A 72,089-nucleotide genomic window follows, 5' to 3' on the forward strand; every position below is an offset into this window, starting at 1 on the left:
GAGTCTAGAGAAGCTCGGGAGGAGATCCGACAAGCTGGGGAGGTTGCGGCTGGTAAGCCCTTTTTATTACAAACTAAGTTTGGTGATCCGAAGTATGTGCCGCTTAATCAACTATGGAGTTCTCTAGACGCCTTTATGGACCTGCCGAAGAGTGCTGCTGATGCGACTCAGTTTTTCCACACGCAAGAAGGACATGCGACGGAAAAGCTATTTTGGTCGCAGTTTGACACGCCGAAGCGTCCACTGTTGAACGAACAGATGGCCTAGTGGGCCGAGCTCCACAAGATGTCCGGCACTGCCATGAAGGATGTCATAGCCTGGGTGTGGCCAACTAAACCCATTTCGAATAGTTATTTCGGTTTGGTGCGGCAGCTTGTTAATGCAGTGCCGCGTATCAACGCTGTGAAGCAGTCAACGTGCATAGAAGGTGCACGGATGGCCCTTGCCCGTGTCAAGATGTACTGGGCGAAGATGAAGGCCACCGATATTGTAGCGCAGAGTCCACCCGAAGGCAAGGACCTTAACATGCCAGAACATTACTTTGAAGATGTCCTAGAGGGTTCTGGCTTGATAGAGGGTCAGTGCTCGAAAAATATTATGTTCGAGTAAAGTGTATCAAAATTGTAATAACAATATTATAATATATTTAAGGCTATGTTTTTATACTTTTTACCCGAAAAGTTTTGGTGCCTCCTGTGCAGCTGTCTTTTTTATATATACAATCTGAAAGTTTGCAGTCGTCGGCTTCAGCCCCCTCGCGTATAACACGGGGGTGTTCGGAAAAGCACTTGATCACACTTGATCCAATGTCTTGGTCCGTTAAGGAGGTGTTAGTGCGGCGAACTAGGCAATTGGACTATAGAGCTTTAACACTTTCACTTAGCCAGAGGAGTTTGACGGTGGGGCTACTATATAGCCCCTGGTATGTCCGCGGATATCCGAATACGGTGCGTTTACATACATGACCAAAGAACAGTCCTTCGTTTAACATGGGGGGAATCACTAAGATTCCGATGAGTCTTCGAGTGGTTGACCAGCTCTCGCCACATCATGACAGTCAGTTTTTGGCTTTCTCTTCGAGTGGTACTGAGGCACAATCGCAGTAGTTCTCCCTTTACTACCCTAGCCGATATAGCGGAACGTAAGGTAGTAAGCACAGGAGCCGGGCAACCCAACTATTGACCAAAGACATGATTCAGAGCTGATGCATATAAGGCCAAACTCGCGACGCCGAACTCTCCCTACAGGTGTCCGGACTTTTCAATATACACCGGGCTGCATACAGCCCCTGGTGCTAGACCCTGGTATCAAGGCACGTATGGCAATCCGTCACGGGGAAAGAGCGCAGGTGGTGAGGGCATAAATCTCAAAACACAATACGAATCAAACACGTTTAGCTGTGCCCGCGTTGTTAAAGACCGAGGAGCGGCTCGGCTTGAATAGGTCGTTTCGTGCTTCGACTGCTAGAGTCGCCGTGTATTCTTCTGTACAAAGAGAGCACTCCATATTTCCACTGACCGTGATGACGCCACGTGGTCCAGGCATTTTGAGTTTTAAATAAGCATAATGCGGGACTACATTAAAACAGGCAAAGGCCATTCTTCCGAGTAGTGCATGATAGCCACTTCGGAACGGAGCAATGTCGAAGATTAGTTCTTCGCTTCTAAAGTTGTCGAGGGGGCCGAATACAACGTCCAATGTTAGAGAGCCCGTGCAACGGGCTTCCGCGCCCGGTATAACTCCTTTAAAGGTAGTGCTACTTGGCTTGATTATTGATGGGTCTACCCCCATCTTGCGGACAGTGTCCTGATATATCAGATTGAGACTGCTGCCGCCATCCATGAGGACTCGAGTGAGGTGGTATCCGTCGATTATTGGGTCGAGCACTAGGGCAGCCAAACCCCCATGACGGATACTAGTCGGATGATCTCTATGATCAAAGGTGATTGAACAGGCCAACCATGGGTTGAACTTGGGGGCGACGGGCTCGATAGTGTAGACGTCTCGGAGTGCGCATTTGCGCTCCCTCTTTGGGATATGGGTGACATAGATCATCTTCACTGGTTTGATCTCTGGTGGAAATTTCTTCTGCCCCACCGTGTTCGGTTGGCGAGGTTCGTCCTCGTCTTCACTCTGAGGTCCCTTCCCTTTATGTTCGGCGTTGAGTTTGCCGGCCTGCTTGCAGACCCAACATTCTATGTTGGTGTGATTGGCTGGTTTGTCGGGAGTGTCGTGGATCTGGCAGGGCCTGTCTAGGATTTTATCCAGTTTGGATGGACTGTCTTTGTTGCCTTTAAATGGCTTCTTCCATTGGTCGGGTCTGGAGCCCCTGAATCTGGCGTTTACCGCTGTATTGTCTGGGCTTTCTTCATTGTTCTGATGTTTTTTTTGTTGCGTCGTGGTTTTCCCTTGCCATCCCTGACTTCGGATGTGCCGGGGTCGCTGGTGCTGCTACGGGCTAACCAGCTGTCCTCGCCCGCGCAAAAGAGGGTCATTAGTGTAGTTAAGGCTGCCATTGTCCTTGGCTTTTCCTGGCCAAGGTGCCTGGCTAGCCATTCGTCCCGGACACTGTGTTTGAAGGCTGCTAAGGCTTCGGCGTCCGGACAGTCGACGATTTGGTTCTTCTTAGTGAGAAACCGGTTCCAAAGCTTTCGGATTGGTTCTTCGGGTTGTTGGATTATGTGAATTAGATCGTCTGCATCCGGGGGACGGACATAGGTCCCTTGTAAATTGGCCCGAAAGGCGTCCTCAAGTTCTTCCCAGCTTCCGATGGAATTTTCAGGGAGGCTTTTCAGCCAGTGCCGAGCTGTGCTTGAGGGGTAAATATTTGATGGCATGGAGATCATCTCCGCGAGCCATGTGGGTGTGAAGAACAAAGTCTTCTATCCAAACTGCAGGGTCCATAGTTCCATCACATGCCTAGATGTTTACTGGTTTGAACCCTTCTGGAAAATCGTGTTCCAGCACCTCATCGGTGAAGCACAGGGGGTGCGCGGCACCCCTATATCTGGTTGTGTAATGGGTTGGGTCCGACGGTTGTAAATGGTCGGCATATTTCATTTGATAATCATGATCCCGTGTAGGAGCACATTCTCTAGATCCATAGATGAACCTGGTTTTGCCAGCTTTTTTGTCCAGGTCCTCACGTAGATCGTGTTTCTGGTCCTGGGCCGCAACCTTCCTTCCTTTACAGGGAGGGGGTGCGGGCTTGTGTACGGCATTGCTAGCCGCTCTGTCTCGACCGCGAGGTGGTCGGTCCAGCCTGTCGGCCGTATTGTTTTTCGGTGGGATAGGCACAATAGCGCCATCGTTGAATTCGGGCAGTAGCTTACGTTTAGGATAGCTCTTTGTTTGTCGATTACCGCCGTATTTTTCCTCAGCGTCTAGCACTTCATTCCATCTGTCATTGAGCGTATCTTGTGTGGCTTTAAGCCGCTGCTTCTGCTTCTTCAGGCTCCTTGCAGTGGCGATAAGCCTTTGATGGAGGCGTTCTTGTTCTAATGGTTCTTCTGGGATGACGAATTCATCATCGCCCAGGCTGATCTCTTCTTCAGAGACAGGTTGATAATTGCTATCGTCGGCATCGCTGTGGTCATACAACATTTCCGGACTGTGTTCGACGTCCTCTCGCACGCCCTGCTCCAACGCTGGGTCTGCGGGGTCCTCGGCTTAGTTCAGATTATCATCGTTGTCCGTGACAATGTTGCTATTTTTTCTTTTGCCGGATCGAGGTCGGCGCTTCTGACACCGACGCTTGGGAGGTTCATCGACAGGCATGCTGTTATCGCCGTCAGCCTCCTTCTCCTTAGATGTGTCCACCATGTATATATTGTATGAGGATGTAGCCGTCCACTGCCCTAAGGGTGGTGGTTTTTGTGCCTACTCCTCTCTGACATCGTATTCCATACCGCGATGTCCTCGGAGCCGTAATCGAGCGTGTCAGTTAAGTCCTCGACAGTGGCAATGAAGTGGGTGGTGGGTGGGAAATGAAGTTCTTCGTCATCCGCTTCCCATTTGAGCCGGACATAGTTCGGCCGAGAGTCCCCTGACAAGGAGAGGGAATTCAATGAGTTTAACACGTCGCCAAGAGGCGAGTGCTGGAAGATGTCCGCGGAGCTGAACTCCAAGACCGGCGCCCAATCAGGTTCGATGGACGCGGACGCACGCGGTCCGAAACCCATGGCCGGAGACGAGTCCGAGGTTCCGGTGGCACAAGCCTAGCTCGATGTTAGGTTTATGTGCAGCCCGAGTGCCGCTGAGACTGCGGCCTCTGTGGCGGGGCTAAGCTTCTCGTCTTCGAACGATGCAGTCCGCTCCGGCTCTAGGGCCAGGGCAGTCATAGGCGCTATCTCATGCGCACGGCCAGATGACAGATCTAGGTCATGTTCATCGTGGTGGCTGGGTACAGCCATCATGGACTCGAACCCATCGAAGATCAAGTCTCCACGAATATCGTCCACAAAATACAGGCTTCCAAATCTGACCTGATGGCCAGGGGCGTAGCTATCGATCTGCTCTAGATGGCCAAGCGAGTTGGCCCGCAAAGCGAAGCCGCCGAATACGAAGATCTATCCGGGGAGGAAGATCCCCCCTGGACTGTGTTGTTGTAGATGATTGATGGAGCCATCAAGCCTTCTGATGATGACGCAGTGTAACTCTCAATGAAAGCACCAATGTCGGTGTCAAAACCGGAGGATCTTAGGTAGGGGGTCCCGAACTGTGCGTCTAAGGCTAATGGTAACAAGAGGCGGGGGACACAATGTTTACCCAGGTTCGGGCCCTCTCTATGGAGGTAATACCCTACTTCCTACTTGATTGATCTTGATGAATATGAGTATTACAAGAGTTGATCTACCACGAGATCGTAGTGGCTAAACCCTAGAAGTCTAGCCTATGAGGTTATGATTGTTGTGGCTAAACCCTCCGGTTTATATAGACACCGTGGGGACTAGGGTTGTACAAAGTCGGTTACAGAGAAAGTAATCTACATATCCGAATCGCCAAGCTTGCCTCCCATGCAAAGGAGAGTCCCATCCGGACACGGACGGAGTCTTCTATCTTGTATCTTCATAGTCCAACAGTCCGGACCAAGTATATAGTCCGGCTGTCCGAGGACCCCTTAATCCTGGACTCCCTCAGTGCCCACACCTTCCAAACCACCTCCTGGATCGGTGAGACTGTGTATGTGGAGACCGGCTTTTTCGTGATCCCGTGCATGGCATCACCATTAAATCCACTATGATAGCTAGCACAACTACTCCACCCTATCCCCTACGTAGATTCTCCCTCTCTCTCCTTAATTTTCCCATGCATTTTAAGTTCAACCTCAAATAATTGTCTTTAAAGAAAATTTTGATTTGTGACTTATATATTTGCGTTGCTGACGAGGAGATCTTTTCAACAAGACTAACCATGAATATATTTTCATCATTTTCAAAATAAATTTGAAAACTTGATGAAAAAATAAAAACTATGATTGTTAGACTTGTTTTAGGCCAATTTGCATAAGTTATTTTCCATCGTTATTAAACTTATTAATGTGTCCAAGAAAACAACGTAGTTATATATCCATGCGAAAACCATCATGTAATAATGCATTTCACACATGTTTCACTGTATTTAGAAAAATCAAAACTATCAAAACATATTACCTCCACTCAAAAATATCTGACTTGTCTTAGTTAAAACCACGCCAGTTATTTTCGAATGGAGGGAGTATTAAATAGTGAACTTGTTTTGAAGATGTCATTGAAAGTAAGACACACGTTCATATGGATTATTTATCATATTTTTATTTTAAAATATATGGTTTTTTGAAGTTTAAGATTTAAAATAAAGTCCATATACTTAGTATGTGGGAGTGGGAAGTAGGTGGGAGAGAGGAACAGACTGCATCCACACGACATAGTACTCTCGTTGCAACCTTGCTCCATAAAGTTATCAGATGGCTCTAGATATAAGATTTTTTGCTTAGAGGCTGAGGATGCAATGTATAGAGGAAAACTTTACAGACTTGGAGGCAATCTTAGAGGCAGCAAATACTCACACTATGGATGCCCTGAGAACCACCACAAACCAAATGCATGGAGGCACTTTGCCATTTATATCTTCCTGATAGGGACATAAATTCCATTGAGAGCCACTAGCCTATTAGTGCAGCTTAATGGCTATCCAATTATCATTGTAATAGTTCAGAAGGAACAAAGTGTAGCACAAATAATATATTCATTTTTCGTGTCCAGTGGCAATTTACCAGGTGCCATTTGACCACATATAGACTATGAAGTTAGTTTCATATCACATAAATTGACCACAAACGGGAGCATATGTTCATGGCTTATGATGAATCCAAAATGTATGATAATTTTGATAGTTATTTTGTGCCTACACAGTAGGCTTTGTGGAATTTTATTATGTTCGCGATTTGCTTTTTGTTGGTTTTCCTAGGAAACGGCTTTTGGAACAAATAAAGCTCTTTGGAAGGAGTCCCGGGAATTTATGGTGGAATCACATTATCCAATGAGATAATTAACTACCATAAAAAGAATGAAGCAATGGGAGAAACAAGGAGGCCCTGCAGCTAGTCCCACAAGTCGTCCTAGCATGCGAGCGCACACGCTCGTATGCACGGTCGTATGACACGCCACCGCCGCCTCCTCATCCACTACTTCCACCTCCTAAAGTTGGATCGGGGATCAGACAAAGAGAGTCACCTGAAACACATCCAGAAGGTGGAACCCTAGCCTCCGGAGGGCATCCAGAGGAGGAATTGATCCAAGGACTTCGTCGTTGCAACGCTGCATCAAGAGGGCTCCATCATCATCATCATCATCATCATCACCATCATCATCATCTCAACCCTATCCATTTGTAATATAATAGTTGGAGTGGATTTAATCTTGTGTTAACTTATGTGAGATCACCATGTTCATCATATTTTATCTCATCTCGTTTGTGCCCATGATGTGCGAGTAATCTATAATACCTAAATAGTTCATCCCCATTACCTGATTTCTCTACCCTCTCGTGCATTTTTGTCATCTTAATATTTTCGTTCGTTTGATTGACCCCATATGGCGAAGAGTTGGACCCCGTGTTCACTCCACCTTCCTCGACCCGTAGAAGTAGAAGCAAAACTTTTCTCCAACCGAAACATCAGTGGGAGAACCCCTCATCACAATCTGGTCGCCCCACCCTCACCCCCATCTCTCTCTCCTCAAACGACACAAACCACACATGGTGATGGACGTGACTAAGCCCAGGTTCCTCTAGGGTTTGCGCACGCCATCAGTATGAGAACCAATGGCTATGACGATGGTGGCGGCTTGTGGGGCAAAGGCAAGATTGAAAGACCATCGATCTAGAGGATGGGTGGGACTTTATGCAAAGGAGAGTTGTTGATAACCCTCAAGTATATGGGGTCACAACCGTTTTCGAGGGTAGAGTATTCAACCCAAATTTATAGATTCGACACAAGGGGAGCCAAAGAATATTTGCAAGTATTAGCAATTGAGTTGTCAATTCAACCACACCTGGAGATTAAATATCTGCAGCACAATGATCAGTAGCACATAAATATGATGGTTTTGATAATAGTGGTAACAGTAGCAATGGTAACAGTAACAGAAGTAACAATTTTGTAGTAGTTGTAATAGTAGCAATGGCAGTAGTAACTTAGCAAGAACATTATGTGGGAAATTCGTAGGCATTGGATAGGTAGATTTGTTGGATGATATTCATCATATAACAGTCATAACCTAGGGCGATACGAAACTAGCTCCAGTTCATAAATATAATGTAGGCATGTATTCCGTAAATAGTCATACATGCTTATCAAAATAACTTGTATGACATCATTTGTCCTACCCTCCCGTGGCAGCGGGGTCCATAAGGAAACTAAGGGATATTAAGGCCTCCTTTTAATAGAGAACCGGAACAAAGCATTAACACCTGGTGAATACATGAACTCCTCAAACTATGGTCATCACCAGAAAGTATCCCAATTACTGTCACCCTAAGGTTTATGGATCATAACACATAATAGGTGCATGCAAAAATCCAGAGTGATGGTAGCAAACTGTGGATAGACCCAAAACCAATGATAGCAGGCAGATAATAGCTTTAGTTAAAATATACAGATAATGGCTCCTTTAATGTTTGTTTACACCCAACATGAAACTCATAGTAGACACCCGAGATTAACCAGATAGTAGACAGATAGTACTGATTGCTGCCCCAATATGTACCCCAAAACCATTTAAAAACTCATGTTGCAGCATTAGTTTGGACCTGACTCGGAGTCTAATAGGTGAACACGACGATAAAGTAGCATGTCATCATATTAAGTGATGCATAACGTAAGTAGACACGGAAGAGTGCGGCCTCTCTTGCGGACCCGTGTAGTCCTCAAGGTCATCTGCTCAGTTGATGATGGTAATGCAGTTGTCGTGGCTGCAGGCGGCGGGGAAGAAGATCTGAGGCGGCAAAAGACAGTCTAGAGAGCGGATCCCTATTGTGGTGAACCCTTCCGTCATTGGAGCAGCTGAGCTGGGGTGGAACACAGCGCAGCAGGAGCAGGACAAACCACACAAGGTTTTCTTTGACACATATCTGTAATAGAAGTAATTGTCTAAGGGCTTGTTTGAATTTGAGGATTCTAACAATGCAGGGATAGGAAATAGACAAAAATAGGATAGGAATGCACATGCAAAACAGAGAATTTAAAAACACAGGATTTCTGCCAATCTGGGTGTTTGATTCACAAGAATTGGAAGATCACAGGATGCAAAGAAGCATGGTGAGATTAAGTCAAACCACAAGAAAATGTACGGTTATAATGCTATTATGCTACTATCTCTTTTTCTTGTGCTTCATGAATAGGAATTTGAAAAGGAGGACAAGTGGAAATTAAAATTCCTATGGTTTTTCTTTCAAGGAGACACTAAAGGAACAAATCCTACAATTTTCCTTTGCTCCATTCCTTTGAAACAAATTCATGAATAGTAGTACCATTGGAAACTTTCCAATTCATATGTTTTTCCTTCACTTTTCCTTTCAAGCACTGGCGATTATAGTAGGAAGGCTTGAGCAAGGAAAAGCCTACACTAAAAAATGTTTTTGTGCTACATCTATTACTTTGGACCCAGGCCACTGCCCTGCTAGCTCAACTCCCAGGCCCATCGACAAATGCATAGCTCAAAAGCGCAGAGATAAATAATGATGGTGTTCAAGAGAGTCCATCACAGATAGCTAAGTTGCCTAGTACCTCGCTACTTGTCATATAGTAGGATAAAATAATCGTATTTCACATTACTACGTGTGCTCAGTGGACAATATATATAACATGTAGAGTAAAAAAGAGATGCAACAAGTGTACAACCTCTTTGGCGAAGCCATGTCGATCTCAGCATGATTGGGTTGGTCGGTGAGGATGCTCCGGCTGACTTGGCTATCGGAGGAGGGTAAGAAGATCTTAGGCGTCTAGAGATGGAGCCCGGGGTACTGCTCCGCTGTGATGGAGGGTTCGGTCGTTGGAGCAGCTCCGGTGAGCTGTACAATGCCGAGGCTGAAGCAGGACAAGAGAGACAACGTTAACCTGAGTGGAATTCTAATAGCATCTCCAATAGATGACGTAAAATACATAACCACAAAGTGCTAGATGTAAAATACATCAGCCGCTCATCTCTGAACTTAACTGTCGAAACTGAATTTAACCGTCGAAACTGAACTTAACTGTCGAAATTGAATTTTGCTGTCGAAACTGAAATGTACTATTGAAACTGTACGCACTAGTAGCAGAAAAGCAGTAGCAGTAGCAGCAGTGCGTGCGATAGCCGGGGCAGCTGGTCCTGTAGCAGCATCAGGTGAGGCTACACTTCAGTCGACTGACTTTTTCATCTCTAGTCAATCGATTTTCTAGCCGTTGGATACGGAATCAAGGGCCTACAGCTCATCTTCAACCTCCACCCCCCTGAGACGCCAGCCACCACCGGCCAAACTGTCGCCCCCCCGCCGCCCGCCCCGAAACCACTACCCATAACCGGTCTGCCGCTGCCCCGACCATCCCTCTAGCCCCCTCCCCCCCCGTGCCGAGCTTTTTCTCCGGTGATCCCCACACCACCGCCGTGACCATCGCCCCCACTCTAAACCCTAAGATAGATAGTGGGGTACCTCTCCGGCGATCCCCCCTCCCTACTGCGGCTAGTTTTTCCTTAACTCCGGCGAGCCCCCTACCCCTGAAAATCGACCGACCCAAAAGTCGATTCAGTCGACTGAAGTGTAGCTAAATCGGAGCAATATCGCAAGCAAGAGCAAGAGCAAGAGTAGCAGCGCAAGCAAGAGCAAGAGCAATAGTAAGAGCAGACCAGGCAGGGGACCAAGAGCAAGAGCAGAGCAGCACCGCAAGCGAGACCTAAAGCAGCAGCAGCTCCTACTGATGTGGACGTCGCCGCCGAGGGAGTGATGCCATGGATGAAGTGGTTGGCGACGCCGCCGTGGATGGAGCCGCGCCATGTCGGCTCGGGACCGAGCACTGGGAGCACCGTGATATCGAATCAAGAAGAAAATGCGGCGATTAGTGTACAACCTCTTTGGTGGCGCCGATTAGGCCGCAGCTTCATCCGAGGAAACGGTGATGATGCTACTCTTCCGGTGGTGCAGGTGAAGACGTCGGTGTGGGAATGGAGGTGGCACGAAAGACAAGGGGAACGTCGGGGCAGCTCCTTGGAGGTGGAGGACGGGGTGGCTGAACCGGCGGGACGACGGGATCAACGACGGATCCTCATCCGGTATGGCGGATGAGGGACGTTGAGGTGTTGCTGTGGATGATGTCGTTGGGGAAGAGGCTCCGGCTGGGTGGCGGACGGAGGAGGGTGTGGGGCTTCATGGGTTTTCACGGCCTCGGTGTACGAATGGGTGGGCGGATGGGATGGGAGTGGGGAACCATGGCTTAGGGATGCATTTGTCCGAAAGGTGGAGTAAGTTACGAAATTACCCCCACTAATTTGAGCTAGGAGGTTCTTCCGGTTGAGGGGTATCATGGGCATTTCGCGTGTCGGGATTTCACAGGAGGTGGGAGTTTTTGCGCGCATTGTAATTTTGGAATAGCAAGGCGCGGGTTGAGATGGAGGGAGTTGTCGGAGCACAACGAGACAAAGATATATCTTAAATATTTCAGGGTAACAAGGCGCGGGTTGAAGAGGCGGGAGTTTCGCAGGACGATAGACAGAGACGCAAGCTTCAAATTTCGGCATAACAAGGCGTGACTTGAAATTTCCGGAGAACAAACTTAACGTGTACCAAAAAAGGCAATTCGCACCTCATCACTAGAGAGAGCCATGTCCCATTTTACTATATTACTAGAAATGCATTCAAATACAACAAAAAAACAAAAAAAATCGGGACAACAAACATAACGTGTACAGTACCAAAACAATTTGCACTTTCCTCAACAATAAAAAAACAATGTGTGTTGTCCAGGATATGGACTAAATTTGAGTACATTTTCCCTGTTTGAATGGAATTGTACTCGGGTTAGTTATACAACCATCTAAATATTATCTTCACAACACATGACATGAATATAGGAGAAGTAAATTCCTATATAAATACAAACTACATGTACATACAATCTCAAATTCAAATATATGTATCCATTTTATGTTGAATTCAAATCATAGTACATGTATGCTCTAGCTAGATGTTCGGAATCTAAACCATGTATGATATACTACGTACAATGTGTTTAACACGCACAACACCCACACAAACACCATTTAGACCAGTAGGGTACACGTACATTGCACGCATGAGATTTGGCAACCAAATTATGAATAAATACCACATTATAGCATGTAAGCTTTGAGTCATACATGCATGATGTAGATGTTTGTTTAATTCTTATAGTTCATTTCATTCAAAATCATCTAGTTTTTATAAGAAAGCTAATCTATTTTAAGATTAATGGAATTCTGCGTTGTAAGGCATAAAGTAAAAAACAAATAATGGCATATCATGTAGAAAAACATTTGGGCAATTCTGATACGGAAAATTATAGAACAGAGAAAAAGTGCTTGTGTTTTGAGGTTTGTGCATTATGCTTAAATTCAACCATGGAGTCTTCTAGATTGTACATGTGGCAAAATCTGGTGGAATCTAGATGATATCCAATGGCTAGTAGTGCTCAAATTTGCCATCTCCGCACCATCAGATTGGCATCATCCAACGACCATCTTTCAAAGTTAAAGTTATCCGCACACTATATAAAAAATATATAATATAATATATATAGGGGTATAGATATAGATATGTGATGTGAAAGCCACCCATCATCTCCAATTAGAATAGTGTGTCCATGCACGGATGCAATGTGGCCAAACGATGTCTGCCATCGGTATCTCAAATTCAAATCAGTCTGACCTTGTTCAATATGTGTACAGTACAACATGCTCATTTCCAAACCACACCGCGCATATCTTAGTTATATTCATGCATGCATAGGTTTCAAACATCATGATCTCTTATTCAAATATTTGAATTCAACTTTGCATTGATTATGACCTCACCTAGTCTTTTACACCCACACAGTGGTCTTCTCTTTATAGTTGTAACACTAAGTTTCTCTCGTGCATGCATGCACACACACTACCAGTCGGCATTATCCCGCACACATGCATGCTTTTTCTTCAGGTCGGTCTCCCATGCAGGCACACACACACCTCCCCTCTCCATCATATTGGCATTCTTTATCTGTCATGTGCATGTGCAACGATCGATGTTCCTCTATGTGTGTGTGTATATTGCTAGGTCTTTCACAGTTTTCCACACAAACAGATCAATCTATATATCTAGTGAGGTCTCACCCTCTTTCCCACGTCCACATCGATCAATCTATACCTCTCTATATACAATTACATAGCTAATACACCCACATTAATTATATATCCAACGTCCCCCTCTCATCATCCATGCCTTGCGCTTCATCTCTCAGACACGCGCACAGTGGGGAAGAAAGGGGGGCAGCAAGGGCCCTGCCCCCCCCCCAACATCACTATATATTGAGGCTAATATGAATGTGATCATTAGACAATTAATGGTAAAATGGTTTAAGTTGATGGATTGGCCCTCCTTGTAAAGGATTAGCAATGCTTGCCCCCCTAGCTCATTTATTTTTCAAGGCTCCGTCACTGCGCGCAATAGTGCATGTTCTCGCCCCCTCTCTTTAAATATCAATCTCTCACTTGTGCACTCCTTCATAGTACCCCTCCACTTGGCCCCTCGCACCATCTTCTAGCCCCCACCGGATTTTTCCACATGCATAATCTAGCGAACTCCATGGTTGAACTTAAGCATAATGCACAAACCTCAAAACACAAGTGCTTCTCCTTTGTTCTAGAATCTTCTGTATCATAACTGCCCAAACTTTTGTTCTAGCTGAATTGCCATTATTTGATTTTACTTTATGCTTTACAACGCACAACTCCATGAATAATAAAATAGATTAAGGGCTTCTTTGATTCAAAGGATTCTCAAAGGAATTTTGGAGGATTCTAATCCTTAGGAATTTTTCCTATCTTGGTTGTTTGATTCGTAGGGTTGTAAACCATAGGAATTTTTCCATAGGATTCATTTGCACTAGATTTCATAGGAAACATCCCATCCACTCAAACCTCTTTGAAAGAATCCTGCATTTTTTCTATGCACAATCAAACACTCGTACAATCCTGTAGGATTCAAGACGACATTCCACTCTAATCCCATGTTTTTCCTATTCCCGCGTGTTGGAAATCCTACGAATCAAAGAGGCCCTAGCTTTTTTATAAAAACTAATTGATTTTGAATGAGATGAACTATAAGAATTAAAAGAAGGTCTACATCAGGCATATATGACTCAGAGCTTACATGCTATAGTGTGGTATTTATTCATAATTTGGTTGCCAAATCTGATGCGTGCAATGCACGCATGCCTTACTAGTACTTCGAGTATGTGAAAAACACATAAATTAGAATTCCAATGGCATGCTACACAGTGTCTCTCTTACAGTTCATGAAGCCATGTGGCACATGTGGAGGCATTGCCGCGACCTCATTGTGTGGATTGATCACAATGACGTGCTGCTGGTTCCAGAAGAATGTACTCGTCCTCTCTGAGCCAAACTGGCGATACATGCACGAAGCATAGATGTGCATGCATGCCACGCTCGCACTCATTCCCTCACACACACACGCGGGTACACAGGCGGATGCATTTGTGTACGAAGATCCACCCCATGTGATAATTTGACGTGTGTAAAGTCCTTCACTTCATTGATGGTCAATTAATACAGCGCGTGCAAATTGAATGGACGTGAGGGCGGAAGAAAGACATTACTACTTCACTGCGCGCATGCAAGTAGTTAAATCATGGGTTGCTAGTATTTCCATTGGTCTCCTTCGTATTTTGTGCCAATTTTTGACCATATTTGTAAGTAACGTAATATTTATGCATGTCATAAAAAGTGGCACAAAAAAAGGGGCCAATAAACCAGGACGTAGGAACATGATCATTTTTTGCCAGTGGTACTGTTCGTGTCCTTTGTATTTAAATATGGACAGAGTGGAGTAGTACTATCTTTATCTTAGCCTCGTAGGCCTCTCCCAGCGCCTAGGCTCGCCTCCCCGCCTCGCCGACCAGATCCCGCCATGGATAATCCCTTAGATCCTAGGATCCCGTGGGCTGCTCTCTCGCCGCGGCCCGCAGCATTGCCTCCTTTGAGCGAAACCCACATGTATTTTAGAGGGGATCCATTGCTCTAGAATCACATAACGGGTGCGCTGGAGGACATGCAAGATTGGAGAGAAGTTCCAAGGGTAAATCGGATCAAGGAAGCGCCGCATCGATTGGAGAGAAGTTCCAAGGAGCTGCGCCTGGCGCAGCACAAGGCAGAGGCGCAAGTCGATCTCAGGGGAGAGATGCTAAGGGATGTCAGCATCTGGCAACATCACGTTGATTTCAAGCTAGGGCTAATGGCAGAGATCATATTCATCGAGTCGAATGCGGAGGAAAGAACATGCATGCCTGCGCAATGGCATGAGCAGTCTGTGCAACTATTCAAATGGGCGGTAGGAGAAGTCAAATCTCGAGACCAGTTGCGGCGGCGCCGCTGGGCATGCATCATAGGCGAGGTGAGCTGCCCTCCTTCCTCGCCCACGATGATGTGAACTTGCAACGCCATGTCGGTTTGCAACATTGACAATCACTCCATCTATATGTATTGTATTCCTGTGAAAATACTTGGTCGTTTGGAAAAAGATGGTAATTGATTTATCACTAGTTTTAGAATGCTTGGTCATGACAATCAACCGAAGCCACAACCAGAAGTCTCCATCGCGTAATACTTTACGGTCGGTCACACCAACAGACGGTCGGTCAGACCCCCGTCTCACCAAAGGGACACACATCGGCTTGGTCTGACATGTACGACCAGTTACATCACTGACTTGTGCGACCGCATTTGAGCAGTGTAGTTTACAAGTCTTGCACATGTACCTAAGTCGTTAATTTGACCAACTTAATACGAGGCATAGATTACGAAAAATATATCATTACAAACTTCGAATATTCTATTTTTTAATGATATATTTTTTATGTTAAACAATTTATTTTACATAAGTTACATTTACGACCTAGATACACGTGCAAGCCTTGTAAACTGATATGGAGGGAGTACTTGAAATTTATGTTCCACTAAACTCATCGGGAGCCGTTTCGGGCCTCAAAACAAAAACCATCAATTAATCTTTACCTTGTTCCCATCACATTCAAAAGTACTAGTGCTACAATTAAGGGCAAGCTTGCTCACACCTACTAGTACGTACCAAACTTGAACGTGTTCCCACTATTCAGGTTTTAGCACTAGTGCTAGTACTTAGGTTATAAAAAGGGGAACTACCTAACCGAAAATTACTCTACCTTCCTCCTCATAAGTCCTTCTTCTTCGTCCGTCCTTGCCATGGCCAGTGTGCAGAGCTCTAGGTCGAGAACTACTCATAACAAGGGAGCGGCAACCAAGGTTGCAGAAAAAAATAAGAGGGCTCGCCGCCACACAGAGACCTTGGAAGATCTCTCACAGGCAGGCGATGGCTCCCAGGAGCGCCCTAGCCATGGAGGCGAACATGCCGAGCCGGTGGCGCTGGAGTCGTTGCCTCTCGACGGCATGCCCGATCAGCTCAATAAGCACCTCAATAAGCAGAAGGAGTTCATCCACAACTTGGTGGAGCTGCTGAAGGAGAGCCTCGACGACATGCCCACTGAGCTCAATGAGTAGGGGGGTTGACTGCCGGCTTGGTGATGCTGCTGAAGAAGAGAATTGCCTCGGAGAAGAAGGCGACTGGCGAAATCGTGCAACTTTAGGAGGACAAGGCGAAGCTCCGCCACGAGCTCGACCTGCTGAAGGAGGAGAATGCCGGCTCGAAGAATCTGCATGAGAATAGTAGTTCCTCGATGAAGATGGTGCAGGTCCTCGTCATGGAACAGAAGGAGGAGTTGGCGAAGCTCCGCGTCGAGCACCCGGCTGCTGTCAAGGTACGTAATGCGGCCGTGGAATAGATGATGAAGGCTCACGTCGAGAAATCCCGCATCATGGACATAATGAAGAAGATGGCAGAGGAGACACGCAAGGAGATGGAGGTCGTGGAGGCGATGAAGAAGCAGTTACGACTCCGCGGCCAGCAACCCTTCATGTAGTGGGAGCAGCGCCCCAAACTTGTGTGTGCGTCTTCCTTCTTTTTTGGGGGTGATAATCTTCCTTCTTCTTTTGCTCCTTTGTTTCTTCTTTTGCTTCGGGTGTTTCGCTGCACGTGTCACGTTCTTTGTGAGGCATGAATAGAACAATGCTAACAATGAGATGACTAGTAAATTAGATCAATTTTTATCGCCATATGGCACTGGGCTATCGTGTTTTGTTCTCCTCCGTCATAGTACTACTCCAGTGGAAAACTTAAGTATACCGCATGGTTCTTTGATCCTCCTTAGGTCGTCGGCACATTTATACGAGCAGTCAAATCACAAGGCCCCGCCTTCCAGCAGTAATGAGCCATCAAATCACAAAGGCCCTCACCTCTCATGAAACCGACCAAGCTAGACCGCCCCGCCCTCTAGCCTTTTAAAAAATGTATACTTTTGTATAGTAGCAGTATCGATGGATTGCGCCATGGAGCAAAACTAACAAGATGAAATTAAAGAAAAAAGGTGGTACATATAGAGAGCGCTCGTCGCCAAATTATGCATATAGTACTATTAAAAAATCTAGTACGTGCTTAAATGGGTTACTAAATTCTATTAAAGAAATTAGCATACCTATTAAATTCTTGGGTTCTTATTATTTATGCCACTAGTTGTGTATCACTACTTAGTTTTGCCATTAGAAGTTACAACTACTCAAAAATGCCATCGACCCGTGAGATGCCTGCTCAAAAATGCAATTAGATATCTCAAAAATGCCATCATTAAGTTAGATGTTTGCTCAAAAATGCCATTAGACATTGTTATTTTCATGTCAAAGCCGTTGACCATGTTACATGACAAAAATAAGCTGATTCTCACAATGATAAGTGTGGCCCCGCTTGTCAGGAGTAACCAAGCGAATAATTTTACAGGAAAATAAGAACGCTATTGGGATCAAGTAGGCCCCACACTTTATTTTACTGTAGTGAGATAGAGGGAAAGTTGGCATGTTGGTCCATCGGTATTTATGTCCTTATAACATGGCAAAAGAGATTTGAGTCACAATAATGGTGTCCAGCACAACACACCCCTCAAATAAAACTAAGCACCCTGAAATTCTTTAACAAAACTAAGCACCCTGAAATTCTTTGACAACTAAACGGTTGGCTATATGATGTTGGCCATATATATTGTACGTATATAATGTGAAGAAATGAGTGGTAGTACTATACCAACTAAAATATGAACTGTAAGAAATACTAGTATGTACGTACTTAAGAGTTAAAGTAACGAGAAGAAACATAACATAGTTCTGCTGGGGGCTCAGCATAACACACACCTCAAATAAAACTAAGCACACTTGAACTTAAACTAAGCAACTAATCTAGTAGACACTGCATTAGAACCATCGTGAGCAACGACACTGCCACCTTACTCGGAGTCCTCGTCCACGTCCTCGACTTCGTCCTTGTCCCTCTTCCTCTTGGCCGATACTTCTTTTCTTGAATTGCACACTTGGCTCTTGCTCTTCATCCAACCCTTGTAGATATTGAAACAAAGGTAGCCATCCATTGTAGCATAGTGGATGTGGTCTATATCTAGTACATTCCACTACCATGCATGATGAAACATGTGCGGAGGTTTCCTCAGTTTACCATACGAAGGATGAACCATGGCTCCTGCCAGGGTCAGCATTGAAGGCTGATCACGCGAGGGCACCAGCCCATTCTTCTGGAGCTCGAAGGGCTTGCCTACAACGAGGCCTATCCGATCTAGGACTGTTCAATCATTCATAAAGTCTACAGGAATGAATTTGACTAGGCCGCCCTTGAGGAAGATCTTAAATTCCTCGCACTCAACGTGGGTATGGCATATGTGGTAGACCAAGCATAAGTCATGCACGCAAACCTGGATCACGGCGGGCTTCATCTTCTCTTCCTCCTTTAGATTCTTCTCTTTGTTCAGGGTTGTGGTGTACTCAACATCTAGCCCAGCAACCCACTCACCATTTGAGTTTTCGAACATGCGTCGGAAGCGAGCAAGGCATCCTTTCACCATCACGGAAGAACGGGTGTAGATGACATCGAACTCATCGCCGGTGATGGTTCTAACCTTGTACTCACCGCTGATCATGGAGATTTGGGACGCCATGGATTTTGGAGGAGGGTTAGGATTAGTGGAACTGCCGTAATGTGAAAGGACAGGACGACTAGGAGCGAACTGCCGTAATGTTAAAGGACGTCTGGGGACGAGTAGGAGCGAACTGCCAGCGGTTTTTTGATTGTAAAAATGCTGAGTGGGGCGTGCTAACAGTAGAGTAGTGGCTTGCCAGGTGGATAAATGGATTCATTCATAGTACTATGGGGGCCCAATTAGATGTCATGTCTACTTGGTGCCCAATTAACTGGCTTTCAATGTCATGTCAAGCGTCGGGAAAATTACAGGTGATAAGAAGCTTTCCATTCTCCCATGATATGGGCTTCCGAGATCCCTTGGATCTGAGATCGAATGGTTGCATGGCGTGATTATAGACCTATGGGTGAATATCCTATCTTGGAGGGTTATTCTGCAAATTTTCAGCAACTTAGCATGCGACCGTTCGATCTCAGATCCAAGGGCTGCCAGTAACCTGTATCATGGTCGCACCTACCATGTCCGTCGCCACGCTCGCGTGGTCGCGCCCTTGGAGATTTAACACGGTGTGTTAGGCTATCTGATGTTGGCATGTCATACATAGTCATCACTTAGTCACTCATACTACAACAAGGTTAGCTATAAGGTTGGCTATATGTCACGCCCAATATGCGACCCTATCCAAAAGGAACTCGAAGGTCCCACCAAGGATAGACCCGCATATTGAAACGCTTTTGCAAGGTGGATATCATTACATCAACATTACATAATAGATGGGGATACATATAGGAGGCAAACAATGCCACACGAATACAACATCACAATACATCAGATCATCATCCGGCTACGGATGAAACACAAACAGAAACTCAAACGACATCCACCCTGCTAGCCCAGGCTGCCGACTTGGAACCTATCCCCTGATCGAAGAAGAAGCAGAAGAAGAACTCCAAACAAGCAAACATCGCTCTCGCGTCATGATCATCGCATAACCTGTACCTGCATCTGTTGTTGTAGTAATCTGTGAGCCACGAGGACTCAGCAATCCCATTACCATGGGTATCAAGACTAGCAAAGCTTAAAGGGAAAGGAAGGGGTAAAGTGGTGAGGTTGCAGCAACGACTAAGCATATATGGTGGCTAACATACGCAAATAAGAGCGAGAAGAGAGCAAGCGGAACGGTCGTGAAACTAGCAATGATCAAGAAGTGATCCTGAACTCCTACTTACGTCAAACATAACCCAAAGACCGTGTTCACTTCCCGGACTCCGCCGAAAAGAGACCATCACGGCTACACACACGGTTGATGCGTTTTAATTCGGATCTGGTGTCAAGTTATCTACAACCGGACATTAACAAATTCCCATCTGCCTATAACCGCAGGCACGGCTTTCGAAAGATTATACCCTGCAAGGGTGTCCCAACTTAGCCCATGATAAGCTCTCGCGATCAATGAAGGATATGCCTTCTCCCAGGAAGACCCGATCAGACTCGGAATCCCGGTTTACAAGACATTTCGACAATGGTAAAACAGAACCAGCAAAGCCACCCGCTGTGACGACAAATCCCGATAGGAGCTTCACATATCTCGTTCTCAGGGCACACCGGATGAGCAAGACGTCGGGTTGGCATAGACCCTGATTGCCCAGGGGGCGCCGGACATCGCTCGGTTTGGACCAACACTTATACAAGCATTGGCCCGGGGGGCTAAAATAAAGATGACCCTCAGATTGGCCGACCCAAGGGAAAGGTAGGTGGTGGTGAGGCAAATGGTAAAACCGAGGTTGGGCCTTGCTGGAGGAGTTTTATTCAAAGCGAACTATCAAGGGGGGTCCCATAAATCACCCGACCGCATAAGGAACGCAAAATCCGAGAACATAACACCGGTATGACGGAAACTAGGGCGGCAAGAGTGGAACAAAACACCAGGCAAAAGGCCAAGCCTTCCACCCTTTACCAAATATATAGATGCATTAATAATATAAAAGATATTGTGATATCCCAACATAATCCTGTACACCATGGAGTAATCTTCAACTTCACCTGCAACTAGCAACGCTATAAGAGGGGCTGAGCAAAAGCGGTAACATAGCCAAGCAACGGTTTGCTAGGAAGGGTGTCAAAGGTTAGAGGTTCATGGCAATTTGGGATGGCTAGATAAACAGGTGATAGGTAGCGCAGCAAAGCGATAGAACGAAACAACTAGCATAGCAATGATAGTAGTGAGATCCAGGGTAGCGGTCATCTTGCCTGAAATCCCGCAAGGAAGAAGAACGAGTCCATGAATAAGACGAACGGATGAAGCCGAACCAAGCGTAGACGAACGAATCCTCACGATCGCAACGAAACAGGAACTAACGAAAAGAAGCACACAACATAGTAAACACACCACACATGAACAAGGCATGATGCATGAACAAGCATGATGCATGACTAGACTACATGAAGCTACTCATGGCAAGAGATGATGCAAACAAGAGCAACACATCAAGACAAGTTTAAATGAGGCCGGGAACAACATATAACAATTCCGGTAAGTCCTCATATGCAAATTTCGAAGTTGGTCCAGATCTGAATAAACCTTATGTTCAAGTTGTTAAATAGCAAGTTAAGATGCACCAAGATGATCTACACGAGATTCTAGTCAAGTTACATATAAAGATCATTTGGTTCGGAGCTACGGCCTAGAAGATATGAGCAAAGCAAGTTAAACATGGCATTGATGCAAAATGCATACAACCATCAAGCAAACACCTCAAAACATGGATGCAACATGATAATATGAAGCTTAATACAATTCTAAGCAAGTTTCATCTAGAGCACACTCAAAACGGAGCAACGGTTCAACGCATGCACTCTATACAAGTTTAAAGGACAAGCTGTCCAAAACAGCAACTAGGCATATTGCAAGCATCAAAACAACATGCTACAGCACCCCAACATGATAACAAAAGGGCATGGACATGATGTACAGGTAAAGCATTACAAAACATGAACACTGATCTATCTCTAGAAATCACTAGAACATGCTCAAACACACGTGGTAAGATTGCAAGTTATAACAATTTCAGACTTCGCAGAAAATAACATCAGGTTGCAATGTTTAGAGCTATCAAACAACATGTTACATGAACTTATCATGGCAAACAAAGGCATGGCATGATACTACTAAATGCATAGATCAAAAGTCCTTTACTGACCATAAGCCAAAAAGGAACAGAAAATATGATGGCACCCACGTAGACATGGCAAGTTATATTACAGATTCATACATGGCAGAAACTGAATTATGAAGGCATGTAGATGAGCTTGTACCACTCACCACAGAGCATTACATGGCATGGCAAGGCAACCAACAGTAAGAAGGCATGTTTGTGAAGTTAAGCATGGCAATAGCAAGTTCATAGGGTACATGGAACACTAGCAAAACACATGGCAACAACTGAACTTAGTGTTAACAGGCTGACAACAACATTATCAAGCAACTTTGGAGCAAGATATGAACAAGCTACAACAGGATATAAATGCATCCAGTGGCATGGATGTTCACAGGATGACATGTAGAACAAAACATGTTTAGTGCTCATCTCCAGATTATGCATAGAATGATTTGTAGAAGCAGGTTTACATAGCATCGCGAAATAACAGATTCAGCCTAGCAAAACAATAACAAGTACACTACTTAACAAGCTCAATTCACTCACCACAAGTAATTTCATGACAAGTTAAGAATAGCATCATCAAGAAGACATGTTTGTGAAACAAACCAAGGCAATAACAAGTTCATAGCATGCAAGGATCAACTACAACAACCTTGGCAAAATTGAATAACATGTAAACAATCTGCCAGGAAACATTTTGAAGCAAAAGTAGAGCACGAAAAGGACCTGCTAGACTACTCCATAATTACAAACAGGGGCATGAATGGATAGGAAAAAACCATATGTTCAAAACATCCTTACTGAAGTATCTTAAAATATGCACGGATCTCTCTGTAGCATCAAGTTTACATGGCATCAAAATAAAAGCAGAACAAGGACTAAAATCAGCAACATCACGATGCCTAGTTTGCATGCTTGTGCTAGTGACCACAGAGATCACAAAAATACATGGTAAGCACTTCTGTAAAGAAGACATAGCATAGATCAAAACACATGTAGACATCAACCTAATAGGATGCACACATCAATCATGGCAAAAATGACAAATGAGCTCGTTCTGTTATCAGACAGCAGGAAACATCATGAAGCACTCTTGTAACAAAGATTCAGGCATCAAGATGACCTCAAATGAATATGATGCAATGGAATGAAGTGGTGTACTCGTTGAGAAGAACAATTTGACATATTACACGCACGAAACGGAGCTACGGATGCAGAGATACGATGCAACGAACATGGCATGATAATGTCAAATAACAGGGACTTGGGCGAATTTTTGGAGGGGAAAAAGTCAACCTCTTCTTCCAGATCCAGATCCGAGGCACGAATCCCGAGGTTGGCCGGAACCTCGCCGGAGATGACAGGGCGGCGGCCGGAGGAGCTCGGGAGGCACGGATCCGGCGTCGGCAAGGCCGGATCCGCGGCGAGGAGGCGCGGGGACGCCGGGGCGGCGCGGCGGCGGCGACCGCGGCCGACGCGGGAGGCGGCGGCGGCCCCGGGCGCGGCCAAGCGCGGGCCGGGACGGCGGCGCGGCGCGGGTTGCGCCGGGCGGCGGAGACGGCAGGAAGGCGACCGGGGGCGGCGGCTGCGGGGGCCGGCGGCGCGGGGCGGCGGCGGTCGCCACATGGCGCGCCCCAATTGGCGCGGGCGGCGGCGGCTGGACGGAACGGACATGTCCGGCCGTCGGGGACATGTCCGGCGGCGCGGAGGGGAATTTTTAGGGTTAGGGTGGAAATGATCCGCGAATTTCGGGGGAGGGGCATATATATATAGAGGGAGCTAGGAGTGCCAAATGAGGAGCGGTTTTCGCCCACACGATCGTGATTGAACGACCGAGAGCATGGAGAGGAGTTAGATAGGTTTTGGGCCAGTTTGGAAGGGGTGTTGGGCTGCAAAGAGAGAGGGGCTTTACGGTTACCCGGTTAACCGTTGGAGTACCAAACGGCCTTCAAATGGCACGAAACTTGACAGGCGGTCTACCGGTGGTATACCAAGGCCGCTTGGCAAACCTCGGGCCATTCCAAGAAAGTTTAACACCCGCTCACAACGAGAGACAAAAAGGGGAACGCCGGAGGGCATAGGAGCGTCGGATTGCGAAACGGACAACGGGGAAAAGGCTCGGATGCATGAGACAAACACGTATGCAAAATGAGATGCACATGATGACATGATAAAATGCAACACGCAAGCAAATGACATGGCAACGACCGCGAATAACTGGCGGACACCTGGCGCATCGAAACCGGGGCGTTACACTATAAGAGTATTTTTTTACTTCTCTCTATCTCTTTCTTCGTAGTATTTATTGCATTTGCCAAGGAGTGACCTCTTCCAATGAAATGGTGCTTAGATGAGGTGCTAAGGGCCTTAAATGGCTTAACAACTCAAGTCCCCAATGCATAGTGCTTAGTTTTTTTGCTAAGTTTGCTTCATTTAATTAACTATAGACTCAAAATTATCTTTTCACCTCGGTACACGCGCTTAGCACTGTTTCTTCCTTGGATTACCAAACTAGTCTCTCTCTTCTTAATTAACTTGCCACATCAGACTCTATGCCTATGTGGTAGGCTTAGGACATGTAGGAGCAAGTACAATAGTGGGCTATAAGCCCGCTTTACATGGTATTTTTGCATATGTGGAGGAAAGTGGCAAGGAAAAAGTGGAGGAGTGGGCTCTCACGCAAGAGCCAGCCTCATGGTGGAGCATTGGGAGAGGCACCTGTATGGAGGTGGTCAGGAATCGGGAGACTCACGCTGGTCGTAGCGCCGTAATTAAAATGATAATGGCAAGTCAAATCACGGGGCCCCACCTGTCCAAAAGTAACTCGCTGTCAAATCACACAACCCTACGTTTGTAGCAGCCTACTCCCTCATCTTCTCGCGTCTCTATCAAACCAACTAGGCGGAACTGCCCCGCCTACCGCGTGGGAAAAGCCCCGCCCTCGACTTTTAAATAGTACAATATACTAATTTTGTATCCATGGATTGCGCCATGGAGCAAAGCCTCAAGAAAATGGCGGTACACATGTACGGAGTATACAACACGCCAGTCGCATTCGCATCGCAGCCCAGACGGTCGGTCGGTCTAGCACGCCGCTCTCCGAATGGAACACACATCATATTGCATTTGCACACACATGTGGGACCGCAATTGAGAACCGACCATAGGCACACTCCCTGGCCCCGCAAGTCGGGTGAGTTAATAGAAGAGAGAGACGAGCGATAGTACTAGAGAAATGTTGTACAGACGTTGGTGCCTGGATGATCCCTGCAAGACACGGAAGATTAGTTCGTCCATGCATGTGACCAGACTCCAGTAGACACGCCTGGATTGGCTATCGTCTACATATTGTGCAGGCTGTGTTGTACAGGGATGTAGTTCTGGTGAGAAATCTAAAAAAGGGTTTCTTGTCATCTCACAAAATTAGGTGTCATGTGCTTCGGATCACTGCGAGGGTTAAAAAGCGACAACTGAGTTCCTCCAAGGGGCTAGTCATTGGGGGCACATGCACGAAGACTACTCGGCTGCCATCTAGGTCAAGCCGGCTATCTTAATTAGGACATCTATCGATGGACCCCTTTTCTACGAGTTTATCTTTAATTTGAGCTTTGATCCTCGTCTAGTTTGTCCGTCGGGATTCATGTTGTCTCCTTTGGGCAGTGAGGTTATGGTTTCCTGTCATGTGGCATTTTTTCGTGTTATATGTTATAATCCGGTGGTTCAGATCAAAATGATGACAACTGCGCCTCCGGGGCACGTGCATGAAGACTTCTCGACGGTCATTGACGAGGTCAAGCCGGCTCCAGTAGACAAAAGAAAACTAGTACTCCACTATATAGGCAGGAACCTCCGCACTTGCTTGCTAGTGTTGCTCTCTTCACACTGTCTCGTCCTCTCTAGATCTAAACACGACAGTGGTGGCCACACACTCTCTCTCTCTGCCCATCGGTGGTCACATATCCAGCTAGATCCTCTCTTTCGGGGAAGGTGAGAAGGTGCAATGTTCATGTGGTCGTCCTCGGTGACGGCTCTTACCCACTGTCGGCGCGTCCCGACCAGCGTGCCTTGCCGTTCTCTCCCAAGCACCACTGGCTAGGGAGGGCCTCTGACACCTTCTTCCTCATTGTCATAGTGTGGGCAGATTCGGCCTCCTGCCGCCCACCTAGCGACATCCTAACGACCCTTAGGTATAACTTCCCTCGAAACCGGCCTTTCCCTACTTACCGAGCTCCTAACGTTGCCGCATTTGTATCTTTTACTATTTCTCAGGGCCCCCTCGTAGATAGGATCGATCGGCTGTTTGAAAGCCACCTAAGTTTTTACTGTTAAGATGTAAAACTAGTTCATGCACTCGAATCTAGTACTACTTGGTTCAAACAAGGAAGAAAGGGGGTGGGGGTGGGGGAAGATTTGTTACATGAATCTAGGACTCTATTGAAAGAGGAAATAATGGGGGCGAAAAGTAGCAGAGACTAGCTATCCAATTGGTCTCTAAGTCTAATAGGGAAATAGAGGGAAACGCAGTACAAACTCGATATAAACCCGATCTATTGGTTGAAAAGGGAAAGAAAGTGGGGACTGGGGAACAAGTCAACAGAGTAAGTCCAGCACTAGATTTGCTAGCCTCACACAGTATAAGGTGGCTATACCGAACAAAAATGGGACCAACCCAGATATCATGTTCTGATGTTTGTTGCCCCGAGCCACTCTTATGTAATGCCACTGGTAAAATGTAGTAGTCGCACTGTTAAAAGTAAGGACACGTTAAACCAATGTTGTTTTCAATGTAATGCCTCCAGTAATATGAATCAATGGCACTTATTTTCATGTCCTGCTAAATTTCCCATTAAGATAAGTTGCTTATTTTCGTCAAAAATGCAACTGTCCTGGTCCGTCTACTCTCCCATGCCCAAACACCGACTCTGTAGCAGCTGTTAATGTAATGTTGCTGATAAAATGAAGGAATGGCACCATTAAAGTAATGTCGTGTTTAACAGTTGTCATAGTTAATCCTAATGCCCACACCAATATCTAGCAACGATGCTGCTTTAGAAATTGCTACTATCCTCGTAGGATTGCCATTCAGATAAGGAACATGCCTCTTTTCATTTGATGTATGTTTCATCACTTGTTAGTCACCCTCCTTTCCACCTTTTTTGTGCAAATAGAGATATACATTTCGCGCTTGATCTTAGTTGAACTGCACAAATGATATCCAAATTATAGTTGAACATTCCAGGAGCTTCACAACCAACCTTGATGTTTCTCAATTTTATTGCAACCAATGAAGAAGAAGCTCTGTGGGTTTCGTTTTCTGATGGAAATGGAACCGGGGCTGGAGCCCTTTTCTTTAAAAAAAGAAGCTGCTAGCTCATGGGACATTGCTTCATTTTAGGTGAACTGCAACAAAAGGTCCCACGAATTGAATCATCCATGTTGGTGACTAGTGTCATCCTTTCTACGATGGCGTTGACTGCAGATATGGTTCCCATCACGAGGTATGTTCCTTTCTGGTCTGACCGTTTGCCAAAGATCTTGCATGTTGAGTCTGCTCTTGTGCTACTATTTTGGCACTACCATGATGAAGCAGTAATGTTATTATTTTGCACCTTAATCTAGTGGCACTATTAATTTGAGGCAATGTTTTGGCACCGCTAATGCCACTGATTTTTTTTATATATCGAAAGAGGGGGGTTCCTCCTATTTCATTAAAGAAACCCAACCATAGAGAACCATTATCCGACAACATCTCAATGTAAACGGGCAGTTATGCAACAACTACTACAACGGACTGAGTACTAGCAGGAGACAAGTTCTCCACATAATCTAGGCAGGTAGGGGGACGCAGCACCAGCTCAACGAAGTTTGGATTACAACCCAAATTCTACCACACAAACATCAGGGGGGAGATAGGGACTGAAAGAGCCAGCTTCAGCATCCCAGTCTAAGCACCCCCGGCCTCCATCCTTGCGATGCACGGTACACCTCGTTTGCCACCTGCTCGACCCTAGTGTCACTGATAAAATGAAGTAATAATATAGTTAAAATAGAGCGAGTGTCATCTCAATCATTTCATTTCCAATGTAGATAAAGAAAGTGCTTCTGTTTGTTAGTATATGTTTCATCAACTAGTCCCATTGTTAATGTTTAAGCGTTTCTGCAAACTGGGGTGCTTAATTTTAGTTGATCTGCACAAAAAAAGAGATTGGAATGTCTGAAGGCCCCTCCTTGTAGTACCTTTGTACACTGATGTTCAGCACTGGCAGAAGATGTATTAGGGAGACTTGGGTCGATTTCCAGTATGAGGCGTACTGTATGAGGTGTCACAGGGCCCATCTCGCCCTCGCAGCATGGCATACTATGATACTATCGCAATATTTTCTTCTATTTATTGGTGTATGTTTCATCAACTATTGCCACTATAATGTACTCACGCTTTTTCATTATCTGTGCAAACAGGGTTATTCAGCTGCATTTTGGTGGAACTGCACAAATGTACGGATGGAACCGGCATATATGCAGAGTGCGAGGTGTGCCAAGTAAAACTTACTGACACCAACCATGCTCCATGCACGCATTGGCATCCACCACCACCAGTGGGATGTGTGGTGCTCTCTGTGGATGAATCTTTCTTGGCAGCAAATCCTCTAACCAAATATTGTTTTCTAGGTAGTACTCTTTTCTGAAAGAAGCACCAATCTTATTTGTACACAGTGTAACAACTTTGACCCAAAGGTCCAGAGCTATTTTAGGGTGATCGGCGTAGTACTCGGAGACTGATTGTAAGCATGATTTTCATTAGCTTTCACACTGATTGTAAGCATGAGCAGATGAAAGATTAGGTTAGTGTGAAGCTTACCTTAAACCCTACCGCCGCCGTTGAAACGAGGCAAGCGTCGAGAGAACCATGGAGAACGGCAGGGAAACGATGTCGCACCATATGGACTCCTCTTGTGGTGGGAGAACGAATACTCCTGTGGCTTCGGCTGGCTCTGCATCCTCACGAACGTCACACCGCACTCGATCGATTCGTTATCCTCTGGGTGCTCGACCTTCGACCTGTACGCCCACCACATCCGCCTGAATTTTGCCTCGGGCGAATCTGTCTGCTCCATCGTCCAGAGGATATACTCAATGAACTTGAAGGATGAAAGCACAAGTGCTCTTTGGGTGATTTTGGTAATTTATGTCAACATATCTCTTGTTGGACTAATACCTTTACCTAGTATGTTTCAGATAAGTTCAACAATGAAGTGGCATGGACTAGAGGATGTGGAACCCCTTCAAGTTGCTAAGGACAAAAGGATTGGCTCAAGCTCAAAGCACAAGACTCTACATTTTTCATTTTAGTGATCCAAGGTCACATTGAGTCTATAGGAAAATCCAATACTATCAAGAGGGGATGAGGTGTTGCTTAATGGCTTGCTTGCTCGAAGTGCTTAGTGATATGCTCCAAAGCCCTCAACCACTTCCTCACATCCACATATGTCCCAAACTAAAAGTCAAACTTGGCCACACCGATTCTTTCCATCCGGCGCCACCGTATTCTCATGACATAGCCACTGCGACAAACCCTAGTCTTTTCGGTCTCACCGATAGGGATCTCGGTCTCACTGAGATGGGATTGTAATCTCTCTGTGTATGTCTATTACCAAAATTGCTCTCATCGAGTTTGGGTAATCGGTCCTACCGAGATTACAATGCAAACTCTCTGTTCCCCTTCGTAACGTTTCGGTCCAACCGAGATGAGCGAATCGGTCCCACCGAGTTTGCCTGACCAACTCTCTAGTTAGCTTATTACCAAAATTGGTCTCAGCGAGTTCGTGTAATTGGTCTCACCGAGATTACGTTATGCCCTAACCCTAACCATATGGGTTCCACCGAGTTGACATGTCGGCCCCACCAAAAATCCTAACGGTCACATTATTTGCTAAATCGGTCCGACTGAGTTTCACGGTTCGGTCCCACTGAGATTGGTAAGTTGTGTGTAACGGTCAGATTTTGTGTGGAGGCTATATATACCCCTCCACCCACTCTTCATTCGTGGAGAGAGCCATCAGAACATGCCTACACTTCTAGCCTAAATTTTCTGAGAGAGAGCCCCCTACACTTGTGTTGAGGTCAAGATATTCCATTCCTACCATATGAATCTTGATCTCTAGCCTTCCCCAAGTTGCTTTCCACTCAAATTCTCTTTCCACCAAATCCAACTCCTGTGTGAGAGAGTTGAGTGTTGGGGAGACTATCATTTGAAGTACAAGAGCAAGGAGTTCATCAACACCACACCATTTGTTACTTCTTGGAGAGTGGTGTCTCCTAGATTGGCTAGGTATCACTTGGGAGCCTCCGACAAGATTGTGGAGTTGAACTAAGGAGTTTGTAAGGGCAAGGAGATTGCCTACTTCATGAAGATCTACCCTAGTGAGGCAAGTCCTTTGTGGGCGACGACCATGGTGGGATAGACAAGGTTGCTTCTGCGTGGACCCTTCGTGGGTGGAGCCCTCCGTGGACTCGCGCAACCGTTACCCTTCGTGGGTTGAAGTCTCCATCAATGTGGATGCACGATAGAACCACCTATCGGAACCACGTCAAAAATCTCCGTGTCTCCAAATTGCGTTTGCACATTCCAATCCCTTCCCTTTACATTCTTGCAAATTGCATGCTTTACTTTCCGCTGCTCATATACTCTTTGCATGCTTGCTTGATATGTATTGTGAATGTTAAACTTGTGCCAAAAGTCCACTTCAACTTAAAGAAATTAAAAACTGCAACTTTTCTCACTTAGTGTCTAATCACCACCCCCCTCTAGACACCTCTTGTCGATCCTTTCAATTGGTATCAGTGCTTTGGTCTCCATTGCTTTGGTTTAAACACCATTGGAGGAAGATGTATGAGTCTACTTTGGGGAGTCTTAGACATAGAGTGCCTATACTTGATGGAGAGTATTTTCATGAGTGGAAAAATGAGATGCTTGCGATTTTCAATGAATATCATTTGAACAAGTACATTACTAGCCCTTATGCACCTCATGTTGATCCTATGCATCCCACCCTTGATGAGTCAATTGACATGATTCGCAATCTTAGAACTGTTAATCTCATTACTAGAGGTTTGTCTAGAAACTTGATTGGATGTTTGCCTACTCTTGAGTGTGCCTACACTATATGGAAATTTTTTGATAAATGTTTTCCAAATTATTCCTTGAAAAATATAGATGAAATTCTCCATAAGTCTATCGCCTTGAGTAAGATGAATTCCAATGATCCTAGGTTTGGTGATTGTCTATTTCAGCTTACAAATCTTGTGCGTGCCAAAGGAGATGTTGGACTTATTAGTGATATTATTTCCAAAGTCATTAAAATTCATAAAGAAGATTATTGTCAAACTCATTCTAACGAATCATCCTCTCTAGGAATTGATCCATCACATGACGATGTTGAACATAGATACTATGATGAGGATGATGATAGTGACTTTGATCTTGATGATGCAATGAGACACTTTGGTCTTATGGCAAATCTTCGGGGATATATGGCAGGAGGAAATTAATGGGTTCTTGATAGTGGATGTACCGATCACATGACCGGAGATAAAGATATGTTCTGTGAGCTTGCTGAAAACGACAGCCCTCGAAAGTATGTCACTTTTGGTGATAACTCAAAGGGTAAGGTTGTTGGCCTCGGTGTTGTGGAATTGTCACGTCAGATGTCCTCGTGAAAGGACTTAGTTGTGGAGCCATCACAACTAGGAAGCTTGAAGGGGTTAATCGGGACAAAGGACACGAGAGGGTTTATACTAGTTCGGCCCCTTACGGTGAAGGTAAGGCCTACGTCTAGTTGGGTTGGTATTGATGTTTCGATGACCAGGGAGCGAGATATGCTATGCCTGGCTCTCGATGAGTTGTTCCTTGCCCTAAGCCGCTAGCGGGTCGTCCCCTTATATACACGGGTCGACGCCCTGCGGCTTATAGAGTCCCGGCCGGCTTATAAACAATGTCCGGCTCGGTGACTAGTTAAGTCTACCTTATGATACAAGTAATACTATTACAGCAGGTTACTACAACGGGCCTTAAGTTGCCTGCGGGCCTTAAGCTCTCTATGAACCGCCATCTTCATACTTTGTCTTGGGCTTCTCTCTGGTGAGTCCTCTTTGCGTAACCCGGCCCCTCCTGGGCGGCTTACACAAATAGTTATATCCCCAACATTAGGCCCCAGATTGATTTGAACAGGTTCATGTCAATCTTAAAATACCTTATGAACCGCCCTGCAGTCTTTTATCTTGCGCGAAGGATTTTAACCCGCCGTGACGTCATCATCTAACTCCGGGTTAAATCTCTGTGACGTTATCTTCATTAAAGCTTTATTTTTTATACCGTCACATCTTCAACGGATCTTTGTCTTTACTGACCATCCCAAGAATCGAGGCGCCAGAGCCGCTGGATAATGAATGTTATCTCCTCGTTTTTCGCACCCGCTCGGTCAGTCTTCCTTTATAAATAGAGCGACCTAGGTCTTCCCCAGTCGTCTTCTTCCTCTTGCCTCCTCCCGTGCTCTGCCGCTGCCACCGTCGACCCCCTCGTCGTCACCGACTCAGGCCGCTGCATCGACCTGACTCCGACCAGAGATCGACAGCGAACCTCCGCGGCGTATCCGCATCTGTGAGCTCTTCTCATTTCCTTTCTCAGATCTGTGTTAGATTCTTGCCGAGTTCATCGGTGTTCATCACTGCCCGACGCAAACCTTCTCTAGTTCTTTCCTCCAACGCCATGTTTAGACCGTAAAAACTACATAGAACTGCTGCGGTGCTTACTTGTATTGATCTCGAGCAGGAATAGATCTCATTTCCCTTGCGTAGAACCCCTTTTCGAGTATATGAGCTTCTCTGCTTTGTTTTGAGGTCTAGGAAAATTTCTTTCCAGGGCAATATTTTGATCCAGAGTAATAACTGTCCTCTGTGAAACTTGTCTTCATCACCCGGAAAACCTCCTCTGGTAAATGTCCTGAAATACAACTGTCGAGGTATCCGGCTTAAATAAATGATACAGAACCTTGACTGCTCTTCATGACCCGGAATTTTTTTGAATTGCACTTGATACTTGTAGCGGCTTAAATATTGTTGCACAGTCATCCTTATATCATTAGGCCCCTCATTAAGCCGCCACTTTAATCAAGATTTTCCTCCCGGGTTAAAATTGAACCGGATCTTCTTGTTTTTCCATAGGCCAATTGTTGTGATGGCTCCTAAGGCTACCAAGGCCCCTGTAACTTGCAATTGGGTTCCATCCATAGTGACCAATAGCAAACTAGCTGAGTTTGTAAAGTCTGGGCATCTGCCAAAAAAGGACGTCATGTCGTACCGTGCCCCTGACCCATCTGAAGAAAAACCTCACCCCGAAGCCGGGGAAGTAATAATTTTTACTGATCATATGAGCCGTGGATTTGCTCCTCCCGGCTCAAAATTCTTTAGAGAGGTTTTGAACTTCTTTGACCTTAGACCTCAAGACATCGGACCCAATTCCGTGTCAAATATTTGTAATTTTCAAGTCTTCTGCGAGGTGTATCTGGGTGAGGAGCCGAGTCTGCTATTGTTCAGGGAACTTTTTTACATGAACTGGCAAAATGAACGTGCCAACGGGACCAGTCTTGAGCTTGGCGGCATCTCAATCCAGCGACGGAGAGACTGTCTTTTCCCTTATGCTGAGTTGCCGAGTCACCCCAAATCTTGGAACCAGACGTGGTTCTACTGTCAGGACACTTCTCCGGTTGATAAAAAACCTTTGCCCGGCTTTCGCGCCATGCGTCTTGAGTCCAACCATCCGCTACCAGACAAGCTAACAACTCTTGAACGCGTGCCTATCAATTCCACCATCAAGAAAATAAAAGCTCTGTTGGGGAATGGCTTAAACGGCATCGATCTGGTCCGGGTCTGGGTCACCTGGCGTATACTTCCATTAAGCCGCCGTCCCGGCTTAATGTGTACTTATACTGGAGAAAAGAATGATCCGCTACGCCATAACTCTGACGACTTACCAGATGATGTGGTGGATGCTACAACCCAGTCACTTCTGAAGGAAGGCACTGTGACGAGCAACGCCTTCGGCTTACTTCCATTTTGCAAGAATAACCCGGCCCCTGCGGTAAGTTATCAGTCGTAACAAATGTTTACGAATATATTATACCTTTCTTGATATTCATAATTCTTTCACTTTTTCCACAGGCCGGTGATGACTTCTGGAAGGTCAAATATGACCATGAAGCTGCCAAACAGGCGAGGACAACCAAGAAAACTGAAAGGAAAGCCGCCAAGGTAGGAACCTCAAAGAAAAAGAAACCCAGCACCTCCGACTTGTTCAAATTGGATGATACTTCTTCGGATGATGAAGAGGTAATTCTTTAATTTTCTTAACTCCCCTGTTTCTATTTTACTGACATTCTATCCTTTCAGGAGGATACTAGGAATAGTCAAGCAGTTGAAGAAGAGGTAACTATAATCTCTTCCGACTCAGAGCCTTTGCCAAGCCAAAAAATCCGCAAGGTGACACGGAAAGTAAGATTTTCACATCCTCTAGCTTACCAAGATCCTCAATTTCTTTTGAAGCAACAACAGCTTGAGAACCGGAGGCAAACTCGGGCCACTCAAGACGCCGAACTCTCCTCCGGCTTACCTGATGTAACCAGGAAACGTCGAACCGAAGTTTCCTCTGATTTACATTCTGCTTTTCCTTTGGCGGGTCTAACTCTCCCACCTCATAATTCATCTAACTCCAATTATCAGGATGCTTCTCCGTCTTCCGATGATTCGATGCAATCAAACATGCCGGTTTTTAAAACAGCTCCCGGGTAATGCAACTTTCTTACTTTAAGTTTTTCCATACTTATGCATTGATACTCATCCTTCCACTTTGATTGACAGTCTTCAAGTGAAGCCCGGCAAGAGGGCAAAGAAGAATAAGCCGTCCCAAGACCCGGTGGTCCCTGAATCGGCAACTGATTCATCCGTTCCTGACGGCTGCACTCATCAGCCACCGCCTGAGCCGGCTCTTGATATTCTAGTGTCAACCTCTGACCCGCCTACGGAAGACATTGTCCACATTTCTGATAACCCGGAAATTCATAGCCCGGTCAAGACAACTGATCCAAAAGTTGTATTTATGAAAAACCAATATGTTGAACCAGGCCAGCCTACTGTTCTTGCTCAGTGCACTGCCAAGGAGGAGCTTGCCCAACGTCGGAAAGCTAAACAAGATATCACTGATTATGCTCACCTAAGCATTGGTGATATAGTCTCGGGTTACCTAAACCAAGTACACAATAGCCGTGACCTGGAAATTGACATGGTGAAGCAAATACAACATAAATCTGAGGTATAACTTTAACTTTTCCTGAACCTTACTTACTGTACCAACCCCCAAGTCTATCGCTTATGAATGAATATGCTGTAGACTTTAGAAATCTTCTTTTACTTGTTAACTTATCCAGCTTAAAAAGAATTTATTTAACCCGGTATAACATAAGGCCTTTAAATTTGCAATACACATTAGTCCCCAAGTGTCAAGTATCCTTACTTGTAAGGTGCTTGAGACTTAATATGTTTGACCCGGCAGGATAAAGTTAAAAATTTCTTCAGCATACATTAGCCCCCAAGTGCCAAGTATCTTTACTTGTAAAGTGCTTGGGACTTGAATGTTACCTTATAATCCTTACCAGAACCTGGTGTCAATGCAGGTCACCATAAGTCAATTTGAATCGGAGATTGCTGACCTGAAGAGCCAGCTGAAGCTTCAAGAACTTGAAACTCAAAAGGCAAACTCCAAGTTTGAATTCAGCATCTCTGAACAAGAGAAATTGAAGAAAAATTTTGAGTCGGAGAAAAAAGCTTGGGTTGATGAAAGGGCTTCATTAGCGGCTCGGGCCGAAACGGCAGAAGCATCACTTACAGAAGCAACAACCGAACTGTCCGACTTAAAGCGGCAGATATCCCAAATGGTCTTAGCCATCTTCGGTAAGTCACTCTAAGCCTTTAAACATTGTAATCTTCCAAAATTTAGTGTGACAAGTATCTCCGGCTTATTTTTATGCTTGTGACCATACAGGCCCCAGGAGTACCAACCTCAAGCAAAACATGCTGACCAAGCTCAAGGCGGTTTACACCCTTGTGGAGCAGCTGTACTCCGGGTCACAACGTGCTTTAGCCGTTGTAGCTTTATCAACTCCACATCCCTGCCTTCTACAAGACGTATTGAAGTGTCTCGCTTTTCTTCCTCAACGGATCCAAGATTTAAGGCGGGCATCCTCAAGAGCCGGAGCCGTAGCCGCATTGAGTCGGGCCAAAGCATGGCTCTCAGAACTAGACCCGGCCGACCTTGCCCTTGGATACCCAAGTCTGAAGGAAGACGGCACTGCCTTTGATGACCATGACTTCAACGCCTATGTCAAAGCCATACGTCCCGTGGCAACCCTTATTGGAAATGACACAGATCTTAGCAAGTATGCACCGGCTTATGACAGTGAAAACCAGAGAATCCCAAACGCTCCATATGATCAAATCAGTCTGATCCCTCCAATTCGTAAGCATACTTTTGCTCCTAAAGTAGATCCGGCCAGTTTAATAGATGATGAAGCTGAGTTTGAAGCTTTGAGCGGCATTGATTGGGCCTCATCAACTTTCCAGGACAAAACAACCGACGGAGAAGCGGAGAAGGATAACTCGGAGCCCTCAAGCCCGCCGAAGGAGTAAATCGCCAAGTGTTTGGCCAAAATACAATGCTTCATCTATTCAGACTCGGGGAGTCTTGTAATAGGGTAGAAATAATTTCTTAATGCCCATCATGCCTTCATGCATGCTTTATCACTTAACACTTTTCATAAGCCGCCATGGCTGTATATTTCTGGCTTTGACTTTCTTGGCGTGTGTAAATTCTGCTTGCCTTATTCTGTAACCCTTGAATGATCTTCCCGGCTCATATAATGTTCACCCGATACTTAATAACCTGGGGTGATGAATATTAAACCGGCAAAACAAAAAACACCTTAAAATGTTTTCCACAAGGTATCAGAATAATGAAAATACTTTTACAGGCTTCTGATTCGGATACGATCAGTAAACCGTTCCAAATGGGTTAAGCTAAGATTCGGATACGATCATATAGCCCCCAGTGGGTTGGCGATGCCGATCAAGTGGGTATCGATAGCTATGTTCTCTTTGGTTCGAATACGACCTATGTTTGAATAGGAAGCCCCCAAGTGATCATAAGATTTGTTTAATGATGCTGATTCGTATACGATCCACGTCAAACCTAAAGGGGTTAAGCTGTGATTTAGATATGATCAGGAAGCCCCCAAGTAGGCTTGGCAAGTATGCCGATCAAGTGGGTATCTACAGCTATGTTCTCTTTGGTTCAGATACGACCTATGTTTGAACAGGAAGCCCCCAAGTGATCATGGCTAGATTCAGATATGATCATAAGCCGGACCAAAGGTAAAGCCGGATTCAGATATGATCCAGTTTCTTTTGGTTGTTTCCACCACCTGTCAAAAAGACATATATACTTTTTTAAGGGTGAAAAAAGGACAAAAGTTCTGCTTTATTACTTTATATAATATGTACATTGTCAAAAAACATATGTATCATAAGAGCCAGTGGCTCAAGTATAGTAAAACCAAAGATAGGTTATATCCCATGGCCCAATATCACTTAGAAAAGCCACCTAGACTCCATAAACTATGAAGAAAGGTGTATAACCCACCAGATCGAGGCCACTTACCCTTACGCCTCTGATCTTTACCCTGTTTATTAACATCGGCCACAAGTTCCGGGTTGTCATCCGCTTTACGCTTATTGCTATTTTGATTCTCCGGGCTGTGCTATTGACCCTTTCTACTGTCATTCCGTTTTCTGTTCCCTGTCTTTTCACCGTCAGACTCGGGATCCTTGGTACTATCAGAATCGGCACATTTGACCAGAGCCGCCATCAGCGTACCCATATCCTTGTAGTCATGTTTAAGGCGCCCCAACTTCTGCCTTAGCGGCTTGAAGCTGCAATTCTTTTCCAATATAAGGGCAGCAGAGCCGGCATCCATCTTATTAGATGAATGAATTATCTCCTTGACCCGGCGTACCCAATGGGTGGTAGATTCACCTTCCTCCTGCTTACAATTTGTTAAGTCCACGACTGTCATAGATTGCTTACAGGTGTCTTTGAAGTTCCGGATGAAACGGGCCCTTAGCTCTTCCCATGAACCAATGGAATCGGGTGGTAGACCTTTAAACCAAGACCGGGCCGTTCCATCTAACATCATGGTAAAATATTTCGCCATTACCGCGTCACTAACCTCCAACAGTTCCATGGCCATCTCATAACTCTCGATCCATGCTTCAGGCTGTAAGTCAGTCGTGTAATTCGGCACCTTTTGGGGTCCCTTGAAATCTTTGGGCAGGCACACATTGCGCAAAGCCGGTACCAAACAAGAAGAGCCACCGGCTCTGGTGGCTATTCCCATCTCAGTAGAAGTCGTTGGATACCCCGGCATATCCTGAAGTGTCGTCTGTTGAGCCGCCAGCTGAGCCGTTCACTCTTTCTCCTGACGTACTCGATCTTGTACCGGGTTATAGCCTCCATGTTGGTCACAACGTTGGATGTTGCGTGACAAGATTTCAGATCCTATGTGCTTGTTGTAACTCTGACTCCGGTTCTGACGAGGCGGTGCTAACCAAAGCGGAGGAGCTGAATAAGGTCTATCCCGATTATAAGAATAGGCCTCTTGCTGAGCCAGGGCTTTCTGAACAAGTTCCCTAATCCTCTGGGTCTCCACCGCTATCGGGTCATCGCCATCCACTGGAAGAGCCGCCAGACGCGCTGATGCTCTGATTAAGTTCTCCATAGGGTTGGGAAAGTGACCCTCCGGCACCGGCACATAACGCGGCGGTGCCATGCTCATATGAGGAAGTGGCATAAGCTGATGTTGTGCCGGTCCTCCCGCTCCGGGTGTCATAAACTGATTAGCATTGGACGGGTTACTTGGGCCGGCCCCGGGTGTGGCAAAAAGAACCCTAGGATCGTAATTCGGAGGCAACCAGGATTGGGTCTTCTGGTATCTCTTCCTCATTACTTCATTGGACGCGTTTAAACTCATTTTGAGCTGATAAGCCTCTGACTGCAACCGCTGGGCCTGGGCGTCGAGGGCCGCCCGCTCCGTAGATAGCCTAGTATCCTCAGCTGCTAAGACCTCCTTGGCCTGAGCTATTTCCTCATGTACCTGTGCTACCTTCGCGTCATGCTCATCTTTGTTTGCAGGGATGACCGAGGCGGTTAACAGGGTCGTAAGCTTATCCATGAGGTCTATCAGCACTTGAGCCAGCGGGCGCACAGGGCCTCCTACCCCGGCTGCTCCTAACCCGGAAGTGATTGCGGCCGCAGCTGTAGAGTTTTGTCCAGGTTGAGTCCCAACCATAAAGACTCCTACCCAATTTGGCGACTCACAGAGGTCCGGAATACTAAGGCCATCGAACAGCCCCCGAGCGCACCCTCTTGAACTTGATACAAAGAAGCTGTTGAACCGGTGGACGAATTACCGTCAGAGGGGACGGCCGTCTCATCACCATCTTCAGGACCTTCAGAAAGCTCTTCTCCGTGGACGCAGCCCACAAAGACACGCTTCACGCCGGGTTGAACTCGGGCGGGTTTCGCACGCTGAGCCGTCTCGACGAGGTCGGTGCAGTTGTCCGGCTCAGGCCCCGGCTCACCAATCCGGCCGATAAAGACATGGACCCCTCCAAAGGGGACCCGGTACCCGTACTCAATTGAGCCGGCGTCGGGGCCCCAGCCTTCGTCGTCGATGTAGATCTTGCCACGACGACTTTTGGTCATCTAGCCCACTACGTATCCCTTGAGCCCTTCGAAGTTGCCCCTCAAGAACTCGAATCCACCGTGCGCTGGCCCCACGGTGGGCGCCAACTGTCATGGAATTGTCACGTCAGATGTCCTCATGAAAGGACTTAGTTGTGGAGCCATCGCAACTAGGAAGCTTGAAGGGGTTAATCGGGACAAAGGACACGAGAGGGTTTATACTAGTTCGGCCCCTTACGGTGAAGGTAAGTCCTACATCTAGTTGGGTTGGTATTGATGTTTCGATGACCAGGGAGCGAGATACGCTATGCCTGGCTCTTGATGAGTTGTTCCTTGCCCTAAGCCGCCAGCGGGTCGTCCCCTTATATACACGGGTCGACGCCCTGCGGCTTACAGAGTCCCGGCCGGCTTATAAACAATGTCCGACTCGGTGACTAGTTAAGTCTACCTTATGATACAAGTAATACTATTACAGCATGTTACTACAACGGGCCTTAAGTCGCCTGCGGGCCTTAAGCTCTCTATGAACCACCATCTTCATACTTTGTCTTGGGCTTCTCTCTGGTGAGTCATCTTTGCGTAACCCGACCCCTCCTGGGCGGCTTACACAAATAGTTATATCCCCAACACTCGGTAAGGTGGCCATATCACATGATAGCTCCATACAAAATGTCATGCTCGTTGAATCTCTTGGGTACAATTTACTTTCAGTATCTAGACTTGTTGATTTCGGTTTCAATGTCCTATGTACTGAAGTAGATTGCCAAGTGTTTCAAAGAGAGAATCATAAAATGGTCTTTACCGGTATACGTAGAGGTGATCTTTACATTGTTGATTTCACTGAAAAGGCTCAACCTAGAACTTGCTTAATTGCTAAATCCTCTAAAGGCTGGTTATGGCATAGACGATTAGGTCATGTGGGCATGCGAAACCTTGACAAGCTTATAAAAGGAAATCATATCCCTTGCATTAACGATGTCATATTTGATAAGGATAGATTTTACAGTGCTTGTCAAGCAGGTAAATAGGTTGGAGGAAGGCATCCCGTGAAGAATATCATGACCACAAGGAGGCCACTCGAGCTACTTCACATGGATCTTTTCGGTCTCAACGCCTACAAAACTCTCGGTGGAAATTCTTTTGGTCTTGTTATAGTTTATGATTTTTCAAGATTTACGTGGGTGTTCTTTCTCAATGATAAATCTAAGGTCCAGAAGATCTTCAAAAACTTCACTAGGAAGGCCCAAAATCAATTTGAAGTGACGATCAAGAAGGTTCGCAGTGACAACGGAACGGAGTTCAAGAACGCAAACGTGGACACCTTTCTTGACGAAGAAGGGATTTCACATGAGTTCTCGGCTACGTACACACCTCAACAAAATGGAGCTGTTGAGAGGAAGAACCGGACGCTCATCGAAATGGCAAGAACGATGCTTGATGATTACAAGACGTCGACGCGCTTTTGGGCGGAAGCGGTTGAGACAGCTTGTCATGCAAAAAATCGCTTGTATCTTCACAAGCTACTCGGCAAGACGGCATACGAGCTCTTCACTGGTAACAAACCCCAAGTTGGATACTTTCGAGTATTCGGCTCAAAGTGCTACATTCTTGATAAGCATCGTCGTTCTAAATTTTCTCCTAAGTCTCATGAAGGTTTCCTACTTCGTTATGGCTCAAACTCTCACACTTACTATGTCTACAACAGTTTCACCCGAAAGGTTGAAGAGATGGTAGGTGTGAAGTTTGATGAATCTAACGGCTCGCAAGTAGAGCAATTGCCAATTGATGTAGGAGATAGAGACCCTTCAGAAGCAATCCAATACTTGTCTATTAGCAATATTCATCCAACGGAGGTGAGGGAGAGTACCTCGTCCATCCAAGTGGAAGCTTCTACCTCATGACAAGGTGAACCAAGATTCGATACGGAAGCATCCACAAGTGGGGCACCGCAAGATGAAGAAAACGAGGAAGTACACGAAGTTGAACATCAACAACCTCCTTCTCCACCATGACAAGAGAACGACAACGTCAACAATGAAGAAGGCCAAGAAGAAGAACAAGATGAAGAAGATGTTCGACTAAGATCCAAGCAAAAGCTTTCACGAGTTCGAGCAAGAGTTGATAAAGACCATCCCGTCGAGCAAATCTGCAATGGTATCCAAACCGGGAGAATCACACGCTCTAAAACCATTCAGCTAACTTTTGTGAACATTATTCATTCATCTCTAGCATTGAACCTATGAAGGTTGAAGAAGCTTTGGAAGATCCGGGTTGGATAAACGCCATGCACAAAGAGCTACACAACTTTGAGAGAAACCAAGTGTGGACATTGGTCGAGAAGCCCGACAACAACCACAACATCATCGATACCAAATGGGTGTTTCGCAATAAGCAAGATGAAGATGCGCAAGTAGTTCGCAACAAAGCATGTCTCGTCGCCCAAGGCTACACTCAAGTCGAAGGTATGGACTATGGTGAGACATATGCCCCCGTTGCTAGACTTGAGTCCATTCGCATCTGATGCTAATCACCATGATATCACATTGTACCAAATGGACATTAAAAGTGCTTTTCTAAATGGTGAAATAGAGGAGGAAGTCTATGTTAAGCAACCTCCCGGCTTTGTCAATCCTAAGAAACCTAATCATGTTTACAAACTTCACAAAGCTCTTTATGGCCTTAAACAAGATCCTAGAGCGTGGTATTAATGCTTGACCAAGTTTTTTATTGAAAAAGGCTTTGAAATTGGAAAAATTGATTCCACTCTTTTTACTAAAAGGGTTAATGGAGAAATATTTGTATGCCAACTCTATGTTGATGATATTATATTTGGTCCGACTAACCCTCACTTTAGTGAAAAGTTTGGAAAGCTAATGTCGAAGAAGTTTGAGATGTCGATGATGAGTGAACTCAAATTCTTTCTCGATTTGCAAATCAAGCAAACTAAGGAAGGTACCTTTATCTCTCAAACAAAGTACACCAAGGACTTATTCAAGAAGTTAAATATGCAAGAATGCAACGGTATGACTACACCCATGCCTACTAGTGGACATCTTGATTTGACCAAAGATGGTGAACCGGTTGATCAAAAGGTTTACCGCTCCATGATTGGTTCATTGTTATATCTATGTGCTTCACATCCTGATATTATGCTAAGTGTGTGCATGTGTGCACGGTATCAAGCCGCTCCTAAAGAATGTCATCTTAAGGCCGTGAAAAGGACAGTGAGATACTTAATCCATACACCAAATTTTGGCATTTGGTATCCAAAGAGGGCCTCTTTTAATCTTGTTGGCTACTCCGACTCGGACTACGCTGGTGACAAGGTTGATAGAAAGTCTACTTCATGTACTTGTCAATTTCTTGGTAGATCTCTTGTGTCTTGGTCCTCCAAGAAACAAAACCCGGTATCCTTATCCACCGACGAAGCAGAATACATTGCTGCTGGTTCATGTTGTGCTCAATTACTTTGGATGACCCAAACTCTTAAAGATTATGGGATATATGTGAAACATGTTCCATTGCTTTGTGACAATGAAAGTGCTATCAACATTGCTCACAATCCCGTGCAACACTCTCGAACTAAGCATATTGAAGTTTGTCATCATTTCATTCAAGATCACGTTGCCAAAGGGGACATTAATCTTAAACATGTTCGCACCGATTAGCAATTAGCGGATATATTCACTAAACCACTTGATGAGAAAGTGTTTTGCAGGTTAAGAGGTGAACTAAACATCATTGATGCTTCAAACTTGGAGTAGGAACTCCATTTGGATACATGCAAGGCATGAGCCTGTGACTAATCCTTGATACTTCTCTCATGATGATAATCTTCTGTCTTGGATATATTTGCACTCTGCATGTTATCTAACCCTTGTAGGTACTTGGATGAATCTAAATCTATGAGATTGCAACTCACTCACATCTTGAGCAATCTCTACATCACCAAGTCTCTACACAATGGTGGTTGAAGACAAGGAAGCACGAAACCATTCAAACATATCCTTTGACAAATTCTATGTTGATTTTCATGATTGTCATTTTGGATACACAAGTGCTCTGCATTGAAAAACTAACCCATGTAGGTAGATGAACTCAAATTCCAAGTGGTGCTCCCAACTCTTGATGAGCTACATCAACCTTGAGCAACCCACACAAGTTCAACTACATGATCACGATCAACACCACCACCCAAGGTATGTTATTACATCCTAGAGAAGCTTTACTCCAAGTCATGAGTCAAAGCAACTCGACAAGATGTGAATACATCAAGATGCTTAAACAAAAAATGGTAACCCATTTTGAGCTTAAACAATGAGTATGACCTATGATCAAGTGATCTCACTTGACTCCTATGTCAATATACTCTAACATATGTGACTTTGCCGCCGACCAATTCTAGATGAAGTTATCTTGTGTTATTTTCTGTGCTCTTGCATTTTATTCTCATGCATATTCATTTCCCCTTTCAAAAAAAAACTTCATCTAGATTTCTTTTCTATTCTGCATTCCCTGCATTCAATTCTTTGCAAATCTTTCAGTTAATTCCTTGCAAATCCTTATGAGATCTTACTTGTCTAAGTGAGCTGAGGTGACAAGTGTTTTCTCTGTGATGAATTCGGTCATACCGGTCAAATGCCTTCGGCTCAACTGACACCTTTCGGTGCAACCGAAACATACAACTCGGTGCCACCGATTTCACTACAGGAAAAACAGCTTGCCACTTATTCCTGCTTTCCTTTTGATCCAGCTCCACTCAATGATTCTTGTCCTCTACCAGCATCACATTCGACTTGCAGCTTTGTTCTATGACTCAAGGACCAAACCCATTCTAACAAGGGGGAGAGAGAGATCACACTGTAACCCTTCTTGGAAATTGATGTCAAAGGGGGAGAGAGAGATCACATCAAAGCTTAGTCATTTCTATAGGGGGAGGAATACTCAGGAAGAGAGAGAGACCCCAGATGCTTGGTGTTCAAGAGGATAGAAGTCACATGTCTTTAAGAGGGGAAAGACATGTTCATATTTGATTGATTGCATTAGCTCTATTTCTTTTCTTTGCTCTCATTATCTGTTCCCTATCTTCTCCCAATATCCCATGCTAGATTCAGGGGGAGCAAGACATCTAAGGGAAGAAAACCCTTGAATTCATTGCACATCTTTACCTTTGGGGACATGTCTAAATCCATTGTGGTACTTAGTACTCACTCTACTTGTCATCCCAGTCTTGGTTCTCTTGTGGTTTCTTTTGTTTGCTCTGGCTAGTAGGTGTATCTGTGTTATCTAACCTTGTTTATGCAGGTTCATTCCCTCCCAAGCCAACTCAAGACCACAAGGTAAGTATATGCATCACAGTCATGTGTATGAGCATTTCTTGCTGATGTACATACTATTTGCAAGAAGGACTCATGAGCATGAAGGTACATTTCCCATATTCACATCATTTGCTCTAATGCATATAGCCAAGATACATGTAACACATTGCTTACTCTGTCATGCCTATGCATTCACATGCTCCTATATTCCATATTTACATGATTGCATACATGTAGGGGGAGCTTATGCATGTTACATGTCTTTCCAAAGCTTTGCTTGTTATTCTCTATATCTTAATCTAAAGCTTTGATGTATGTTGTCATCAATTACCAAAAAGGGGGAGATTGAAAGCACAAGTGCTCCCTGAGTGATTTTGGTAATTTATGTCAACATATCTCTTGTTGGACTAATACCTTTACCTAGTATGTTTCAGATAAGTTCAACAATGGAGTGGCATGGACTATAGGATGTGGAACCCCTTCAAGTTGCTAAGGACAAAAGGATTGGCTCAAGCTCAAAGCACAAGACTCTACATTTTCCATTTTAGTGATCCAAGACCACATTGAGTCTATAGGAAAAGCCAATACTATCAAGAGGGGATGAGGTGTTGCTTAATGGCTTGCTTGCTCGAAGTGCTTAGTGATATGCTCCAAAGCCCTCAACCACTTTCTCACATCCACATATGTCCCAAACCAAAAGTCAAACTCGGCCATCCGACACCACCGAGATCTCATGACATAGCCACTGCCACAAACCCTAGTCTTTCCGTTCTCACCGATAGGGATCTCGGTCTCACCGAGATGGTATTGTAATCTCTGTGTGTATGTCTATTACCAAAATCGGTCTCACCGAATTTGGGTAATCGGTCCTACCGAGATTACAATGCAAACTCTCTATTCCCCTTCGTAACGTTTCGGTCCAACCGAGATGAGCGGATCGGTCCCACCGAGTTTGCCTGACCAACTCTCTGGTTAGCTTATTACCAAAATCGGGCTCACCGAGTTTGTGTAATTGGTCTCACCGAGATTACGTTATGCCCTAACCCTAACCATATCGGTCCCACCGAGTTGACATGTCGGTCCCACCAAAAATCCTAACGGTCACATTATTTGCTAAATCGGTCCGACTGAGTTTCATGGTTCGGTCCCACCGAGATTGGTAAGTTGTGTGTAATGGTTAGATTTTGTGTGGAGGCTATATATACCCCTCCACCCACTCTTCATTCATGGAGAGAGCCATCAGAACATGCCTACACTTGCAACCTACATTTTCTGAGAGAGAGCCCCCTACACTTGTGTTGAGGTTAAGATATTCCATTCCTATCATATGAATCTTGATCTCTAGCCTTCCCCAAGTTGCTTTCCACTCAAATCCTCTTTCCACCAAATCCAAATCCTGTGAGAGAGAGTTGAGTGTTGGGGAGACTATCATTTGAAGCACAAGAGCAAGGAGTTCATCAACAACACACCATTTGTTACTTCTTGGAGAGTGGTGTCTCCTAGATTGGCTAGGTGTTACTTGGGAGCCTCCGACAAGATTGTGGAGTTGAACCAAGGAATTTGTAAGGGCAAGGAGATCGCCTACTTTGTGAAGATCTACCCTAGTGAGGCAAGTCCTTCGTGGGCGACGGCCATGGTGGGATAGACAAGGTTGCTTCTTCGTGGACCCTTCGTGGGTGGATCCCTCCGTGGAATCGCGCAACCGTTACCCTTTGTGGGTTGAAGTCTCCATCAACGTGGATGTACGATAGTACCACCTATAGGAACCACGTCTCAAAAATCTCCGTGTCTCCAAATTGCGTTTGCACATTCCAATCCCATCCCTTTACATTCTTCCAAATTGCATGCTTTACTTTCTGCTGCTCATATACTCTTCGCAAGCTTGCTTGATATGTATTGTGAATGTTAAACTTGTGCCAAAACACCACTTCAACTTAAAGAAATTAAAAACTGCAACTTTTCTCACTTAGTGTCTAATCACCCTCCCCCTCTAGACACCTCTTCTCGATCCTTTCAAAGGACTGCGGCGTGACTGCCGCCAAGGAGTACATCGTTGATGTCTTGCACTTTCGCATACATTGCCACATGGCCCTCACCTTCCTCGAAATCTCCCACTCATTGTCAAACCAAGTAAGGATCTCCTTCAACCTGGCTAACTTTGCCTGGTCTCCGCCGGTGATCTGCCTGATTCGCTGCTGCATCCTCTCCATAGATGTCCTTCTGAGTGGTATGGTGCTAGCTTTGTAAGATGGGAGGAGAGACGGTGGTCTTGCAATAGAGAAGATGGATAGGCAAGACGGTGGTTTTGGAATGGAGATGATGGAGAGGATAGGGGGTGGTTTCGCAATGGAGAAGAGGGAGAGGTGAGACGGTGGTTTTGGAATGGAGATGATGGAGAGGAGAGGAGGTGGTTTTGCAATGGTGAAGAGGGAGAGGAGCGTGCGGCAGCGATTTAGGATTGGACGAGACGGCCGACGCGCTGTGACTAGATCAAAATCAAAATCAGTTTACCCTTCAATTAAGAAAGCGACCCCACATTAACTAGTCTCCCTTTTATTCTCGGTTATAATTGACCATGATTTTCACAAATAAAATATATGTTATACGTTGCAAAAATAATATAATTTGAAAGTACATTCAGATACGAACCAAACGATACAATTTTTGGTGACATGCATTCACATTTTGCTTGTCAAATACAATACGTGGTCAATCTTTGACCCAAAATATGCAAAACAAAAAAAATACTTCCAAGACCAGCGCCGCTCCTCTCCTCTTAAACCACCGCCGCTCCTCTCCTCTTACATTTCAAAACCGCCGCCCCTCCTCTCTTGTTCCAATCCAAAACTAGCATCGCTCCTCTCCCGTTCTAATCCAAAACCAGCGCTGCTCCTCTCCTCTTCCATTCAAAAAACCACTACCGGTGAGTGAAGGTGCTGTGGAGAAGTAGATCCATGGAGGAGTACAACCGATACGTGAGGATCACAGACGGCAACCCTGTGAAGCTAGCTAGGATGTTGGAGTGATAACCCACAAGTATAGGAGATCAATTGTAGCCTCTTTCGATAAGTAAGAGTGTCGAACCCAACGAGGAGCTAAAGGTAGAACAAATATTCCCTCAAGTTCTATCAACCACCGATACAACTCTACGCGCGCTTGACGTCTGCTTCACCTAGAACAAGTGTGAAACTAGAAGTACTTTGTAGGTGTTGTTGGATAGCTTTGCAAGATAATAAAGAGCACGTAAATATAAACTAGGGGCTGTTTAGATTAAGAAGCAATAGTATAGCGAGTGTGGAAAAGTGGTGGTAGGAGTTGTGAAATTGTCCCTAAGCAATTGACTACTTTACTAGACCGATAGCAAGTTTTATGTGGGAGAGGCATAAGCTAACATACTTTCTCTTCTTGGATCATATGCACTTATGATTGGAACTCTAGAAAGCATCCGCAACTACTAAAGATCATTAAGGTAAAACCCAACCATAGCATTAACATATCAAATCCCTTTTATCCCATACGCCACAACCCCCTTACTCGGGTTTATGCTTCTGTCACTCAAGCAACCCACTATAAGAGAATCATGAACGTATTGCAACACCCTACAGCAGGAATCCCTCAAACTTGCGCGAAACGGAGGGCACAATAGGACAACAACATAACCACAAGAAAATTAAACAAATCATAGCAATTCATCAATCACTGATAGGACAACGAAAATCTACTCAGACATCATAGGATGGCAACACATCATTGGACAATAATATGAAGCATAAAGCACCATGTTCAAGTAGAGGGTACAGCGGGTTGCGGGAGAGTGGACCGCTGAATATAGATGGGCGAAGGTGATGGAGATGTTGGTGAAGATGATGGAGGTGTTGGTGTAGATCGCGGTGATGATGATGGCCCCCGACAGTGTTTCAGCGCCACCAGAAGCAAGGGGGAGAGAGCCTCCCTTCTTCTTCTTCTTCCTTGACCTTCGCCCTAGATGGGAGAAGGATTACCCCTCTGTTCCATGGACTCCATGGCTTGGGAGGGGCGAGAGCCCCTCCAAGATTGGATATGTCTCTTTGTCTCTCTCTATTTTTGCGTTTTTTTATTCTACCCTTTCACCGTTTCTTATATATCCGGAGATCCGAAACTCCGATTGGATTGAAATTTTCGCCTAGATTTTTCTCCGAAAATTAGCTTTCTTGCGGCAAAATAAGAGCATCAACCGCCTTACAGGGTGCCCACAAGGGTCAGGGGCGCGCCCCCTGCCTCGTGGCCCCCTCGGGCACCATCTCTCGTTGAGTTTTCTTCCAGAAAATCATAAATATTCCAAAAATATTCTCTGTCTGTTTTTATCCCGTTTGGACTCTGTTTGATATGGAGTTTCTGCGAAACATAAAACATGCAACAAACAGGAACTAGCACTGGGCACTGGATCAATATGTTAGTCCCAAAAATAGTATAAAAATTTGCCAAAAGTATATGGAAGTTGAATAATATTGGCATGGAACAATCAAAAATTATAGATACGACAGAGACGTATCAGCATCCCCAAGCTTAATTCCTGCTCGTCCTCGAGTAGGTAAATGATAAAAAGATAATTTTTGATGTGGAATGCTACCTAGCATAATCTTGATCATGTAATCTAATCATGGCATGAATATTAAGACACGAGTGATTCAAGGAAATAGTCTATCATTTGACATAAAAACAATAATAACTTGGGCATCCCAACAAGCAATCATGTCTTTCGAAATATCAATGCTAAAGAATGTTATACTTACAAAATCATATAGTCTTGTATGCTCCCTTTTCTTAACACAAGATACCCCTCATGCTCATCCCGGTGTCAGCCAAGAAATTGGTTCATACTTTTTAACGCGCTTCAGCTTTTTCAACCCTCACGCAATACATGAGCACAAGCCATGGATATAGCACTATAGGTGGAATAGAATATGATGGTGGAGGTTTATGTGGAGAATACAAAAAGGGAGAAAGTCTCACATCGACGCGTCTAGTCAACGGGCTATGGAGATGCCCATCAATTCATGTCAATGCGAGGAGTAGGGATTGCCATGCAACGGATGCACTAAGAGCTATAAGTGTATTAAAGCTCAAACTGAAAACTAAGTGGGTGTGCATCCAACTTGCTTGCTCATGAAGACCTCAGGCATTTGAGGAAGCCCATCATCGGAATATACAAGCCAAGTTCTATAATGAAAATTCCCACTAGTATACGAAAGAGATGACTCAAGAGACTCTCTATATGAAGAACATGGTGCTATTTGAAGCACAAATGTGGTAAGAGGATAGTAACATTGCCCCTTCTCTCTTTTTTTCTCATTTTTTTATTTTTTTATTTTTTGGTGGGCTTCTTTTGCCTCCTTTTTTTATTTGGGCTTCTTTGGCCTCTTTTATTTTTCATAAAGTCGGGAGACTCCTCCCGACTTGTGGGGGAATCATAGTCTCCATCATCCTTTCCTCACTGGGGCAATGCTCTAATAATGATGATCATCACACTTTCATTTACTTATAACTCAATATCACAACTTGATACTAGAACAAAAATATGACTCTATATGAATGCCTCCGGCGGTGTACCGGGATGTGCAATGATCTAGCATAGCAAAGATATCAAAAAATGGACAAGCCATGAAATCATCATGCTAGCTATCTTACGATCATGCAAAGCAATATGACAATGAATGCTCAAGTCATGTATATGATGATGATGGAAGTTGCATGGCAATATATATCTGAATGTCTTTGGAAATGCCATAATAGGTAGGTATGGTGGCTGTTTTGAGGAAGATATAAGGAGGTTTATGTGTGATAGAGCGTATCGTATCACAGGGTTTGGATGCACCGGCGAAGTTTGCACCAACTCTCGAGGTGAGAAAGGGCAATGCACGGTACCAAAGAGGCTAGCAATGATGGAAGGGTGAGAGTGCGTATAATCCATGGACTCACATTAGTCATAAAGAACTCATATACTTATTGCAAAAGTTTATTAGCCCTCGATGCAAAGTACTACTATGCATGCTCCTAGGGGGGAGGTTGGTAGGAGTTAACCATCGTGCGCCCCTGACCTTCACCAAAGAATAACAATCAAAATACAATGCGCGCCAATTTGGTTACATAGTTAGGAGACCATACATGCATGCTTCGGGAATCACAAACCTTAGCACCAATATCCTTACTAAACACAACCATCTACTAGAACCTCCCACATATTATTATCTCTATATCGCAAAACTATTGCAAGGAATCAAACATATCATATTCAGTGATCTACAAGTTTTATGTAGGATTTTATGACTAACCATGTGAATTACCAATTCCTGTCATCTCTCTAAATAGATATAAGTGAAGCAAGAGAGTTTAATTGTTTCTACAAAAGATATGCCCACGCTCTAACAAATATAAGTTAAGCAAAAGAGCATTCTACAAATGGCGGTTTTTTATGTGAAGAGAAACAGGCAACCCAAACTTCAAATGATATAAGTGAAGCACATGAAGCATTCTATAAAGCCATACTCAAAAGATTTAAGTGAAGTGCAATGAGCATTCTATAAATCAACCATGGACTATCTCATACCAGCATGGTGCATAAAAGAAAAGTGAAAACTAAATGCAAAAGACGCTCCAAGACTTGCACATATCGCATGAACGAAACGAATCCGAAAACATACCGATACTTGTTGAAGAAAGAGGGGATGCCTTCCGGGGCATCCCCAAGCTTAGACGCTGGAATCTCCTTGAATATTTACTTGGGGTGCCTTGGGCATCCCCAAGCTTGAGCTCTTCCATCTCTTCCTTTTCCTCAGACTTTTTCTTTCCTTTCTGGCTTGACCATGAGGCCATGACTATTCTAATCTTACAGGAAGCAACCGCTGTACCCCGCCTTCTAGCTCTTAGACTATCGAGACCTCCTCGATCAAACACTTCATCCACACAAAACTTCAACAGAAAACTTGGTAAGACCTATTAGTATAAGAAAGCAAATCACTACTCTAAGTACTGTTTCAAACCAATTCATATTTTGTTTTCGCATTGTGTTTACTGTAATATAGCTTTTCCCTGGCTTAATCCACTAATAGAAATTGATAGTTTCATCAAAACAAGTAAACTATGCATCAAAAACAGAATCTGTCAAAAACAGAACAATCTGTAGCAATCTGAACATTCACCATACTTATGGTACTCCACAAATTCTACCAAAATTTGGAAAAATAAACAATTTGTATAGCAAGACAGTGCAAAAATAATCAGAACCGTTTGACGTTCCAGTAAAAAATGTAAAATCGTGCACTACGGCCAAAGTTTCTGTCCTGCACCGCACAAACCAACAAGCATTGTAAACATCCTAAAGGCAAACCTTGGCACGTTTTTTTGTAATACAATGGAATTGTACAAGGGGATAATTATTTTTGATGAAAAGTTTCTGTAATTAAGATTCACAAAGTTTCCGTGAGCATGAACAAAGTTCAAGGAGCTCCCCCACTTCAACAATGCTTGTCTCTGTCACTTTCACTTTCCTTTTTGAAAAGTTTTGGGTTCCCCTCTTTATTTTTTTTTGTTTTTAAACTAAATGAAAGCACTCAACAGAAATAAATGACTCTATAAAACTTCTGGGTCATCTCCCTGGCAGCGCTTTCTTTAAAGCCATTAAGCTAGGCATATAGTGCTCAAGTAATGAATCCACCTGATCCCAAGGTATATAAAAGCCAATTTTAATTAACAATGATTTGTAATTTAGTAGTGAGCACAAAGTAACATATATCATGCAACAACAAAGTCTAACTCTCTTCCTATGCATCGGCATGTCATAAAAGAACAATTCATGCACACATAGTAAAGGCCAATGCATAGTATAAACAGTTTCTTGCAATTTTATCATATTGGAAACATAGAGAGGTGGAGATATAGTTCCTCTCTCATAATAATTGCAAGTTGTAGCAGCAAGCACATGCATATTATATCTATCAAAATCATCATGTGCAACGGTAAAATGCAACCCATCAATATAATCCTTAATAAGAACAAACTTGTCCGATATAGTGTAGTTTGGAGAATTCAAAAAGATAATAGGACTATCATGTGTGGGTGCAATAGCAACAATTTCATGTTTAACATAAGGAACTATAGCAAGTTCATCTCCATAAGCATAATTCATATTGGCATCATGGCCACAAGCATAGCAAGCATCATCAAAAAGGGGTATTTCAAGAGAATCAACGGGATCATAACAATCATCATAAAATTCATCCTTGGTAAGCACGAAGGCAAATTAAACAATGTATGAGTTGAAGAGTTACTCTCATTAGAAGGTGGGCACGGGTGATCAATCCGCTCTTCCTCCTTTTGTTCTTCGCTCTCCTCCTCATCTTTTTCATCCAATGAGCTCACAGTTTCATCAATTTATTCTTCCATAGATTCCTGCAAAATATTAGTCTCTTCTTGGACAGCGGAGACTTCCTCAATAAACGTATCAATATTAGCATTGTATTCATAATGCTCATTACAATATTTAAGTATAGGAAAAAAATTAGGTCTGTAAACAACATCATCAAGATTTTCACACTCTTTAAACAGAGATTCAATTTCATAATCACCCATAAAAGCAATGAATTCGTCTATTTGTTCCACATCATAGTAATCATATATACCATTAGCATAAGAAGCTAAGGTTTCATTATCATTAAATTTGCATGAAAAGGGAAGGTGTGGAGCCTTCATCCTAGAGCAACAAGTATAATCATATCTCAAGCATAGTTCTCGAGCATACCAATGCAACATATGAATTTGATCCCATAATAATTTCCCTTTTTGAGTTAAGCGATAATTCCTAAAGTATTCACGTTGATCCAGCATGTCTCCCATTACATAATTGAATGGGGTTTTCTAAGGATTATTAAAGTAGTACATAATATTTTTCAAATAACCAGCATCGAGGGTTTTAGGAGGTTCCCCATCTCCATGAGTAGCAAGTACACCTAATTTTTTTGGGTATTTCGTGTTCCATATCCATAACTAAAGATAGAGAACAACTTAGAACAACAAATAAAATCTACTTAGTGATAAAGCAAACAAGCACACACAAGAATATTCACCCCACGCTATGACTCCCCGGCAACGGCGCTAGAAAAAGGTCTTGATAACCCACAAGTATAGGGGATCAATTGTAGCCTCTTTCGATAAGTAAGAGTGTCGAACCCAATGAGGAGCTAAAGGTAGAAAAAATATTCCCTCAAGTTCTATCGACCACCGATACAACTCTACGCGCGCTTGACATTCGCTTCACCTAGAACAAGTATGAAACTAGAAGTACTTTGTAGGTGTTGTTGGGTAGGTTCGCAAGATAATAAAGAGCATGTAAATATAAAGTAGGGGCTGTTTATATAAAGAAGCAATAAAGTAAGTATAGAGAGTGTGGAAAAGTGGTGGTAGGAGTTGTGAAATTGTCTAAGCAATGGACTACTTTACTAGACCGATAGCAAGTTTTATGTGGGAGAGGCATAAGCTAACATACTTTCTCTTCTTGGATCATATGCACTTATGATTGGAACTCTAGCAAGCATCCGCAACTACTAAAGATCATTAAGGTAAACCCCAACCATAGAATTAACATATCAAGTCCCCTTTATCCCATACGCCACAACCCCCTTACTAAGGTTTATGCTTCTGTCACTCAAACAACCCACTATAAGAGAATCATGAACGTATTGCAACACCCTACAACAGGAATCCCTCATGCTTGTGCGACAAGGAGGGCATAATAGGACAGCAACATAACCACAAGAAAAGTAAACCAATCATAGCAATTCATCAATCACCGATAGGACAACAAAAATCTACTCAGACATCATAGGATGGCAACACATCATTGTACAATAATATGAAGCATAAAGCACCATGCTCAAGTAGAGGGTGCAGCAGGTTGCGGGAGAGTGGACCACTGAATATAGATGGGGGAAGGTGATGGAGATGTTGGTGAAGATGATGGAGGTGTTGGTGTAGATCACGGTGATGATGATGGCCCCCGGCAGCGTTTCGGCGCCACCGGAAGCAAGGGGGAGAGAACCCCCTTCTTCTTCTTCTTCCTTGACCTTCTCCCTAGATGGGAGAAGGGTTTCCCCTCTGGTCCATGGCCTCCATGGCTTGGGAGGGGCGAGAGCCCCTCCGAGATTGGACCTGTCTCTCTGTCTCTCTCTATTTCTGCGTTTTTTTATTCTGCCCTTTCACCGTTTCTTATATATCCGGAGATCCGTAACTTTGATTGGATTGAAACCTTCGTCCAGATTTTCTCCAAAAAATAGCTTTCTTGCGGCAAAAGAAGAGCATCAACCGCCTTATGGGGTGCCCACGAGGGTCAGGGGCGCGCCTGCCCCCCTGGGGTGCGCCCCCTTCTTCGTGGTCCCTCGGGCACCGTCTCACGTTGATTTTTCTTCCAGAAAATCATAAATATTCCAAAAATATTCTGCGTCCGTTTTTATCCCGTTTGGACTCTGTTTGATATGGGGTTTCTGTGAAACATAAAATATGCAACAAATAGGAACTGGCACTGGGCACTAGATCAATATGCTAGTCCAAAAAATAGTATAAAAAGTTGCCAAAAGTATATGAAAGTTGAATAATATTGGCATGGAACAATCAAAAATTATAAATACGACGGAGACGGATCATGGAGATAAAGTCTTGGTTTGACAACAAGGACCAACTAGTGGCGAAGGTGACATCCATGGCCAAATATCTGCAACAGAGCGAAAAGGCGGCGATACTCCCGAAGGGAGTCGCGCGGGAGTACATAGAGCTGCTCCTCTAGGCCAAGGAGCAAACAGATTCACCGAATCCGATCGTGTGGGAGCGGTGGTGGGAGTATCGATCCTAGATGGAGCATCCACCAGAGATTAAAGGATCGAACATCTACAGGGTGCCGTTTGTGAGGGAGTCGTGCCAGAGCGAGCCGGTGGAGTCTTTGTCGACCGAACCCAACTTCAAGAGGAGAAAAGCAGTTGGCCCGATGACGCTTCCCCTCCATCCTCTCCCTCGTCGTTCACATCATCTCACGGGGCGGTTGTCTGCTGCCGAGGAATAGGAGGGTACTGCCCCCCAGCCCAATAGTCAGGCAGGTTGTGAATTGTCTGGAGGAGCTTAGGGTTGTCAGTATTTGCAGGTTGTGAATTGTGTTTTGTGTTGTGTATTTTGAGAGTACTTTCAGATATGAATGTCTTTTGAATTTCAGATTTGCAGTATTGAGCATATGAAGTATTTTATAAATTCTAGAGATCTATTTTTAGCACTTAAAAATGTAGTTTCATAGGAGTATAAAAGTGCAGACAATGTGATTCTCAGAGAAGAAACTGCAAGTTTCAGTTTCAGATAAGAAACTGCAAGTTCAGTTTTAGATAAGAAATTGCAACTTTCAGAGGCAGAGCATTTATATTAACACAACCTTTTCAAACAGGTTTAACATCATGTTGGACATTTTATTCATTGTCGAAAATGGAACTACCAGCCAGTTAACATCATGCTGATCAGCATTCATGCATAGCACATCTTCATATGATGCACAGTCAAAAAGATATGCTATTTTCAAAATGCCCACACAATGTCGAGTGTGCGAAAAATAGAGAAAACGAGGGACGAAGTTTTGGAAAGTGTTGGATCTGGTGTGCGTAGATGACAATGGGGACCCACATGTCAATAATGGCAGAGGCAAAGAATTTGGAGATATTTTCCCTGCATCAGGTCGAATCAAACCCGGGCGGAACAGCTGTCGGGCAGTGTCACTTGGCCACTGGGCTAGTTCAGTACTTTCGTTACAAATAAGGCACTTCCTCAGGAGGTCGGATCTCCTCCTACGCCTTTGTGCGCTTGCTGCGGCGCCACTGTCTGCCATTGTGCACATGCTGAACAAACGAGAGGAATCTGCAGAGGACTATACGTGGAGAGGCGGACAGTCGGGACCCACCAGGTCTATGGCCGTACGCAAGCAAGTGCCTCATCGAAAAAATACTTCCTCCTAATGCTATACTGACATTGGGGCCCACGGGTTTGTCAACATAGTTACATTTTTTAGGTGCTTCAACATAGTTACTATAGGAGATAAATTCACAACGAAGCCGGGGAGCTGGCAGGTATCATTTATTATCACTCGAGCAGCAAGTATCAGCTGGGTTTTGGGCTGCCCCGTCTAGGCTTTCTTTTTTAACATGCGCAGCCCACGACATGCCGGTTTGTATTTTCTTTAGGGCCGTTATGTATCGACCGGCCTATGGACCTCCATCCGAGGTTTTTTTTCGTGAAACATCGGTAGCCCAATTTATGTTTTTTTGAAGAAAACACAAAGGTCTATTCTATTATTCTATATAAGAATAGGAACGCCTGGTCTAACTTATGTTTCCCTGCTAACTATATTATATATATTTAAATTATTTTATATGTTATTATATGTTATTGTTATTGTCATCATATATTTAACAGATACTTACATATGTAAGAAAATAATATCCCACATCTTATTAACTTATAAAAATAATTTCATAACAACAAAATCCTGGATTTTTTTGGCAACGAAAATCTTGGTGATTGTGTACGAAAGCTTGGTAAGAGTTAAGGACCAATGTAATAATAAATCACTTATTATTTAAATATATTTATAACAAAATGCTCAGGCCCTGTTTATTTTTTGATAACATTGTTGCGCCCAACCCAACATTATAATTAGAATCAGACCAGCAAAATCATGTATTTCAAGAAAGTGCAAATGGCCTGTAATTTTTTAGGAAAAAAATAAATGGGCCGCATGGACGCTACATTATTTGTTCACCCAGCCCAGCTAATGGACTGTAATTCTAAAAAAAGAGATCTAATTGACTGTAAATTCTAAAAAAATTGGTTGAATACGTGCCACATTTTGGAGGCTGAAATGTGGGCCAATAGGTCGAAACCAGTGCAAGTCGTTGTCAACTTAGTCAACAAATGATTCTCACAATGTTAGCCGTTGGATTTACATCCAACGACCGCCATCCATCTTCAATCTCTCGTCTTCTTCCTCCAGCGACGCCGGGACCACCTGCTCCCGCCTACTACTGCTAGCAGCACTGCTTAGCACGCTTCCCTGTTAAGCACTACCCCACCGTTGGCCAGGCCATCCCTCCACCCCTCCACATCTCCTGTTCTTCTCCACCGTCTGCCGAACCACACCGTACCAGAACTAGTTAACCCTCGTACACCTCTCCGTCTATGACTCTACTCCCGCATCTTCCCATCTCCGGCTCATTGCTGTCCGAGACCTCACCATCGTCCACCACGTTGGATGCGCTCGGCGCGGAGTGGTCAACGTGGTCAACGAGCGACATCCATCGAAAGTAGATTGTGCATGGAGTGGCTGACAGCTGAGTCCACGGCCGCACACAAGGAAATGCCTCCTTATTATGCGCCAAATAATGATTCCTCCACCTAACAGCTGGGACCCACTGGAATGGCCTCTGTATTTCATAAAAAAAATGTTTCCCCTGTTGACAGGTCGGACCCACCAACTATATCTTTGCACGCAAGGAAGGGCCTCCTTATTACGCACAAAAAAATGAATACCCCTGCTAGCTGGGACCCACCATAGTGGGAGGCTGACTTGTGGGCCTACTAAGTTGACGGGGACGGAGGGCTTTGTCAAGGTAGTCAATATGAACGATTCTAGCTCTAGTGACTGTACGATGTCCATCCAACGGCCATAGTGCTTCTTCAACCTCTGGTCTTCTTGATCCAGCCGCCCAAACCAGCGTCGGTCGTGCCGCGTGCTCCTGCCTCCCGTGGCCAGCTATGATGTCGTGGAGGCCTCATCGCCCCCTACTACTCCCACCGATGGCCAGGCCATTCCTCTACTCACCCACACCCCCTATTATTCTGCAGCGACGGCAGCCTCACACCACAATCAAACCAGTGAACCCTCGTACTCCTCTCCGCGTGGGCATCCACTGTCGTGTCTTCCCCTTCCTAGGCCTCGCCGTCGTCCACAGCCCTGGTTCTCTCGGCACGATGTGGTCAACATGGTCAAGGAATGACTTCCATCGGAAGAGTACTGTACGTGGAGAGGCTGACAGCTGGGTCCACGGCCGCAGCAAGGAAGTGCCTCCTTATTACGCAGAAAATAATGATTCCTCCACCTGACAACGGGGACCCACCGGACGGGCCACCATATTTCGTGGAAAAATGTTTCCCCCCTAACTGCTAGGACCCAACAGCTACATCTTCGCACACAAGGAAGTGCGTCCATATTATGGGCAAAAAAATGATTCGCCCCCTGACTACTGGGACCCACCAGCTACATCTTCGCACGCAAGGAAGTGCCTGACAGTTAGGACCCACCTAGTCGAAGCATAGTGTTGTCATTCTGGTCGTGAACGTGTACGTACATACTGGTCGATCGGTCTGTCTGCAGGCTGCAATGATGAACCGTGGCCGTGCAAGGAAGGGCACGTGTCATAGTAGAGGCGCACACGTAGCATGTACATGTATGTACAACAGCCAGGGTGCAAGAAAGTAAATACAGCCACATGCGTACATACGGGCGGGGTCTCGAACGCCTACTCGCGCATACGTACGGCCAGGGCTCGTGTACATGGCTGGGTTGGAACGGAGAAACTGTGTCGTTGTCGTGTACATGGGGAGCCAACCGGCTGGGTCAGAATGGAATGCATCATCGTGTTCATCAGGAGCCAAACGGCTTGGACGGAACTGACGATGGAAATGAGGCCTAGCGTACCGCAGAACGAAGGAAACAGCCTTGTGTTCGACTGGCCACAGTTGAAACGGGTTCTTGTTCATCGGGAGGGGTCTGGCATACCGCAAAACGGAGGAAACAGACGTTTGTTGGACCTCCTATGGTCGAAATGGGTCTTGTTGATCGGGAGGGGTGTGGCGTACCGCAAAACAAAGGAAAGGGACTTGTGTTGGAGCGCTATGGTCGAAACGGGGGTCCTGTTCATCGGGAGGGGTGTGGCGTACCGCAAAACGGGACTCCACGGGATACAGTTCATCTCTACCATCGACCTCCTCCAGCCTCCACGGGCTACTGTTCATCCACCGTCGACCTCCTCCAGCCTCCACCTGCGACTGTTCATCCACAGGCTCCTTTTCATACAGCCTCCACCGCGCGCTCCTCCACCGGCTATTATTCAACCAGCCCTCTCCACGGGGTCCTGTTCAACCACCCCTCCACAGGCTACTATTCATCCAGCCATCCACCTGCTACTGCTCAACCAGCCCTCCACCGGCTACTGTGCAACCTTCCCTCCACGGGGTCCTGTTCATCTAGCCCTCCACGGGGTCATGTTCATCCATGCCCAACCGGCTCGATCGATCGGGGTCCTATTCATCCAACGACAACACCACGGGGTCCTATTCATCCAATCCCCCACCAGGAACAGTTCATCCAAACCCCCCAACAATGCTCACTGTTCATCCAGAGGCAGCATTGATCGACTTCAGTTAGCAGCAGTAGCAAAGGAATCGCTCGATCAGGTTCAACTAACAGCCATCGATCGATTGCTCGGGTTCAGTAATGCGTAGCATGTAGTGCAATCGCTCGGGTTCAGTTAGGCGAACGCCTCGCTCGGGTTCAGTTAGAGCCCAATGCCTCGCACCCACGCGCGTACGTGTACGAGAGAAACGCGCATCGCTTGGCCCCCGACCACCCACCGTAACCAGGAACTCCCCGATATTTTCCTCGCCCTCGCTTCTACCATGACTTTTTCCATCATGGACGGCCCAAAGAATGTCATGCAGCTGCGTCTCCGGCCCACCCAGGACAAAAAGCCCATTTTTTGTCATGATTTTTTATCATAGAAATAAAAGCCCACCACATCTATGGTGATACCGGGTTTTGTCACAATTATCGTCATAAAAGTGTCATAAGTATGACAGGAAAAAAATTCATTCGGCTTATAATGTCACGGATGTGTCTTTTTTTGTAGTGAGTACTCCTCTGACCAAACCAGCTGCCTCAAGGTTATTAATCTCCTCGGCAATGAGCTGCTGCCGCTCAAAGGCCTGCTTCTGCACCTTCTGCTTGACGGGTCGGGCATGTGGGCAGACAGCAAGGTGGTGCTCAATTACCTCCCTGGAAACACCGGGGATATCAGATGGTTGCCAGGCAAACACATCGATAGTCGCCCACAGGAAGGCAATGAGCGCGCTTTCCTATTTTTCATCAAGGGTGGCGCTGATAGTAAAAGTACCATCAACACCATCCAGCCCTGCCGGGACCTTCTTCACATGGGGTGCAGCAGCCTTGGCCCTCTTGCTGTTGGAACACTCCGGCACGTCATCAACGGGTATCGTGCACTCGGTAGGGGCACGCTTCCCGGATTCCTTGCCAAAGTCCCTACAATCCTTCTTCTTTCCTTTACTTTCCTTGGAGGGCACCGCTGCTTCAGGAGCCTCTGTCGCGATAGCGTCCTGATACATCTTATCCACGCATATCATCACATCTTTCTTATCTTATGGAATGGAAATGACGCCCATTGGGCCTGACATCTTCAAGGTGTTGTAGGCATAGTGGGATGCCGCCATGAACTTGTCCAGGGCAGGGCGCCCAAGAATTCCATTGTATGGCAGGGGAAGGTCGACCACATCAAACACAATCTTCTCAGTCCGGTAGTTCAACTCACCCCCAAACGTCACCGGCAACGTGATCTTTCCCTTAGGATGGCTCCTGCCGGGATTAACTCCTTGAAACGTGCCAGTGGCCTTAAGCTCTTCTTTTGCTCTCTGAAGCTTGCTGAGAACATGTGGGGAGATCAGATTCAACCCAGCCCCGCCATCAACTAACATCTTTGTGACCTTGAGGTTGCGGATTGTTGGGGAGACCAACAACGGCAGGCACCCCACCGCAGTGGTGCGGTCAGGGTGATCCTCCTCATGAAAGATGATGGGCATGTGTGACCATTTGAGTGGTTTCCATGAAGTTGCCGCTGGCTCCACGACATTGACTTCACGCGCCCATTGCTTATGTTGGCGGTGAGAGGAGTGCAAAGATGCACCCCCCCGTCAATGCACAAGGCGTCGGTGGCCTTCTGGAATTCCTGCTCACTAGTTTCCTCTTCATCCCCTTCATCACTTCCAGCATCATTATCCTCCTTCTCTCTGTCCCTCACGGGTTTCCCTTGGTTCCAAGGAGCTTTGCTAGGGCAATTTGCTTCACCGCCCCGGCCCTTACCGCTAGTATTGTTCTGACCTTTCTCCGTATCTCGCTTCTCATACTCAGCCCTCTGCTTCTTGACGAGCTACCCAACTTGATGACACTCCTAGAGATTGTGTCCCTTGGTCCGATGGATCTTGCAGTATGACCCATCACTCTTTCTAGCTTTCTCGGCAGCCGCGGCCTCCCGGCAGTCAGCGCACGCGGCAACTTCCTTGCCGGGGGCTTCGGCTTTTGCCTTCTTTCTAGTACCAGGTGTGCCCAATCCCTCAACGGTCATCACTACCATATCCTTACACTTCTTATTGTGCTTCTTATTCTTCTTCTTCTGGCTAGTGGTCTTGTCGTCATTTTCTGAGTCGTTGTCGATGCAATCCTCCTCTCCGGGAAGCTTCCTCCCTTCCTCCACCCGAGCACATTTGTCCACCAAAGTGTACAGCTCCTTCACAGTCTTGGGAAGCTTGACGTTCATCTTGGAATGTATCCTTTGGTTGCGCACATTAGACTGAAAGGAGGCTATCGCAGCTGTCGGGTGGATATCTAGGATATTACTGTGAACTCTGTTCAACCTTTGCAAGTACTTCCACAGAGTTTCTCCTTCTTTCTGCTGGAGGAGCTGCAAATCGCTGGGCCGCCCTGGTTCTTGATGGCCTCCCGTGAAGGCGCCAATTAACTCATGTCACAGGTTAGCCCAGAATGAGATGGAGTTCTCCGGCAAGTGCATCAACCAAGACCTTACGTTAGACTTAAGTGCCAAAGGGAAATAATTGGCAAATACCTTCTCATCTCTTCCTCCGGTAGCCTGAACAGCGAAGGTGTAGATGCTCAAGAACTCTGCTGGGTTTAATCTTCCATCATACTTCTCAGGTATCTCTGGCTTGAACGTGCGAGCGGACGGCCAACGGACTTGCCATAGCTCATGGGTGAAGGCAGGGCACCCGACCTCGGAAGGTAGGTACCCGCCATCTCCGAGCATGGGCTCGTTGACGTTGAGTCCGTCGTAACCGTTGGGTTGTAGGTAGACGTCACGACGCCGTACGGTGACTACGCGCGCGGCTTCTCTCCGCCTGTCCTCCAGGGCCCGCCGTGGTTCTTGCCGTGCTTGAGGATCAGAGGAAGCCATCGATACGTCGTCGGCCTCTTGGATACGTGGCTCTCATACAGCCTACCGAGGTGGGGACTACACCGTGGGAGCAGCCCCTTCTATGCGGCCAGCTGCACAAGCCGTTGTCGTTGCCTAGGGAGGCCGAGGCGGGCTAGTCCGCTAAGATCCTCCTGCCTCAGCGAAACAATCAAGCTTTGGATAGTGGCCTGCCACTCGTCCATCTGATCATCTACTGGCGGGAATCTCAACAGCAACTGGGCCCACGCCATGGCTTCGGAGGCAGTGCTTGGCATGGGCGGAGATGATGAAGACCGCTGCATCGCTCGGCTCCTGACGGCACCGGTGGTGACCGCGTCGCGTCCTCACTGCCGTGAGCTAGCCGCTTGGATAGTGTGGTCACACAACAAAGGCGCTTGAGTGTCAGCGGCCCTGTCGGGCACAGTAGCTGGGCTAGCTTGTTCTGAAGGCGGCAGGTGCCTCGTGGTCATACCCATGGCAGGGGCGGCCGGAGGGTTGCGATTCGCCTCAGAACGAGCGCCGCCACTACGGCTGTGCCCTTTGGCAAGGAGAGAGAGTGCATGTAAAGTAATTCCCCCACCCGTACGTCGAGAAGCATGCCATTGGGATCTTGTTGATGTTGTCCTTCCCTGGCGCTTCTTGCTTCGGTCACGGGGATAGCGGTGACAACGCCTCCTGCATCAATTGCGCCTCCCTGACGTCAACGTCTTCACGTGCCCCCTCATTTCCTGCGACATTGGCAATTGATAACCCACAAGTATAGGAGATCGCAATAGTTTTTGAGGGTAGAGTATTCAACCCAAATTTATTGATTCGACACAAGGGGAGCCAAAGAATATTCTCAAGTATTAGCAGTTGAGTTGTCAATTCAACCACACCTGGATAACTTAGTATCTGCAGCAAAGTATTTAGTAGCAAAGTAGTATGAAAGTAATGGTAATAGTGGCAAAGTAAAGATATCAGTTTTGTAGTAATTGTAATAGTAGCAATGGAAAAGTAAATAAGAAAAGCACAATATGTGAAAAGCTCGTAGGCATTGGATCAGTGATGGATAGTTATGTCCGATGTGATTCCTCATGTAATAGTTATAACATAGGGTGACACAGAACTAGCTCCAATTCATCAATGTAATGTAGGCATGTATTCCGAATATAGTCATACGTGCTTATGGAAAAGAACTTGCATGACATCTTTTGTCCTACCCTCCCGTGGCAGCGGGGTCCTAATGGAAACTAAGGGATATTAAGGACTCCTTTTAATAGAGAACCGGACCAAAGCATTAGCACATAGTGAATAAATGAACTCCTCAAACTACGGTCATCACCAAGAAGTATCCCGATTATTGTCACTTTGGGGTTGTCGGATCATAACACATAATAGGTGGCTATAGACTTGCAAGATAGGATCAAGTACTCACGTATATTCATAAAAATATAATAGGTTCAGCTCTGAAATCATGGCACTCGGGCCCTAGTGACAAGCATTAAGCATAGCAAAGTCATAGCAATATCAATCTCAGAACATAGTGGATACTAGGGATCAAACCCTAACAAAACTAACTTGATTACATGGTAAATCTCATGCAACCCATCACCGTCAAGCAAGCCTACGATGGAATTACTCACGCATGGCGGTGAGCATCATGAAATTGGAGATGGAGGATGGTTGATGATGAAGACGGCGATGAATCCCCCTCTCCGGAGCCCTGAACGGACTCCAGATCAGCCCTCACGAGAGAGATTAGGGCTTGGCGGCGGCTCCGTATCATAAAACGCAATGAAACTTTCTCTCTGATTTTTCTATGCGAAACAGAATATATAGAGTTGGAGTTGAGGTCGGTGGAGCATCAGGGGGCCCACGAGATAGGGGGGCGCGCCCCCCACCCTCGTGGACAGGGTGTGGGGCCCCTAGCCTTGATTCTTTTGCCAGTATTTTTTATATTTTCCAAAAGTTATCTCTGTGGATTTTCAGGTCATTCCGAGAACTTTTATTTTCTGCACAATAAATAACACCATGGCAGTTCTGCTGAAAACAACGTTAGCCCGGGTTAGTTTCATTCAAATCATGCAAGTTAGAGTCCAAAACAAGGGCAAAAGTGTTTGGAAAAGTAGATATGTTGGAGACGTATCAACTCCCCCAAGCTTAAACCTTTGCTTGTCCTCAAGCAATTCAGTTGATAAACTGAAAGTGATAAAGAAAAACTTTTACAAACTCTATTTGCTCTTGTTATTATAAATATGTAAAGCCAGCATTCAAGTTTTCAGCAAAGATTATGAACTAACCATATTCACAATAACACTTAGGTCTCATGTTTACTCATATCAATGGCATAATCAACTAACGAGCAATAATAATAAATCTCGGATGACAACACTTTCTCAAAACAATCGTAATATGATATAACAAGATGGTATCTCGCTAGCCCTTTCTGAGACCGCAAAACATAAATGCAGAGCACCTTTAAAGATCAAGGACTGACTAAACATTGTAATTCATGGTAAAAGAGATCTAGTGAAGTCATACCCAATATAAACTAATAGTAATGCATGCAAATGACAATGTGCTCTCCAGTGGGTGCTTTTTAATAAGAGGGTGATGACTCAACATAAAATTAAATAGATAGGCCCTTCGCAGAGGGAAGCAGGGATTTGTAGAGGTGCCAGAGCTCGATTTTGAAATAGAGATGAATAACATTTTGAGCGGTATACTTTCACTGTCAACACAACAACTATGAGATCTCGATATCTTCCATGCTACATACATTATAGGTGGTTCCCAAACAGAATGGTAAAGTTTATACTCCCCCACCACCAACAAGCATCAATCCATGGCTTGCTCGAAACAACGAGTGCCTCCAACTAGCAACAGCCCTAGGGAAGTTTTGTTTAATTATTTTGACTTGCTTTGATCTTTTTGATCATGGGACTGGGCATCCCGGTTACCAGCCATTTTCTCGTGAATGAGGAGCGGAGTCCACTCCTCTTGAGAATAACCCACCTAGCATGGAAGATACAGACAGCCCTAGTTGAAACATGAGCTGCTCGAGCATACAAAACAGAATTTCATTTGAGGGTTTGGAGTTTGGCACATACAAATTTACTTGGAACGGCAAGTAAATACTGCATATAGGAAGGTATGGTGGACTCATATGGAATAACTTTGGGGTCTATGGAGTTTGGATGCATAAGCAGTATTCCCACTTAGTAAAGGTGAAGGCTAGCAAAAGACTGGGAAGCGACCAACTGAGAGAGCGACAACAGTCATGAACATAATCAACACCGAGTGCAAGCATGAGTAGGATATAATCCACCCTGAACATAAATATCATGAAGGCTATGTTGATTTTGTTTTCAAGTACATGCGTGAACATGTGCCAACTCAAGTCACTCGAGTCATTCAAAGGAGGATACCACCCTATCATACCACATCACAACCATTTTAATAGCATGTTGGTGCGCAAGGTAAACCATTATAAGCTCCTAGCTAATTAAGCATGGCATAAGCAACTATAATCTCTAATTGTCATTGCTGTCGGATATCGGGTTCCGGCAAAACCCTTAAGGTTCAAACTCTAGGGTCCGCACGAAGATCTTCTCCCTACCGATCCACGCCCCAAAGCTTCGCCGCGAATCTAAGCTACACGATGAACAACACAAGGGACACAAGGTTTATACTAGTTCGGGCCACCGTTGTGGTATAATACCCTACTCTAGTGTGTGGTGGTGGATTCCCTCTAGGGCTGATGATGAAAAGTACAGAGGAAGAACAGCCTCGTGAGGGGTGTTCTTGAGCTGGTGGGTTTGGAGAGGAATGGCTCCGTCTTTGTTGGCTATCGGTCCGATCTCTCGATCCCCTCTCTACTATGGTGGCTATCTCTATTTATAGAGGCCTTGGTCCTCATCCCAAATATTGCGGGAAGGGAGCCAACAACGGCCATTTTGAAGGGGGGCAACTAGTACAATTTATCCTGACTAAAGTTGGTCTTCGACTGCCAAAGGCACTGGCAATTACGTCGTCTTGGGATCCACGGTGACCTCCGTCCTGCCGCTCTGCTGGTCTTGGTCCCGTTGCACCGATATGGCAACCTTTGCTTGATGCCTCGGTACTCCGCGCCTGCGCTTGCCCCCTTTGCACCAAAGAGGAAGCGAGGACACTGCGCTGGCTGGCGCCCGACTGGTCTCGATCGTCATGGCTTGCGTCATGAGCACTGTCGGTGTCAAAACCGGCGGATCTCGGGTAGGGGGTCCCGATCTGTGCGTCTTAGGCTGATGGTAATAGGAAGCGAGGGACACAATGTTTACCCAGGTTCGGGCCCTCTCGATGGAGGTAAAACCCTACTTCCTGCTTGATTAATATTGAAGATATGTGGAATACAAGAGTTGATCTACCACGAGGTCGTAGAGGCTAAACCCTAAGAGCTAGACTATGATGGTATGATTGTAATTGTGATCGGCCTTCTAAGGACCATGCTCTCCGGTTTATATAGACACCGGAGAGCTAGGGTTTACATGGAGTCGGTTTACAAGGAAGGAAACATAATATCTGGATCGCCAAGCTTGTCTTCCACGCGAAGGAGAGTCCCTTACGGACACGAGCCGAAGTCTTGAGTCTTGTATCTTGACGCTTCTATAGTCCGGACGATGTATATAGTCCGGCTGTCCGGATACCCCCTTATCCAGGACTCCCTCAGTAGCCCCTGAACCAGGCTTCAATGACGATGAGTCCGGTGCGCAGTCTTGTTTTCGGCATTGCAAGGAGGGTTCCTCCTCCGAATACTCCAAGGTTATTATCGAACACGCAGGTCGTGTCCAGATCTGCAAAATGATCTTCACATACCACCGTAGGGAAAATGATACTTCAGCTGACAACTTTTTAGACGACGAGATATGTCATTACGGTCGGGTTATTATTCGAACCGTTTTTCCCACAACCAACCATAGCGTATACTGCGAGGCGGTTTCCTGAGCACGTCTTGTCGAAGCGAAGATCGTGTCCCCTTATCACGAGATTCTCATCAATACGGGTATGGGTAATCCAACCGTACTGCTAATCGCAGTGAGCGGGAGGCGAGCGGGTTCCACCAGGCAAGTGGGGAGGCACGAAAAGATCTTACCTTCTCTTATAAAGAGATAGGGCATCTTCCTCTTTTACCCATGCCTTCTCCTTCTGCTAACTCACTTCCCTCTGCTCGAGCCCTAACGCCCGAGCGCCTTTCTTTTCCATTGAAGAGAGGGTTTCCAAAGATGTCCGGATCTGGAGCAGGAGGCAAATGGATGGCCTCTACCGTCCGGGAGAAGTATATCAAGAAGCTCCGGGAAGCCGGGTATCTGGCCAAGGAGATTGGCCACCGTCTCCCACCGGCGGGACAGGTTGTCCCTACTCCGGAGCCCCACGAGAGAGTCCTGTTCCTTCCCCATTTTGTCTGAGGGCTCGGGTTTCCCCTACACCCATTTATACGTGGAGTCATGTATTACTATGGGGTTGATTTTCATGATCTTTCCCCCCAACTCTTTTCTCAATATCTCGACGTTCATCGTCGCATGCGAGGCCTTCCTCCGGATTCCGCCTCACTTCGGCCTGTGGTTGAAGATTTTCAATGTGAAGCCCAAGGTGGTGAGTGGCGAACACGCCGAGTGCGGCGGCGCCATGGTGAGAAAGATGCCCAAGGTCGTTTGGCCGAAGGGCACTTTTAACGACTCCGTCAAGGAATGGCAGCAGTAGTGGTTTTATATCACCGAACCATGCGGCGAAGAATGGGCAGCAGCTCTTGAGTTCAGATCCGGAGCTCCGCTGCGGCTTACGTCCTGGCCCAAGAAGGGCCCAAACTAGTGCTCGCCCAATGAGCTGTCACTGCTCCTGACGCGTGCTCGGAATATGGTCGACAAGGACGTCAAGCTTGTTGACGTGGTCCAGGTGATGCTAGTTTACCTCGTTCTCCCTTGCTAGCGTCGAGCATGTACTTTATGGGAATTCGACCCATCTGAGCACCAAACCCTCCGGGAGCTCTATGATTCCTCCCACGAGGATATCTCAAAGGTGCTCTTTAAGTCCAGCAAATCATGGCCGAACTCATCTGAGGATCGGGGGTATCAATTATCCCATTCTGCAAGCCCAGTTAGTTATAGCCACGCCCCCTCCGTCCAGGCTTCAACCGGCATATCATGAGGGGGGCGTTTTAATCGTGCTTCATTGTGGCTTTAGGGATGGATAAAAAGGGTGGAGCGGATACAATGTCCGGCCCCACTGCCGGAGGAACCGGCCGGACCTCTTCTGACAAAGATGCTGGTCCCTTCACCTTACAAGGCGCCCAAGAAGGAGGCCCCCAAGCAGGTCAAGAAGACCAGGAGTGGCCTCCATTGTCGCGAGGCTCCAGACACCAGGTCCGAAGGCTCTAGCAACGCTCCTTCTTCCGAAGACGAAGAGGAGGAGGCAGAGGAGGACGAGCCTCGCTCTGCCGACGGGAAGAAGCATGCAACTGCCCCATCCCTGGAGGCCGAGTTGCCCAAGAGAAGGCGAGGTTCCCCTCCAGAGGCATCCACCCCGGCTGCCAATAACATCTCGGAGTGGGATACCGAGGCCCAGCCCCTGAGAAAATCGTAAGTAACCGAAATCCAAATACGCCTATGTATTCAGGGTTGTCCGAGTATTGTAGTTTTAACTGTCGCCACATCTCGCACAGCCCGGCAAGGTCTCCTGCCGGACAATCCTCATCGGAGGATTCGTTGAGCTCGAATGCTATGGCGAGTGAGACGCCTCTGGGGATTCCTTTTCCAAAGTCCAGGCGCGACACCGAGGTGTCGTCTCAAAGAGACTCGGGGCAGGATAAAGTTCTGGAGGCCCCTAAGGCTCCAGGATTGGGCCAGTAGCCATCCTCCATGGAGGGAGGTTTGCTTACTCCACTGGCCACCTCAGTATACGCCGAGCTGTAGGGCGGTCTGTTGATAGCGTTAAAGAACGCGTCCGTCGTTGATGAACATCGGACCCTTATGGGTGCGGTGGTTGGAAAGATCCAGGCTGCCGAAAGCGGGCTGAATGAGTCCTGTCTTGGCCTTATAAAGGCCTTTGAGGTATAGTTTCTAAGGAACCTTTAAACAATTAGTATGATATGAGGAGTAGCCCCTGATACACTGTCCGGAAAAAGAAAGCCGGGCAGGGGATCAAATCCTCAGTTGTAATGGGAACTTTTAATGATGTATACCCATGTTTTTGAAAACAGGCGTCTATGGAGAGGACGGCCGCTCGTGATGCGGAAGTGTCCGAACTGAAAGAGAGCCTGAGACGGGCCGAAGAAGAACTTGGCCGTGTGAAGAAGCAATTGGAGGAGAGGCAAGGTATGTTTGGACATTGTCTTGCGTTGGGCACAAATCAATAAGTGTGCCTATTTGAAAAGTATTTATGTTATACGCCCTAGGAGCGAGTGCCGAATATGAGGCGCTGAAGAAAGCGGCGGCTGATGCCCAAGAGAAGGCTGCCGCCGAACAGGCTCTGCGTGAAAAACACGAGGCCAGGGTCGTCATAGCTGAGCGGGAGCTTCAGGATGCTATGACGAAAAGCGAGAGCTTGGAGCAGAGTTTAGTACGGAAAGAATCCGAACTCGCCCAAGCTCTCCAAGCCGCGGAAGATGCTCGGGAAGAAGCCCGAGGTGCTGTACGGGACATTCAGGAGGCCCGGAAAGTTGCGGCTGGTAAGGTATGTTGTATCTATGGCCGTTATGATGTTATAATATGGAGAACTCTAAGCGGCAAGCTGAATTCTTGATTTTGCAGGGGCGTTTGCGGATCTGCCTCGTAGCATATCAGATGCGGCCCAATTTTATCGGTCCGAGGAGAGGGAGTCTGCGGGGAGGAACTTCTGGTCGCAGTATCTAGCGCTGAACTATTCGGTGCCTTTTATCGATCACCTGAAGCAGCTGGTCAAACTGCACCAGGCGGCCGAACAGCCATGAAGGACTTGGTCATTCGGTTGTGGCCTGCAGAGCCAATTCCCAGCAGTTTCTTCGGACTCATTAAGCGGATTGTGGGTGCATGTCCTCGGCTTGATATTATCAAGTAATCAGTCTGTATAGAAAGTGCGCGAATGGTGCTTGCCCATGCAAAAGTGCATTGGGGGAAGCTTAACGCAGAAAAACTGATAACTAAGGGGCCACCAGAGGGTAAGGAGCATCGCAAGCCCGAACTGTATTATGAAGGTGTAATGAAGGGTGCCCGCCTGGCAGCGGATAAGTGCACCAAAGACATTATATTTCCCTGAGGGCATTTTTGCCATCGTTTGTAATATGGGATAATGGCACTTTTATTATATGTTGCCTATTTGGTTTGAACATGTGTTCTTCCTTTACGGCTGTTTATTGTATATAAATTCTGAGAGTTGGCCAGTCATCGGCTTCAGCCTCCACGAGAGAAGTACGGGGGTGTTCGGGGTATTTCTGAACACTCTTTATCCCATTGTTGGGTCCTTATAAGGAGGCGTTTCTCACCACGAACCAGGCAATCGGACTATAGGGCTTTACTACTCTCACTTAGCCATAGGAATTCGAGTATGGTCGGCGCAGCCCCTTGTGTCCGGAAGGCCAGACTAGGGGCTCTATTGGCACCTGATCGGTAGACCGATCCGTTG

The sequence above is a fragment of the Triticum dicoccoides genome, chromosome 2B, assembly GCF_002162155.2.
Source record: "Triticum dicoccoides isolate Atlit2015 ecotype Zavitan chromosome 2B, WEW_v2.0, whole genome shotgun sequence".
Classification (NCBI taxonomy): domain Eukaryota; kingdom Viridiplantae; phylum Streptophyta; class Magnoliopsida; order Poales; family Poaceae; genus Triticum; species Triticum dicoccoides.